The following is a 72,089-nucleotide window of genomic DNA, read 5'->3' as shown; positions in this document are numbered from 1 at the left end:
CCCATACATGTCAAGCAGAGCACCTCACTGGCCCTCTTCAAAAGGAACTTTGATGATTGTATGGGAGATAGGAAATTCACCCCGGGGATCATGTCAGTCACCCTGCTAGACAGGGGCCCAGAGAAGTAAATATTGTGGGAAGAAATATCCAGGGAATTGTTATGGCTAGGCTTACATAGGCCTTAGAGCCGATAGCCTAGTACCAACCTATGAACTTTGGTCACAGCTTGACAACATGGGAGTGTAGACTGGACATACTTGAAATGGATCTCGTACTATTGAACGAACGTTCAATAGTCCGAATCCACATCTGCTGAACACATTTTAGCAAAAGTGCTTTTAACAGAAAAAGCGCTTTCGCTAAAGTCCCTAACATAAACAAAAAAAAAATAAAAAACAAAAAAACACATAACTGATGTTTACGCAGGGGGGAAGCCCCCTGTAACCCCCGTGTGGGGGGCTGTGCCCCCCATATCCCCCTACTTTTATATTTTCACTCCAAGATCTCACTACAGTGGGGAAAAGGGAATATTCCCTTATCCCCACTGTACTCTGATCTCAGCAACAGCCATTCCCCGCTGATTTCCCCTATTTTTTTATCATACGTTCGCAAAAGTGCTTTATTGGTGAAAAGCACTTTCGCGAATGTATGATCGGCAGTTTCACTTTCGGTGAAATTGCTGTTTGTGCATAAGTATGGATCCCCTAGAAATATTCTCCTAACAGTTTCGGGGGTTGCTACAGTGACAAGTGTATTCTCATGATGGTTGACAATCACTTGTATTCCCTGTTCACTGGCTACACATCTGGGATCATCCCACAGACTTACCAGGGGGACAGGGGGACAGGCAGCAGATATGGGCACATATACTGGAGATTCTGGCCTCATGTGTACAGTTGTGGGGTATGAATCTGTATGCAGTCTAATTCCACTCCCAGGATTCAGATCATGGCTGTGTCTGCTACAACTTAGAAATTGTCCATCACAGTTGTGTCTGCTATATTGATATTGCTGTATATCTCCAATCTGCTTTCTGTCTTATTAATCCCCTGTGCTTATGCATTCTGACCTTGTATAACAACACCCTTATACAGATTTCCTAGACAGTTATATGTTGTAGGACAGTGTGGGTGACAGTGATGTGTAATACCTCATTATTCAGAGCAACTGCATATCATTCTTGTATTTCTGGGCACAGTGTTGGTATCTGACAGACCTTTGGGAGGAATGTTTATTAGCACTAGCTGAAAGTTCCCACACACAGTACCAGATTCCACATTACTATTATGCACATACATCTCACTCTGTTACTGTATACACTCTGACCACAGCTTAACAAGTTGGGGTGTAAATGGGACATACGTGTCTTCTTAGTCACATGAGGTATTGGGGAGTTGCTAGTGTGCCAGGGTTGTTGTCACAGATGTCTGTCAATCAGTTGTATTTCCTGTTTGCTGCCTATACATCTAGGATCATCCCACTGATTTCCCAGGGGGACAGGTTGATAGGCAATAGATACGGGTCACTTTAATAGACATTCTGGACATATCTGTACAGTTGTGGGGTATGATTCTGTATGCAGACTACTACCACTGGCAAGATTCGAACTGTGGCTATGTGTGCTAAATTAACAAGAGATCACATCTCAGTTGCATGGGGTGTTCGGTTTTTGTTGTCTGTATTTTCCCTATTTACTGTCTGTGTCTCTCAGTTGTACTAAATGGCATCTAGGGCTTATACCTGTCATATACAGGCATTCCTACACATTCAATTTAGGGTGCATGGTGTGGGTAACAGTGCTTAATACAACAGTACTATTACATGATTGCAAATCTACATTACCATATGATACCAGAATATACACACGCAGTCCAGCAGTTAGACCTGTTTTGTCAGGATATTACATTTTTATTGACATTCAAACAATATGAGACTCTTCCTGCCATATTCTCTAGTGCATGCAGTACTTGCCTTGAGCAATACAGGTTTTATACTAGCAATTAATTTACTACTACTTTTATTTTTATTTCCTATGACAGTAAAATCATGAGCATTACTGATCTGCCTCACGTCGCAACCTCGCCAGGCGGCTGATGTGGGCCTCCTGGTTCGCGGCCCACTCCATTGCACCAGTGGGGGACATAAGAGGAATATTTAGCCATACCTATCCATGATATACTTGAGCTGGCAATTATTACACACATACTGGGGTGATACTTACACATGTCTGGCATATTCCCTGATGCTCTAGCCTCTTGGAGCCACTCCTCCAAGAGGACCCTCTTCCACTGCTTCAGGTCAGCATAGTGGTACTTGATCTACTCACCAGTTCGGGGTATGCCAATGGCACTGGTGAGGTCACAGGTAAGACAGTCCCAGGCCACCTTCTTATATTGGGAGCCCTGGTACTGGCCCTGCAGCAGTCTCTGTGCATGGTCTTTAACTAGGAGTCCTGCCATGATCTTGGACTTCTGGATGCAACCGTACTGTGCCCGGAAGTAGACTCCTTCTCCCCTTACTGCCATAGTGCCTGCAAGGGGAAGCTACAACCAGTTATGAGATGTATTCCCACCTCTTGGATTTAAGTAGGGTAGATTTCCCCTCACCTTTCCGTGACTGGACGGTTTTGAAAAGGCTAAGCTATGGTCCAACCTGCTTACCTAAGGTCGGCATTGTTTAAAGGGGTATACCACTGGGCACAATGAGTTAGCTGGTCTACACATTGCTCACACCTCCTAAGCTGGCCTGTGCAATGCTTAGCATTCCTTACATTAGACTTTCATTATAATGCCTTTTTGGCATTGTGTTATTATTCATTACACCTTATATGTATGCCTGGTATCCCTGATTGATGTGCATGTACACTCTGTGGTGTCCTTGTGTTTTATTGGGGACTTCAACACTTTATTACAAGTACACCTCACTTATGGGCTTAGTTGTACTCCAGTTCACATATTTATATTATGTAGTGGGTTATGGCACATATGACTGTATACTGATGCCTTTCACAGGTTCAATTTGGTAATACTATGGTGAGGACTTGTTTGCTACTACCGCAATCTTCTGTACTTCTGTGATATCTTGGTGGATAACTACTGGGACCGTGGTGTATGGGGTCCTGGGTTCGAGACCTGCATGGCTGTTTATTTTGTTGATGGGCAGAACAAGGGCTGTTGGATACGGAGTGATTAAGGCACTTTTGGGCAGTTGTAAGCGGGTTTGCGTGATGGTAAGCACTGCTAACCTGCTGTTACATCTACTTACAGAGAGTTAGCTTGAGAATTGCTTAGCCAATGTAGGCATTGCTTACCGCTATGCAAACGGGGTTGCACTTGTTTACTACTGCTTAAATATGCTTACTACTGCTTATTGGTGCTTAGACCTGCTTATTAGTGCCTTATTCATTATGACACTGACACCTCACATGTGCATTTACTGCAGTACACAGGCTTTAATGAAGCTTTCGGGCTCTCAACCCTTCATCAGCATATAACATTATACATTTCAATCCATTTAAATAGAGGAAACAGTTAAAATCACATGATCAAACCAGCCAATAAAACATACTAAAAGAAAAAAGGAAACAAATACATCAAATTCTGTAAGGAAATATGTGTGAGTCCCTTTATTCTAAAAACCATCATGGTAATATACTTAAGGTTATTTGTTATACTACAAAATTAATTATGTATTATAAATTACTCATTTGGCGCTTCACTAATACTGGTTTAATAGTAGAAGTACCATTCAAACCAGGTAAAGTGTCAGCTTGTAATCTTATTATCCATTCTAGCTCTCTCATATCTAAAATGTTGTTAATATCACCCCCTCACACCCACTTGCACTACATCTATACATCTAAACTTAAAAGTGTGGTTGCTGAATTCATATATATGCTTAAATAAAGCATTTGTCTGTATTTGTCTATTTATCTCTGATCTATGTTCGATTATACGGTCTTTGAGCCTATTATAGTCTTTCCTACATAAAAGCCTGGCATTGCATGCAGGTGGCGAGGTAGACTAATTTCATAGTATTACAATTAGCACTACAGTAAAATTGAAATTTTTATGTGTGACAGGATGTTTAAAGGTACTATCTGTATCTAAAATGTCAATGCAACAGCTACAATTGTAACATTTATAAGTCCCTATCTTACTATGTATGGTATTATGTTGTTCCACAAAATCTTTATAGCACAACATATTCTTTAAGCTTTGACTATTCCTATAGGAAAAGCTGGGTTTGGGGCCCACTATTGAGCTGAATTCAGGCATTGCCATTAAAATTGGCCAATTTTTCTTGATTATTTCACATATTTGGTTAGAGTAGCCAGAGTATGTGGTAATGTATCTCAGAGTATTTTCTTTCTTTTTATTAACTATCGGTAAACTATAATTAACATCTATCTCAGCATCTATGAAAATGGGTTTATAATCAGTTTTTCTGCCCTCTGTTGTTATTTTAATATATTATATTTTCAAATATACATTAATGAAATAACAAATATGAAAACAGAGTTTTTGAGAAGTGGATATGCTGAAAGTATTATTGATAAAACTATTAAAATAACAACAGAGGGCAGAAAAACTGATTATAAACCCATTTTCATAGATGCTGAGATAGATGTTAATTATAGTTTACCGATAGTTAATAAAAAGAAAGAAAATACTCTGAGATACATTACCACATACTCTGGCTACTCTAACCAAATATGTGAAATAATCAAGAAAAATTGGCCAATTTTAATGGCAATGCCTGAATTCAGCTCAATAGTGGGCTTAAAACCCAGCTTTTCCTATAGGAATAGTCAAAGCTTAAAGAATATGTTGTGCTATAAAGATTTTGTGGAACAACATAATACCATACATAGTAAGATAGGGACTTATAAATGTTACAATTGTAGCTGTTGCATTGACATTTTAGATACAGATAGTACCTTTAAACATCCTGTCACACATAAAAATTTCAATTTTACTGTAGTGCTAATTGTAATACTATGAAATTAGTCTACCGCCACCTGCATGCAATGCCAGGCTTTTATGTAGGAAAGACTATGAGGCTCAAAGACCGTATAATCGAACATAGATCAGAGATAAATAGACAAATACAGACAAATGCTTTATTTAAGCATATATATGAATTCAGCAACCACACTTTTAAGTTTAGATGTATAGATGTAGTGCAAGTGGGTGTGAGGGGGGGTGATATTAACAACTTTTTAGATATGAGAGAGCTAGAATGGATAATAAGATTACAAGCTGACACTTTACCTGGTTTGAATGGTACTTCTACTATTAAACCAGTATTAGTGAAGCGCCAAATGAGTAATTTATAATACATAATTAATTTTGTAGTATAACAAATAACCTTAAGTATATTACCATGATGGTTTTTAGAATAAAGGGACTCACACATATTTCCTTACAGAATTTGATGTATTTGTTTCCTTTTTTCTTTTAGTATGTTTTATTGGCTGGTTTGATCATGTGATTTTAACTGTTTCCTCTATTTAAATGGATTGAAATGTATAATGTTATATGCTGATGAAGGGTTGAGAGCCCGAAAGCTTCATTAAAGCCTGTGTTTCTGTAACTACTGTGTTCCTGCTGAGATTTTGTTCTATCTACGTGTTCAGTTCATTTACTGCAGTACTCCAGTTCATAAATATATGTTATTTAGTGGGTTATGCAACAAAAATATTGGCCATAACGTGCATTGCCATGTAAAATTGGATGTGCTGCAGTGGGACGCAAACTGGGAATGCCTGCTCGTAAGACAAATGCTCTGCCCACTATACTATTGCTCTGCTGCTACACTTGCATATATCTTCCTTGTTATCCTCTTCAGCCTTTTAAGCTGCTTTAACCGTAGCTAAGCGATGGGCACACCCAAGCACCTACAGTTCGCTGTAATCGGATGTTTAAAAAAAAAAGGTCTCTTCATTTTATTTCTATATTCTGTTGCTGTTATACAGAAGGGGGACTGTTGGTGGGGATATGCGGTCACCTGTGAGCGGTCTTGCTCATTGCATTCCCCTTTCTGCTGTTCTGCATTGTGGGGGCATATTTATTCTGAGGGCTCTGCTCTCAGACACGCTCCCTACACTCTTACATGCTCCATGTAAGCCTAGGAGCTCAGGCAGTGTGCATTATTAATATGCTTGGTGCACTGCCATCCTGCTCCTAAACGGTCACTTCCGTGCAGGACTAAGCTAGTCCTGCACGGAAGATTAGTAAATCAGGGGGAATGTTATTTGTGTGACTGTACAACATAATTTTTAAGTTACATAAGTAATTGACCATTTATTGATAATGAATTCATCCAAAGCATTGTTATGCTTTTCATAAGTAATGAGCAAATTCTTTTGGAAGACAGTCTCAAAACCAATGCTATTCAAATGAATTTTTTTAAACAGCTATTAAGTCTATTTATATATAAAAATAGTTTTGTAAAATGTGTCGATTATGTCAATATACATTTAATCAGACTCTGAAAACACATTTAAACTCATGAATTGTTTCACTTTTACAAGCAGAAAATTATAATTCAAAGTGGAAAGGGATGATGCTGAAACAGGGGGGAAGCTCAATAAATAAGGAGAGACTGGGATTTTGGATACAGGCCTTTAAGAAGAATAACAGTAATCATACAGCATATTGTATTCATAAAGTAGTAGAAAGTATTCTAAGAACTAACCAAACATGGGAATGGAGAAAGGAGGTTCTGCCAGCAGGTATGACTGCAATTAGGGGACACAGACAATAGGCAAGTGGGGGCTGGAATTTATTGGAGAAAACTGGCAAAGGAACCAAAGTATTAGGAGCAAATAACTAGAGAAAGAAAGGCAATAGAATGGGAAGATGCCAAGAATTTATTTGGACTTAGGTTAGAAATCGTCTTCCCTATCAAGGATTGATATCAGAGTATAGGCAAGTAGAAAGAAATAGAAGGGTCCTAAAAGAAAGACCAGCACTAGTAGAGTTTTTAGTAGAATCTAGACCAGAAGCTGCCATTAAAAAAGGAATAATTAGTAGAACATATAAAATATTGCATGATAACTATAAGAATCAATCAGAGGAGGTTGGAAAGGATTGGGAAGAGAGATTGGATAAGCAATTGACAAAGAAACAATGGGAGGATATATGTATGTCTCCCAAATATGCAACAAAATTTAGAAGATTTAGGATTTTTGCCTGGAAATGTTTATATAGATATTTTTATACCCCAAGTTGACTCTGGAGAATTTTTCCTCAGGCAGAAAGTAACTGTTGGAGGTGTGATGGGGAAGAAAGAGGTAGGGAACATATTTTCTGGGAGTGTGTTGGGTTTGCAGACTTTAAAGATCCCCTGCGGGATGCACTGTCAGAGATGCTGGGTGGGCAGAGTGGTATGATGAGGTAGAAGATTTTTCTGAACTATGATACAGAATTGGAATTGCCTAGACATGGTAAGGCCTTGCTGTGTCTAATTATGATGGCTGCATAAAAGCAATTACTAGAAAATGGAAATCAAAATCTAAAACCAGCTATATTAGAAGTAGTGAATATAGTAACTGAGACAAAACAACTGGAAATGAGATCTTTAGAAGATGGTATGAGGAAACTACATAGGAAAAATGGGAATTGTGGGAATAATACATATGGGTAGGAATGAGGTTTAAAATAAGGCAGGACTTAAATGAGCTATGTAATGTTTGACTGAAAATGATTGGGTAGATTATAAATGATGTATAATGTTTGCAAGTGAGAGTGTGTGAACATGGTTTGTGATGTAAAATGCTTGCAACTAGGATTGTGTTGGTGTAGTGTGTTTTCATTTATATAAATGTGTGATTGCTTATGTCATAAATGATGGTTTAATAAAGCTGTTTCTTATTTAAAAAAGGTCAGGAATTTAATAATTTATGTAATGATGTTTAGGTTATATGACATATAGCAATATATGTGAGGTATAATGTCTATAAATGCTAATTTGTTAATGCAGTTTGATTACTTTTGTATAAATGTAAAATTGCCTGTGCCACAAGTGATAATTCAATAAAGGTGTTTCATTTTTGAAACAAGAACTCATATATGTTTTTAGTCTGTTAAGCTACAACTTAGCTATACACCTCAAATGTGCTCTTTAAAATTAAGGGATATCATTTTACTTGTAGGTCTATTTCAAATTTAAGGTATGTAACTAATCACTGTATATTTTATCAAACAACCAAACAATTGTGTTTGGAAATATTTTTAAAATTTAAACAATAATTATTTTCACAGCCCATAATTTCTTTGCAGTATTAGAGCTCAGCAACATTGTAAGTTTCTTGTTACTTAGATACATGAAACTTTTTAGTCAAAAGGGTTTGCTTTTCTCTTGGTAGGTTCATACAGATCTATTCCACTCTCATTATAACCTGTTACATCACAGTATTCTTTTAAATCATCAAGTTACATGTAGGGACAAGAGTACTGCCATTGTTTTCAGTGTTTATGTTAGTATTATGTTATCTGAGTTTTGCTTTAGTCATTTGGTTCTTGTAAATAGACATATACCCTAACAGCTCCACATATAAAACACATATGTGAAATAAAAGTGTTTTGGACTACAGTGAAAGTGCTGGATGCTTATACTTCAAAATAGCTGGCAAAGTATCAAGCTAGACATTTTAAGAACGTAATGTTTGCTACAGCAATATTAGATAGTTTGCCACTATTTATTGTTTATATATATATATATATATATATATATATATATATATATATATACACCTTATTACTTTGATGTTTATCATTTATTTGCACCTGCTTGGTGGTATTTACTGATGTTGACTGCTTTTATTAATGTTACTGCCTTTTTCATATTTGTATGCCTTTTTAATGGTTCTATGCTGGCACATCAAGTGTTACTCTGACTCATAATTTAAACAGATTTTTATGATCTGTTTTCTCAGTGTAGGAAAGAAAAATGAAAAGACAGAAGTAAAATAACAAAGTAATAAAACAAAATGAGGCTCTTTACTGTACACAGATGACAACAGATTTCAGTTTCATCAAGTTGTCAACAGTACAGTTTCCTTATGCACTACAATGAAAACTGATTTATAATATGTAGTGTACCCTACAAAAATGGTATATTATGCTAACAATAATTCATCTTCTTTACAGCCATAAAGCATATAAGTTACTGACTCTAAACTCTGTAACTTATTTTATTAAGTTCTGCTTTGTAATAAACCTATGATGTAATGCATGACAATAAAAGGACATGGATCATATCTTTCCACCTCTTAGAGCAAGAAGTCTGGATAAAGCCTAAAATAATGGGGCTTTAAACGCCTAAAAATAGTGACAGATTTTAAATACTCATATTAAATGCGCTTATAAACTTAAAAAGTTAGTAGAATAACATGATTTGAAATTAGCATGCATTTTCTGAAAAATATGAAGTCTGAAACTCAACTGCATGTCATCATTCACTGTATTCTGCCCTCACTGATTTGCCAGAAAACCACAAATGTTATCAGGAATAGATCAAAAATATGAGGCAAAAATCTGAACACTCTGTGAAAATCTGTACATTTAAGATGCATGGTATGGATTTTGGTACCAAGCATAAGTATTGTCTCTTATTTGTGGAATGTCAATATAATTGCTGAGCAAAGCATTTTCTAGTGGACACTGCAGGAGAAGCACAACATCTGAATTAACAGTGAGTTTCCTTTTGAAGTGAGATAAGTTAGGAACACATTAAATCATAGTTCCAATAATTAGCATAAACAGGTCAAATAGCTTTAATGAAGTAAAACATTAAGAACTCTTGTAGATCATTTTTCATAATACTCAATGAAAAGTGTACTGTGTAGGTTATTTATGGACATACCTTTTAACCTCTTAGCTCAGGAAATCTGGGCAGTACCTAAAATAAGGGAGGGACAAAGGCCCAAAAATACAGACAGATTTTAAATATTGGGCTGGATTCATTAACAGCTACATGAAGTATAGCTGTCATGCTAGTGTGCTAGTTGTTATTCACTGAGTGGTTCTACGCAATGTGTAGAGTCTCAAAATAAAGGAAAATGTCAGAATATGCTAATGAAAGCATAAAGAGCCAAAGTACATGCTAATTAAAAAATCCAATATGGCGGAGCTCTTCAGGAAGCTATAAGGCAATCGTGTATGCTCAGCATAGCCCTTTCCATGCACACCAATATCTTTTGGAATATAGCATAATTACACTTAGAAAAAAAATGTTAGGGGTTGCTGTTGCTATTATTATGCACTGTGTGCAACAGCATTTAAATCAGGGCACTGCTGCTGCTGCTGCCAGACCTCAGGCAAGAAGATGAAGGGTGTTTAGACCCTGTTTAACTTATCATGGAATGCATGACACAGAAATTGCTGAGAGTTACAAGGACAGGAAGCACTGGAGGAAGCATACAACCTCTGTCACCCCTACCTCACGTCCCAAGGAAATCGTGGAGAACCCATCCCAGTGGAAACAAATGTATGTTTAGCATTACAAATATTAGCTACTGGTACTTTTCAAAGCCCCACAGGTGATATATTAGAGGTGTCAAATGCATCAGCCTCAAGAATACTACAACAGTTTTTAAATGCAATGCTATTATATGCAAGGGATCACATTTTTTCATATGTACCCTGCAGGAACCATGCAGGAATTCTGTGCAGTAGTACACTTCCTCGAAGTGTTGGGGGCTATAGATTGCACAGACATAGAAATAAAAGCCACAGTTGTAGAGCAGGTAAGGAGGTACATCAACAGAAAATATTTCCATTCCATAAACTGTCAGGTTGTTTGCAATGCCCAAGGGATCATCTACAATGTCTGCACAGATAACCCAGGCAGTTTCCTTGACTCACACATATGGCACACCTGCAAGTTATACACCAGGTTTGCTTGGAGTGACATTCCTCAAAGGCATCTAGTAGGGGACGTAGGTTATACACTTGAGCCATGATACCCATGAGAAACCCACACAAGCCCAATGACCAAAGATACAATAAGGTCCATACACAAACTAGGAATATCATAGAATATGTGTCTGGTTTGCTTAAATCAAGGCTCTGGTATCTAGACACATCAGGAGGTGCACTGCAGTATGGCCCAGGCACCTCTGCCAAAATACTTACAGTCTGTGTCACGTTGTATCATTTAATTCTTAGGAAACAGCTTCAACAGGGACAACAAGAGAAAGCAAGGCAGTTTCAAGGACCACAGGCAAGGCCAGCACCAGTAGGTATAGATGAGGAGACTGAGGCTCAACCATCAGCTGCAGATGGTGTTGGCAGGTGGAAGGTATGCACACTATGCCCTGGCACTGGCTAAGAGGCAAAGGGCAGCACACACAATCATTACCTAGGTCATTATCTAAGATAACCTGCACATACAAATAGCAAAACTGATGCCTGTCAGATCCATGACCTTTACTTAACCATGTAATGGCTGTGTTCTGATAGCATAAGACAGGGACAACCCCAAGGACACAATTTGTAACTGCAGAAATGACAAGGTAAGTGTGGAACCTGTAAAGAAAAAAAAAAGTTATACAGCTTATTACTCCCATCTGGAAATATGTATATGCTCCTACGCAAAGCATTTGGCTGAGGTGTACAGTTATGTCAATAATATTTCCAATGTCAGAGTTTTGCAATATATACTTATGTATTAGAAACAATAGTGTGCAACACTGTGCATCAACCATTTTAACTTGACCACCATCTATAAAACATGGAACAGGTCAATTATATTTTCATTTGCACAACTATACCCAGAAGCAAGACTATAGTACCTAATGTGTCCACTGCTGTGATGGCAGTACTAACTGAAATACAATGTGGTTCAATAATTATTGAAGCAATCATTCAGAAATGAGTAAGAACAATAAATTAACAACTTATCTTTTGCAATACATATTGTTAAGGGCAAGCATGTGAATAAGCAAGCATTAGCTATCATCTGTGAGCAACTGAGATACATGGAACCCTAAGTTACAAAGACATGTATAAAGGGCAATCCACAGTCATTAACATTTTCACAGGGTGAGGTGGGGTGGGTTTGATAGGAAGGCAAGGTTGACACCAAAGAAGTGAATATGTGCAAGTAAGAAACACGTGTATCTAGCAGAGTATACAGTGTTCAGAGCCAGTAACAGCAGATGTACAGCACTCAACAGTACTGCTAGATAGTTTGCATGTGTGTGAGGTATGGGCAAGGGATTTTTTTAAATATGTGTGTATGTCTGCATGAACACAATCAAGCACTGTACTAGCACTACATCCTGGCATCTTGGACAGATGTGAGCTGTGCATAGTAGATTAGCCAGTTTAGCGTCATCACACCCAACCATGAGAACCACCTCTGCCAAGAGTTGCACAGCTACTTCCACAGCCTGGCTAGAAGTCAGGGTGCTTCCTGAACATGAGTGATGTCTGCTGAAAGAGCTTTCCTCATGACATCTCAAGGGCAATGACCCCATTGCCTACCACATCTGCATGTGGACACCACAATAATTGACTGAACAGTGGATGCAGTGGCACTGCAGGAACAGGATCATGCATGGCCACATTTGTGAAGACTAGAAGATACAGTGGCTCTCTGGCCACATGGATGCCCATTGAACACAATAGATGTTCCATTACAGACATTGCCTGATCCACTGTGCCATTCATCCTGTCCAGTGGGTTACCCTCACAGTTCAGTGAGTTACTCACATATTAATACATGATATTTGTAGTCAGACCATCTCTTCTGAGGCCCTGATTGAATGTGCCTGTGCTTCCACTAGGCTTTACACATACAGTATATCTGATTGCACCTAATATCATACCAGCATCAGGGGGAGGGTGGACTGCAGGCTTCCTTCAAGCACCCCTGACAACTCTCCTAGTGTGGCAACATACCCTCACAATGGCTGTGGGGAGAAAGAACCTGTTCTGCAACTGGAGTACATGGGACCTGGAACCATAGAGTTAGGGGGAGGGGAACAACCCCCCCCCCCACACACACACACACGCACACATTTATAGCTGCAAGACCTGTCAGGACAAATTAATAAAGTGGAGTTTTCATGGTAATATGGATTTGTGTTGCGAAGTTAAACTAACAACAGGTAGTATACTTGTTTTTGATGCAGAAGGCTGTGGGTACTACTCCCACAGTATGCAAACGGATTGTTGATACTGTACTGTGTTGTACTTTAATGGGAGAGGATGCTGCAGTCCTATGAATGTCCTCCTTTGGAGGAGTTAACTAGTAACTATGACCCCATTATCAGTTTGCCATCCATTCCCAATTGCAAAATTACTGGCTTATCATTTTTTAACATAGGGAATTTATTCTTCAAGGGCAACAGGCACTTTATTTGTAGATGAAACAATGTAATATAAAGTTGTTTGCCAGCAGCAACATCTTCATTAGTTACAGATCTCTTTAATGTGGAATTATTTAGATGACTTACTTCTGCAGAGAGTTTGCATATTTACTGAGATTGGCGGATTGTAATGACAGAAGTTTGAGTGGCCTTTTATGGTTGAAATTTTCTGAAATGGGTAGTTTTTTCATTACTGGTTCATACATTTTGTTTCATTGCTTACTAGAAGACTGTTCCAAACTACAAATTTAAAACACATTCTAACAAGTGGTGTTGCATTATACAAGGAATATAATTGAATACAACCAGGTTAATACAATCAGGAAGGTGAATCAAAGAATGCATACATGTATGCTTGTTCACAGGATGCAGGAGATCAAAACAGGAGAAGAAACCAGTCACCAATGGAGTCCCCCAGGGTTATGTGCTGAGTATTTTTCTGTTTGGCATATACATCTCAAATGTAAAAGGAAATACCAAAGGGATTTGGCCAACTAAGTCTGAGATGATTGCAAGCTAGGAGCAGTTATTGAATCCCTAAATGACCTAACCATCATGCAGGAAGGTTTGTCCTAAACAATAACTGGTGCCAGAATCATGAATTAAAGCTAAACTCCAAGAAATACATTAACGTATCCTTTGGGAAGTCATCTACTCCAGGGAACTGACAAATTGATAATGCCCCCTGAGAACTGACCCAGTTTGGCATGTGGGAACTTGTGTGTAGAGTGGCCTAACCTTTGACAAACATGTGCCCAGAGTCATAAGAAAGCCTTTCTATATTGCGCAGCTTGTAAACAAATTGATTGTGTCTAGATCTAGAGAGGTTATTGTCCCCCTTTACAAAGCCCTCATTAGATCAATCATTTTGTATAATGGCCACTTTGGCATGTATCTGTCTAGACCCATGCAACAACTGGAATACCAACAGAGATGCCTTACTAAAAGAATGCAAGTCCTAAACAATAGGTCTTGCATGGACCACCTCAAAGATTTATCACTGTACTCAGTATCTTACAGAGTGCGTAGAGGTGACGTGTCTGGCATACAAAGCATCTTCTGACCTAATACAGATGGACCTACTGAACATCAGCAAGTCAAATGGCATCAGAAATACTCAGTTCAGGTATCTAAACTGAATGTTGTGGAGAGATGGATATATATCCAGAACAGACTAGCCATTCAAGTAAAACAAAGCTCATCCCTGACTATATTCAAATGCAACTTGGATCTAAGGATGGGTAATAGAAAATGTATTCCAGGATTGCCCCATATGCCACTAATGGATAGAGGCATTTCCTAAATGGTGCATCCCTTACATGGGTCCCCTCAAATTATCTATAGTGTGATCACATTTATTCTCACTAGGGCTAATATACAATTATCAGCCATGGGATAGGTAAGACCAATCAGGAAATGGTAATTCAAGCACCAGAATGGAAATTGGCTAAGCTTAAAAAGTCCTCCAAGTGAACCTATATTGTGGTAATAAATAGTTTTAAAAAATTGCCTTTTTTAGATCACTAAGTGCCCCTATCACCCTCCACCTCCACAGTCTTCATCAGCTTCCTGCCCCTCTGCGTGGGTATTTGCAGGCATACTGACTGTGACCCGAAATATGGGCATTGGATGTGAGAGCCATGACCTCAGTGACAGACAGGGGTCTATATTATAACATCGAAATCTACAAAGATCGAATGTTATAATATCGAACCCTAAACACCGAAATCCGCAAACATCGAACAGTCAGAATAGCGATTTTTTTCCCTGGGAAAAAATTGGTATTCCGAGAAACATGCACACAACACAAACACACACAAAAAACAGCAATCCACACACATGCACTTAAAATCCTACAACTAAACCTAAACTAAACTTTACATACACTACTAGCTATCCACTTACCTTAACCCAACCCTAACCCTAAGGTCCGTCACTATCGCACACTCACCTCACCCACACCCTAACCCTAACTCACCTAACCCGCCCCCTAACCCTAACCTACACACAACCGCACACTTACCTGACCCGCTCCCTAACTCACCTAACCTGTCCCCTAACCCCAACCTACACACAATCGCACACTTACCTGAACCCGACCCGTAATGTTCCAACATATCGAATGCTGAAAACAGCAAAGCCACAGCAACAGCCCACCAAATTCTTTCCTTGGGAAAGAATTCGGTGTCCTGCACCTTCGCTGTTTTCAGCATTCAACAAAACTGATTCGATATTATAACATTCGAACTTTATAAAATTCGATGTTATAATATAGACCCATCAGACAGACCCTCTGCAACCCAGACAGTGCCTCTTTGTCACCACCATCATCATCAGAGGTTACTGATACTCTGAGATCAGGTGGTAATGAGCTCCACAATGCCACTCTCAGGATCACCTATGATAACAAGCATTAAGCTCAAGACACAGAAAAATGGAGAATAAAATTGATCACATCATTTCCTTATACAAAAGGTATGTTAAAACAGATGCTAAAACAACACAAATATTAATCTCATATAGTGCTAAATCTACCGTATAGACAGTAATATCCATAACAAATATGTGCTTACCACATGCAGATAGGCTGGCAGCCTGCAATCCAGATGTGCCTGTATGTGAGGAAAGTTAAAGAAAGAAGGCTAATTATCACAATGTGAATGAAACAAGAGAAAGAGAGCAATACTACTTTAAAAGTACAGATTAAAAATGTTCTCATACAAAAATGTAGTGAACAGTTGTATTCTCTCTTCCCCAAAACAGTCTCCTGAAGTTCTCCATGATTGTGTCATCTGACTCACAGTTATTGCTAGCTCTCCATATAACACACATCTAAGGTATAAGAATATAAAGATATAAGAATGACACTTGCATTTTGCATATATGGAAGGTCTGCTTGTGGCACTCTGGATCTGTCATCACCATCTGCACCAATGTCAAGGATTCTGTGGGAACCATCTAATGAGCTATCTGGATCTCTGACAGTGGACAGAAACTCATCTGTTTCAGTTAGTGGTAGTTTGGTGGCAGGACCATCCCCAAAAAACATGGTTCCCAGGCAATTGCAGCTGCTCTGTAGTGGGCAGAGGTTATCACATCACTTGGTCAGTGTCTTATTTGGGAGTAAGTTCTCCTATGCCTCTGACAGCACTGATGTCATTGACTACCTGCTGCATATCCTACCCTGTGTAGATTGGTTACCTGTAACTCTTCCTAACAGAAAAGCCCCATGGTAATGGAAGTCCTGGATAATTATCTCATTTTTAGCATCAGTTTATGGTAGTGTGTGTGGTTCAGATTTCTTCATATGTACCATATCCTGGCATGAGAAAAAACAGAAAACAGATGCATAATTACATATGTAATGTACAGAAAGGATGGTTATGAATTTATTTATGTGTGAATTCATTCATCCCTTGTGCACGCAACAGTTTATAATGTAATGTCCCTATGACTACAAACAAGTTAGGACAGCCCCCCCCCCAAAAAAAAACAAAAAGAAAAAAAAAACCCAGATAATTCCTAAATCAAATATCAACAAAAATCTATAATAATTCTGTAATGCAGATAATATAGGTTCAACTGTGCAATACATTATAGCATTAACAATAACAATTAAAAATGTAGTATTAGAAATGTAACACAAAACTATTATAAGAGCCAACGTTACTGCTGTGGGGGCAGTCAGATAGAAATCCACAAACAAATTTTCTTTCTTCTAACAAAGGTAAAAATGCCAAACCTTCATACAAAGCTGTAATACGCATATCTGTAATAAATGTACAAATATCAATTAAATACAGGCTAAAAATATAAGCCATGCAGCATTCTGTAGCATACATTTTGAAAGGGATAAAGAAAAAATAGATAAATGCTTTTCAGAGGTCAGTATAATTCACCTTTTAATGTAAAACTAAAAACATTAAGTAAGAAATACCAACATACCTGGACAATACAGTAGTGTACAAAACAGATGATTCCCCAAAAGTTGTGTCTATTTAGCAATATCAAGCTCTCTGGATCCAAACAGTCTTCTCAGTATAATAAAAGGGCATTAGCTACACAGTTATTTTTATTTTATGCATGGTCATCCCTGTGATCATTGTGAGTATGTAAATGAGGTGTTAAATCATTAGCATTCCTGAATACCATAATCTGCACTAAGTGTAGGGAATTTAAACATGGTGTCAAGAGCTACATAATTACATGCACATGTCCTAGCAATGCAAGGACGAACATTGAAAATTCTTCCCTGCTAATGGCTTGCATGTGTCTATGATTACCATGACTGCAGAAACAATTAGGGTTTCACATTCTCCTCTCAATTACTGAGGGTGTGTCAGGGAGAAAAGACGTACCAGAATGTCTGAAAGTGCATTGACTGATTTAGGAGATCAACATTCCTAACAATCAAATGCTGGCTTTAATGACCACAGTTACTGCACCTTAATAAGAAATGTTGTTCATATTCAAGGTAGTACTGTACGCATCAATATATATAACATATACAATAAAACAGAGATAGAATTGCTCTTAAGAAAGCAGAGATAAGGGAATGAGGCAACATAAGGAAATAAAGGAATTCACCTGCAGTGTTTTGCAGTATGTGTTTAATATTCTGTGAGTACACAGTTATCCTAAATGTTGTCAATATCATAATCATTGAGACATTTACTGTCGAATGAAAAAGGACAAATTTCATAACTTGCTTCTTTTGAACTTTCAATGTGACTTGATACACTGTCACAATATCAGTACATCTAAACACTTTTTATCCTTGTTAATATATGTCCTTGTCTATAGTAACTTGGGAAATACTCTTAAATGATTGCTCTTACTACCCTTGTTTGAGTGTTCAGATGCATACATACTCCTCTTTCAAGATAACAAAGTTGCTTAAACATTTGAAATGTAAAAGTACTTGATCACCCTTTTATTTTCCTTTTATTGTTTGCGAGCCACTGGCCTTGTACTCTGTTGACTGGCAGTGGTCAACAGCAGTGAACGGCATTGCACTACTCAAGGTAAAAGCTGACAAATTTTGTTTGGATTGCCATCAATAATGCAATGAAGACTGGCATTGTTGTGCTTTTCTGAGCAGTCTGGACAGTACTGAGTGAAGAAATTTAAGTTGTCACACTCCTTTTTTTGAGGCATAATATGTAAAGGTCTTTAGCTTAGAGAAACAGTACAGGTGATGCAGGGATTGAAACCTGTTCATAGATCATTTTACTGGGAGAGAGAGGTCATAATAAATCTTGGCACTCATTTTGGTGTATGAAACTCAAATAAGGTCAGTACTGACTAAAACTGCCAGACAGATGAGGCCTTTGAAATGATGTCATTATTAACTGGGTGTGTTGTGTGAACAATGCAAGCATTTCTGCTCTTCCCTGTGTCCTTCTCTGTTCCTATGTCATTAGCTAAAGTCCTGATATTTTGACTTATACTAAAATACTACTGGTATGGTAAGGAGATGTGAGAAGGCTGAATGTATCTGTGTAATGCAGAACTAGCTGTGCTTCTTGCTAGATATTTACTGTGATTTATTTTGTGTATCTTTAAGTTGTTATTCCCAAAAGAGTTGTTTGAATGTTTCAGATAAATATTGCCTTCTGCATTTGCACACCACTTGCAGCATGACATGAACATTTACGGCTTAAGGAAAAAAGTGAAAAATCTAGTTAATGCTGCCTTATGCAGTTCAAACCAGCCCGGCAGCATTACATGGATGTCAGTACTCTGGACTGTAGTCAGTTAAGAAAATACACCTGTCAGGCAACTTTCTCTGTGACACAAGGTGTAAGTGCAATGATCTTAGAGAAAAAGAGCAGCTAATACATGGTTTGACTCCACTTATTTTATTTATTTATTTATTTATTTGATGACTGGAAAAGTCCGACTGGGTCAGAAACCCATTTTCTGTGGAGGCCTGAGGAGAAAAGCTCCAGAATAGAAAAACAGTATAACATTGTAATAAAGCATGAGGTAAGCATTTAGTATAAAATTTACAAACAAAAGGCAAAACAGACAGATAATATGCATATACATTAGTTAAAAATAAAAACACAGGGGAGAAAAGTATCTTATTTACAGGGAAGGAAGGAATCAGGAATAAAATAAACGTGTATGTAAAAAATATGAAGAGGTTCAAATGGTTAGTCTTATACAATAATATATACAGTTCATCCACTGAGCAAGCAGGAGAAAGAAAAGGGAAAATATGGGAGATTTACAAAAGGAGGCATTAAGAGAAAAAAAAACTATGCAAAAATAGACAGTGGCAGAGCATAGGTATTAGCAATACAGCTAGATAAGGTAGGTAGTATTATATTGCAAGAGGGGAGGTGGAGACCCAGAGGTGTAGATATGCAATGAGGAAAAGGTGAAAGTGTGGGGTGGGAAAAAGGTAGTAGAGGTAGTAAGGTAGAGCTAAGGTGCAGAGAGACAGGTTAGAGGGGAGATAGAGGATATAAGGAAAGGTTAAGGTACTGAATGTGAAGGTTAGGGGTAGAGTAGGTGGGGAAAAGAAAATGGAGATGGGCAAGTATGAAGGGGGAGAGGTAAGGGCAGAACTAGCCAGGTCTGGAACAGGGGATGATACCAGTTTTGAGAAGAAAGTACTTTAGTGTGTGTTTGAAACCTTTAAGGTTTCATATAGTTCTGATATTTACAGGTAGGGCATTCCAGAGTTTTGAGACAGTGTATGAACATAGACACTGTCCAGCTTTTTTTTGTGGTCTGTATAGGATTACTTGTTACTTATCTTCAGATCAGAGAGCCCTAGTGGGTATATAGGTTTGGAGAATGGAGTTTAATGCAGGACAGCCTTCAGGCTGATATATAACTTTGTGGGCTATAGTAAGTTGAAGATAGTTTAGGTGATGTGGGAATTCAAGCCAGTTCAGGGCATTGAGGACTGAGCAGTGGTGTGTATGGTAAGGTACACCTATAACAAATTTAGAGATTTTATTATAAGAGGATTCAAGCTTAATTTTAGTGTAACCTGTAGATTAGTCAAAACTGAGGCTCCTTATAATAGAGAGGGGAACAGGTAGGTGTGGCCAGTGTTGTTTTGCTGGCTGTGTCTAAAAAGCTTTTGCGCCCATATAGCATTCCTAGTTTATAATGCATTTTCTTGATTAAAGAGTTTATATGTAGGTCAAAGATTAATTTATTGTCTATGGTCACTCCTAATAGTTTGGCATATGAAACCACTTCAATTTCAGTATTATTTAGTGAGTAAATCTTAAAGTCAGTTGGAAGTGTCTTAGGTGTGAATGGGAGGAGTTTGGTTTTATTGGGGTTCAGCAGAAGTTGAGCACTGTTTAGCCAAGATTCTACAGAGGAGAAAGCAGTTTGGCTTATTTGTTGAAGTTGTGTTATATTTCTGGAGTAGTGATGGTGCAATCATTGGCGTATTGGATTAAGGAGCTTTCTTGGGAGGCAGAGTGAAGGCTATTTATGAAGATGTTGAAGAGGAGGGGTCCAAGAATGGACCACTGTGGAACTCCTGAATTGTTTGTTAGACAGTAGGAGAGACAGCCGTGCCATTTAATGCATTGTTGTTTGCCAGTTAAGTAGCTGGTGAACCATTGTTGAGTATTTGGTGAAAGACTGAGAGATGAGAGGTTTTGTAATAGTTTTGTGTGTGAAACAGTATCAAAGATCTAGAAGTATTAGCAAGGTGGTTAAACCAGAGTCACTTGCTTTGTTAACTATTTCAGTAAAGGAGATTAGTGCATCTATTTTGCTGTGTGATGGTCTGAAGCCATGTTGGGTGGATGTAAGTAATTTGCTCTGGAGAATGTGGTCAAGTAGTTATTTATGTATATATTTTTTGAATAATTTGGAAAGGCGAGATAGGATAATGATTGGGCAGTAATTGATTATATCGGTACAGTTTCCTCCTTTGTGTGAAGGAGTTATAATAGATTTTTTTCCATAGGGTGGGGATGTATGATTCTATGATGAATCTGTTGATTAGAATGCTAACTGGATAAGCAATAACATCTGCAGCCAGTTTCAAATATTTGGAGAAGAGGTTGTCAGCGGAAGGAGAAGAAGGTTTTAATCTGCAAAGTAGTTTGAGTATGAGTCTAGTGGACACTAGTTGTAGAGAGAGGAGAGGAAGATGGAGGTGTGATATTGAAGTGTCTTGCGGTGGAAAGGATGAAGATGAGTATTGTTTGGATGTTTGAGATGGAGAAGAGCTTAAATTGTTTGTGGAGTTTGGATTTATGGGATTAGTAGTATTATTGACTAAATTAGATATGCTTTCTATGAAATGGGTATTAAATGTATCTGCTGTTTGGGATGGGGATTTGTTGGAGGCTGGAGATAGGTTTTCTTGGAAACCTGGGGTGAGGAGTGAGGTGATGGTGTGCCAACATTTCTTTTGGGTTATTTTTGTGGGATTTTAATTGTTGAGAGAAGTACTGCTTCTTATCCTGATTTACCATTTTTTTGCTTAATTGCATAATTGTCTTAAGTTTTGAAGGTTTATATCATTTTTGTTCCTTTGATAGTCTCTCCAGGCTTTATCCATCATTACTAGAAAAGTTTTAGTTGCTTTGGAGCCAGGGTGTGTGACTGATTTTAGTTCTTTTGGTATGGGATGGAGCTAGGTTATTGAGGGTATCAAGAAATAACTTGTTGAAATGGTTGACAGCATCATCTAAGAGCAGAGTTTTTAAAGGGGACCAGTTTAATGATTTAAGGATTGCAATGAAGAGTAGTGGGTTAAAGTTGGATAAATTGTGGGAGGTTTTATAGGTATGGTGTTTTGTTGGGTGGGAAATATTTCTATGAGTATAAGTGGGAAGATGGTCACTTAAAATATCTGGAAGGGTCCCGGAGTTGAAGTATTTGTTGGGGTCTGAAACCAGGATCCAGTCCAGAATAGATCTTGGGTTGCACTTATTCTGAGTCCTAGTTGGTGAAGTAACAAGTTTCATGAATCTGAAAAGATTTAAGCTATTTGCTGGGAAGTCTAAATTTAAGTTTTCCCAATTAATATTAATGTCACCCATGATGATTCTTTTGTTAGAGATATTCTGTGAAATCCAGGATAGGATGTCTTCTAAAACTGGAATATTGTTGCCAGGTGGGATATACAGGACTACTATGCATAGTTGCACAGTTGTTTTGTAATATTCATTTTTGAGGTGGCTATGAGAATTTCAGCAGTAGAGAAAGAGGGGATTGGTTTGGAGTATGGAAGTATTGTGAGAGAGTTAGGATAGATTAAGACAACTCCTCCCCCTTTTTATGGATTTGGTCTGCTCTTATTATATAATAACCTGGTGGGAGTGGTTCATTATCTTGTATGTGTGTCTTTAGCCATGTTTCTGTGAGTGCACGTATATCTGGGGAATATTGAGTCAGCCATGTGTGGAACTCTGCTAATACTATGTTGATTTTGACTAACTAGAAATAAGATTTTAGGGGAAGAAGTTTTATCAGAGGTGGGAATAGTAGTGGGTCTGGGGTTTGGGGGATGTCCCTACATTAGGATAATTGAGAGTAGAGGATAAAGAGGTGATTGTGGAAAGTAGGCGTTGTTATGAGCTTTATTTTTAAGAAGAGTTGTGATTTAGGTTTGAGAGATGTTTGCTGGATTTTGTACTTAGCAAATAGTACTATGTTTGTGTCATATAGGCCCGATGATATGCTAGAGTAACTGTTTATTTGCTTTTCGTGGACAATGTTGGATATGGGTGATTTTATTACTATAAGGAATTTTTGGGTTTGATTGATGTAGTATATGTGAGAAGAAAGAGAGAGATAGAGGGAGGCAAGTAAGAAGGAGTATGGTAGGTTTGAGGTAAAACATGATGGGAGGATATATTAAGCAGTAAAAACAAACAACAGCAACAAAAAATAAATGGGATGTTTAATGTGAGAGAGTTTGACAAGGAGCTATATGGTGCAGAGCTGTTAAGCAGTTACTAGAAAATAATCATTTAGAGTGGAGAACTAAAGCAGGTGTGTATAATTTGAAAAGATATGATGATGTGTTTGATTGGATGCAATGTTGAAAGGGGTGGAGTTAATGTAAGTATAAATGTTGCTGTAATAAATATAAACACTCAGGAGCAACCCAGCACAGGACCAAAAGTTCAGCATATATCTACGCACTCGAGGTATAGTCTCTAACAGTGATAGTATTTGAAATTCCAACAGCAGGTAGATAAAATCCAGAGGCAAAGTAAAAATAATATCCTTTTATTCCAGACACATGTGAAGGTAAGCGCTTTCACCAAGAGGCTTTGTCAAACCTTGAACAAACAGAGTGTAAAATCACCTCCTACTATATATCTAACTGGTAATTAGCTAATTGATTCCAATCAAGTCACCACTCCTCTTAAAGTCACAGGCTGAACACTGTCAAGTGCATTTAAAAATGTATCATAGCAAATAAGCATATTAAAACATGACATCCATATGGATAAAATTCAAAGATAAATGAGTATGTAACACAGTTACCATGATTAAAAATATATACATATTAACATGTAAAATAAATATATATCACAGAACATAATTTTAAACACTGGTATACTAACCCCATGATTTACCTAACTACCAACTTCCTATTTTTCAAGACAGGTTTCAGGGGTTAAATGATAAAATTCCCCTGAAACCTGTCTTGAAAATAGGAAGTTGAATTTCAAATAATATCACTGTTAGAGACTATACCTCGAGTGCATAGATATATGCTGAACTTTTGGTCCTGTGATGGGTTGCTCCTGAGCATTTATATTTATTACAGTTACTTTGCACTTTCTTGGCTATGGAGCATTTATCCCTTGGTGGGTGACGTGTCTATTATCAGTTTAAGTATAAATGTTATTGAAGAGGGGGTGGGTAGGAATAGGGGTAGGGTAGAGGAGTGGAATGATGCCCAAGCTAAGTGAAGGTTGAATGGAGTGGGTAGAGTGAGCCACAAGAGTGGATGAAGCTATGAAAAACTATCAGTTAGACTGAAAGATAAGTATGTTTAATAGGAAAAGCTCTAAATGACCTGTTCTAATAAGTCACTTTGGTGTGTTTCTTTTAGAGATATCTAAACATATTGTATAAAGAAGTGAACAGTTTCAGAGGGGAATAGTTAATGGCAAGTTCAGATTGGGTCATAGAAAAGATGGGCCATGTTGTTAAATAATGTTAGGTTTAAGAAAGGAGGCTAAGAACAGTACACTATACCAGAGCCCATGAAGACACTAGGATTGGGAGTGGAAGTGGGAATGGCCCTCCGCATCCTCAAACTGTGTGCTTGCCAAAATACAATCCAGTGCTATACACCTTAGAAGGAGGTTAACACAGAAGCAGATGCTGTCCTAAAGTCTAAGCCAAGCAAGATATATATATTTTGGAGTCCTAGTTACATCAGAGTAATGGTTTTGAGCTTATGCAACATACTTTTAGCTGAAGTCCACAAGCACTCTTCTTGGTCATTGTTGCATTCACAGAACTGCAACCATTATGGGAGCCAAAGTAAAGAGAAGATGTGTTATGGTAGTAGTGTCCTTGGCAGTGGATTGAATATGAATAACAAACTGCGGAGAGAGAAAGAGAAAATGAGGGTCAACAAATGTAAGGCAGGCCTGAGAAGGTTGTAATTCTGTACAAGGAGAGTGTGAATAGAAGAAAAGAGGAGCTAGCAGAAGTGGAGTTTCAGACTCAGGAATATTAGTAGGAGCAGAAAAGAAGTGGAAGGTAAACAGAGCCAGATAGATATAAATTAGGAGTGTAGCAATTCACTGATTCCATTTATAAAATACGGTCACTTAACACTATTAATTACAAAAACAGCTTTAACAAAGACTGCTACAAGATTTCACTTCATGTAGAAACTTACCTCATAATTTTACAGAGGGTTGTCTGAATATCTGTTTAATCACATTTTGTGATACCATTGTGTTGTTTAAAAAGCAACTCTTGTCACTACTGCTAACAAGATGTGGGCTTTTGTCTGTCCATTTTCACATTATTTGTCATTAAGTATAGGTCTGATAATGTCTTCCACAAAGTAAATTTCTAATGTTTTAATGGCAAGTGAGAAGGATGAATGTGTCACTTAAATGCAATTCTTGCTTTGGTCATTGCTACATATAACCATTGCTTGCAGTTCATTTCTGTCAGCTTTTTTCTTATGATATATATTTTCTTAATGTCTTTTTCTGTTTCCTGTCTGCTCAGCATTGCACAAAAATGGCTCACTGTTTAAGGAAAATGTTGAAAAATTTAGTTTAGCCTGCTTTATGTAAAGCAAATATGTCTGACGTTGTGTGGCCCTCTGAAACATGGATAGTGGTAACTGCAGACAATGCACCAGAATGATGTACATTTTTGTGGCACAAGGTGTAACTGCAGTGAATTGAGAGAAATAAAGCACATAAAGCATTGTTCAAATCCTGTTTACAGATCACATTGCAATTAGTCACAATATGTTTTTTTTTTTTCATTTTAATCTGCATTTACTCTCTGCTTGGCAGCACATAAACATCGTTCCCTACCTAAGGAAAAAGTTAAAAGTTTAGTTTAGGTTGCTTTATGTAGTGCAAACATGCCTGGCAATGGTTCCCTTTTCTTAGCACTCTGGACAGTACTGAGTGAAGAAAATCCACCTGCCATACACCTATCTGTGGCATAAGGTGTACATGATGTGAAATGAGAGAAATAAGGCACTTGAAACATTGTTCAAATCCTGTTTACAAATCAAATTGCAATTATTCCCAATATGTCATTTTTTTTAAATGATAAACAAACCACGAAACAACAAATACAAATCAAGGAAGATGAAGGCAACCATTGTCCCAAAAAGTAGTTTATTAAGTGCTTTCATCCATAATATTCCAGGACTTCTTCTTGCATCTTCCTTGATTTGTATTCATGCTTTTTGTTTTAATTTGCTTTTACAGTCTGCTTGGCAGGACATAAACACAGTTCTCTACCTAAGGAAAAGATTGAAAATTTTAGTTTAGGCTGCATTGCATAATGCAAACACACCTGACTACTGTCAGTTTTCCTTAAGACTCTGTAGAGTACTGAGTAGAGAAAATCAACATGTTATGTAACTATCTCTGTGGTACAAGGTATACGTACATTGAGTTTAGATAAAAAAATTATCTGATTATGAGTTCAAATCCAGCTAAAAGGGACTTTTACAAAGAGTGCATGAATCACATTGTCACCGCATTTTGATTAGGGCTGTAAAACTAAAAAAAAATTATGTTAAACATGGGCCAGATTCATAAATGGCTACACAATAATGCACTATTTTGTATTCATTAAATGCCTCTATACCATGTGCAAAGCTGCACAACAAAGGTAAATGGAGAATATGATAATGAAAGTATAAATAGATGAACTACATGCTCATTTACCAATCCAAGATGGCAGAGCCATTCAGGAAGCTAGAAAGTAATTGAGTACACTTTGTAGCTGTTTTCCATGAACTCCAAAAGTTATTGGAATACAGGCACCATTACACTTTGAAAAAAGCAATGTTAGGAGCCGCTGCTGCTCTTTTGCATGTGTATGTGTAACAGGCTTACATCTATGCTGCTGTTGCTGCTGATAGATCTCAGCCAAGGAGAAGAAGGGTATTCACATTCTGTTTTACATATCATGGACTGCATGATATTGAAATATTAAAGTGATACAGGGTAGATAGGGAAACACTTCAGGAACTCTGCAACTTCTGCTGCTCCCATCTCAGATCTCAGGGAAATCAAGGAGAATCTGTACCAGTGGAAACTAAGGTATGTGTAGCATTAAAGATATTAGCAACTGGAATATTTCAGAAAAGCACAGTGGATATACTACAGGTGTCACAGGCCTCAGCCTCCAGAATATTGCACCAATGCCATAATGCTATGCTAGAACATGCAAGGGAGTACATCTATTTTCCCCACACCCCAGAGGAGAGAGGAAGAACAATGCAGGAATTTTAATCTGTAGCATACTTCCCTGAAGTTTTGCGATCATAGGCTGCACTCACATTGAAATAAAAACCCCACCTGGTGAACAAGGAAGGACATACATCAACAGGAAGGGGTTCTACTAAATGAATTGCCAGGATGTGTTTAATGTCTGAGATATCAACCTCGATGTGTGTGTGCTGGCAAACCAGGCAGCTGTCATGACTCACACATGTAGGTTCATAGGTTCATAGGAGGTTACTAGGCTAATGGCTGTAGGGCCTTTACAAGCCTAGCCATGTAAAAGCCAATGTACTCTAATTGACCATAGTTAGATGGTCATTGCTAGCAGAGTGATTCTATGATAAGTACCGACTACCCCTGTCAATGAGAAACATAGATGCCACCCACGGGGTAAATTTATGGTCACCCATCCAATTGTCATGGTTGCCCTTAAATAGGGTCATTGAGGAGCTCTGCTTCAAGTGAAGTGGGAGCTTGTTCCACAGGAGTAGAAATCTCTGGGAGGCATATCTGTCTCTCCAACATGTTTTGTTAATGTTGAGATCCCTGGAGTGAGTGACTATTGTGCTATTTGATTTGTGGATGTGCAGCATTTCTATTAGGGCAGAGTCAGAGACTGCTCTGAATGCCAGGCACAGGTCGCCTCTCAGCAGCATGTATGATACAGAGTACAGTGACAGGGCTTTCAGTCTTTTCATGTAAGTCACATTTTGGAGGTCATGGATTCTCTTGATGAGAAGCATCTGTGGTCTCTCCAGTTGCTGCAGGTGTCTGGTGAGATGCATACAGAAGGGAGCATTGTACTCAATTACTGGTCTGATAAGGGTTGAGTACAACAGAGTTATAACCTCCTTAGTCTTGGATGCAATGCCCTTATTTATGAGATGTACAATGTAGAAGGCTTTCCTTACCATTATGGATACATGGTGATTGAAGTTCAGATTGCTATGAACCTGTGTTCCTAAGCCTCACACTACTGGGCTTGAGCTTAGAGGAATGCTGTCTATATCATAATTACCAGGGGCTAATTCTGTGCCAGAGGGGATAATGAGGCATTTTTTTTGCCTTTAGTTTTAGTCTGTGACTTTGGCACCAATCATTTGTCTGCATCAGCGCCTTCTGTAGTATGTTTAAATCATTGGGGGACTCAATGATTGTGCCCAGTTTGCAGTCATCTGCAAACTTGGTAAGCCACAGACCATCTACTTTCACTTGGACCTCAGAGAAATAGATTCCAAACAGTAGAGGGCCAAGCACAGATCCTTGTGGTTCCCCTCTCAGCAGACCTCTCAGCTTTACACAAGGTTTGCTAGGGTAATGCTCCAAAAGGCCATCTACTGGGTGGTGCATGTTATGCACTAGAACCATGGTCCTTGACATTTATCAGAAATGCATAGACACCCACTCATGAGAGATGCAGTAATCTCCATGCTCAAACAAGAAACATCACTGAGCATGTGTTTAGCATGCTGAAGTCAAGGTATCACTGGTTAGACACATCAGGGTGTGTCCTGCAGTGTGAATCATTCATGTGCCAAAAAATTCTCACAGTCTGTGAGATGTTGCACAATATCATCTTGAGGAAACAGCTGCAGCAGAGGCAGCACATAGTTCGACCACAGGCAGGGCCAGGACCTCTAGCACATACAGACAAGGATTCTGAGGGAGAAGCTCCAGCTGTAGAGGGGGCCAGCAGACCTAGGCATGCATAATAAGCCCTCACACTTACTCACCAAGAGGCAAAGGATAGCACACACACTTACCAGCTAAGAAATACACATAACAGAGGCACATACAAATAGTAAAACTGATGACATCTAATATCCACAAACTTTCCATCCCCATGAAATGACCGTGTACTAATAGCAACAGAGAGAGAGAGAGAGGGGGGGAGAGAGAGAGACAGCTCCAAAGGACATGAATTGCACCTAAAGTAATGTGAAGGTTTGTGTGGAACATGTAGTATATGAGCAAATATGTAAGAAGATAAAAGTAATTAATCTTCCTACATACTTTTAGTTGTATCTGTGCTCAAGCAGAACCCGTCTGAGGTGTCCACCAATGGCATTATTGGCTTATAGGCCTGATATCTAAAATATACAGCTATGCACTGTACACAATAATCTGCATCAAGTTAGTCACTTACCCACTGTACACAGACAGGTATATTACAGTTTCACAAGTAGTGCAATAAGCAGGAATGCAATTTCAGAGACTTGAATGCATGACTTAAAATACTAACTGAAAAAAATCATTCTGAAATGAGCATCTACAGAAACATCCCACATTTTCTTATGTAATGCATATGCATAAAATCAACATTGTGAGAAACAGTCACTTAGATAGCCACTCTGTGCATCAGACATATATGCAATCCTAAGTCAAAACAAAATGAACAAAGGGCATGGTGCAGTCATCATCATTTATATAGGGTGGGGGTGGGGGTTGACACCAAAGTAGTGAGTGTGTGAAAGTAAGAAGCACAGAACATTCAGTTAAATAGAAAATATCTCAGGGTAGGAACAGGAGATGTATTGCAATCGATATTAAGGCTTGCTTAATGTGCATGTGTGTGAGATGCTATGGGCAATTTTTGTGAAGTGTGTGTGTGTGTGTGTGTGTGTGTGTGTGTGTGTGTGTGTGTGTGTGTGTGTGTCTTCATGAACACAATCAAGCTCTGTGCTAGGACTATGACCTAGCACATCAGACAGGTGTGAGATGTGCATGGTAGAGTTGTCAGTTCTGTTTCATTGTTCTGGGCCACTCAAACTGCCTGTGTCAGGAGTTGCTCTGCCTCTTCTGCATCCCCAGCTCAAACTGAGGGTGCTACCTGAACATGGGCAATGTCTGCCGGGCAAGCTCTCTTCACGCCTACATAAAGGACCACAACCTTGTGGTCTTCCATGACTGGGTGTAGACACCTCAATCACTGATGGAGCAGTAGGACTAGTGCCACTAAGGGAGTGGGATCTGGCACAGCCACATCAGTTAACACCAGAGGATGATGTAGCTCTGTGGACACGTAGATGCCAATCTAACTCCAGCAGAATTCCAGCTTATGCAACATACTTTTAGCTGAAGTCCACGAGCACTCTTCTTGGTCATTGTTGCATTCACAGAACTGCAACCATTATTGGAGCCAAAGTAAAGAGAAGATGTGTTATGGTAGTAGTGTCTTTGGCAGTGGATTGAATATGAATAACAAACTGCGGAGAGAGAAAGAGAAAATGAGGGTCAACAAATGTAAGGCAGGCCTGAGAAGGTTGTAATTCTGTACAAGGAGAGTGTGAATAGAAGAAAAGAGGAGCTAGCAGAAGTGGAGTTTCAGACTCAGGAATATTAGTAGGAGCAGAAAAGAAGTGGAAGGTAAACAGAGCCAGATAGATATAAATTAGGAGTGTAGCAATTCACTGATTCCATTTATAAAATACGGTCACTTAACACTATTAATTACAAAAACAGCTTTAACAAAGACTGCTACAAGATTTCACTTCATGTAGAAACTTACCTCATAATTTTACAGAGGGTTGTCTGAATATCTGTTTAATCACATTTTGTGATACCATTGTGTTGTTTAAAAAGCAACTCTTGTCACTACTGCTAACAAGATGTGGGCTTTTGTCTGTCCATTTTCACATTATTTGTCACTAAGTATAGGTCTGATAATGTCTTCCACAAAGTAAATTTCTAATGTTTTAATGGCAAGTGAGAAGGATGAATGTGTCACTTAAATGCAATTCTTGCTTTGGTCATTGCTACATATAACCATTGCTTGCAGTTCATTTCTGTCAGCTTTTTTCTTATGATATATATTTTCTTAATGTCTTTTTCTGTTTCCTGTCTGCTCAGCATTGCACAAAAATGGCTCACTGTTTAAGGAAAATTTTGAAAAATTTAGTTTAGCCTGCTTTATGTAAAGCAAATATGTCTGACGTTGTGTGGCCCTCTGAAACATGGATAGTGGTAACTGCAGACAATGCACCAGAATGATGTACATTTTTGTGGCGCAAGGTGTAACTGCAGTGAATTGAGAGAAATAAAGCACATAAAGCATTGTTCAAATCCTGTTTACAGATCACATTGCAATTAGTCACAATATGTTTTTTTTTTCATTTTAATCTGCATTTACTCTCTGCTTGGCAGCACATAAACATCGTTCCCTACCTAAGGAAAAAGTTAAAAGTTTAGTTTAGGTTGCTTTATGTAGTGCAAACATGCCTGGCAATGGTTCCCTTTTCTTAGCACTCTGGACAGTACTGAGTGAAGAAAATCCACCTGCCATACACCTATCTGTGGCATAAGGTGTACATGATGTGACCGTGTACTAATAGCATCAGAGAGAGAGAGAGAGGGGGAGAGAGAGAGACAGCTCCAAAGGACATGAATTGCACCTAAAGTAATGTGAAGGTTTGTGTGGAACATGTAGTATATGAGCAAATATGTAAGAAGATAAAAGTAATTAATCTTCCTACATACTTTTAGTTGTATCTGTGCTCAAGCAGAACCCGTCTGAGGTGTCCACCAATGGCATTATTGGCTTATAGGCCTGATATCTAAAATATACAGCTATGCACTGTACACAATAATCTGCATCAAGTTAGTCACTTACCCACTGTACACAGACAGGTATATTACAGTTTCACAAGTAGTGCAATAAGCAGGAATGCAATTTCAGAGACTTGAATGCATGACTTAAAATACTAACTGAAAAATCATTCTGAAATGAGCATCTACAGAAACATCCCACATTTTCTTATGTAATGCATATGCATAAAATCAACATTGTGAGAAACAGTCACTTAGATAGCCACTCTGTGCATCAGACATATATGCAATCCTAAGTCAAAACAAAATGAACAAAGGGCATGGTGCAGTCATCATCATTTATATAGGGTGGGGGTGGGGGGTTGACACCAAAGTAGTGAGTGTGTGAAAGTAAGAAGCACAGAACATTCAGTTAAATAGAAAATATCTCAGGGTAGGAACAGGAGATGTATTGCAATCGATATTAAGGCTTGCTTAATGTGCATGTGTGTGAGATGCTATGGGCAATTTTTGTGAAGTGTGTGTGTGTGTGTGTCTTCATGAACACAATCAAGCTCTGTGCTAGGACTATGACCTAGCACATCAGACAGGTGTGAGATGTGCATGGTAGAGTTGTCAGTTCTGTTTCATTGTTCTGGGCCACTCAAACTGCCTGTGTCAGGAGTTGCTCTGCCTCTTCTGCATCCCCAGCTCAAACTGAGGGTGCTACCTGAACATGGGCAATGTCTGCCGGGCAAGCTCTCTTCACGCCTACATAAAGGACCACAATCTTGTGGTCTTCCATGACTGGGTGTAGACACCTCAATCACTGATGGAGCAGTAGGACTAGTGCCACTAAGGGAGTGGGATCTGGCACAGCCACATCAGTTAACACCAGAGGATGATGTAGCTCTGTGGACATGTAGATGCCAATCTAACTCCAGCAGAATTCCATCACAGACACTGGCTGATACAGTGTGTCATTTTTCCTGTCCAAGGAGTCACCCACATAGGTGAGATAGTCATACATGTCAGAATGTGCTATGTTTAGGACTAGCACTATCTCTTCTGAGGCCTTTGCCTCCATGACAGCCCTATACATAAGTCTGGTGGCACGTAATGGTAAGCCAGCATCAGTAGGAGGTTGGACAGTAGGCCTCCTCTGAGCACCTCTAGCAACTCACCTATGTAGTACCATGCCCTCATGATACCTATGTGCAGACCAACTCTGCAACTGGAGCAACCACACTACCTCAATCAACTGTGTCACCATTAATCTGTCGTGAGGGCTCAGTGGAATAAGTATGACTAGGCATACTGACTGTGTTCAAAATAAGGCCAGGGGATGTGTAAGCCACAGTGACAAGATCAATGTCAGACTGAACTTCTGCACCTTTCAACTCTGCCTCTATATTGCCATCATTGTCACCAGAGCCTACCAATACTCTGACATTAGGTGTTGCGAGTTCTACACTACCACTGTCAGGATCACGTGTGATAATAAGCAACAAACACAAACATGAGAGAAATAGGCAAATAGTTTCTGATACTAAAGGAATATAATAATTAGTCTGTCCTCAGACCTACATCTAACTAATGGGCATTACGAAGCAAAGAAAGTTTGTGCTTATCATCTGCAGGTGGTCTTCCAAATGGTCCTTGGTCTCTCCACCATTGTGGAGGTTACCAAGGGACATCTAAAATGCCTAACACCTCTGTTAGCTACACATATACAACCCCATTTAAGTTGCTAATAAACACAATACACTTGCCTGCAATAACTGGGGAAATTCCAAGAGAAAAATGAAACACAATACTGTGATGTAACCATACCATTCATTAACAAACTTTGAAAGCAGGACAAGAACTGACATACCTGCATTATGCCAACAGTGACTGAAAAATGCATACAAATAAACAAATTCTGTTGCATATTGAAATACATTTCAAATATGAAAATGTAAACAGTTTATGAAGAGAACAAGCATACTTTATTAAACAAATGCAGTCATTTGTAGAAAAATCTCCTCCAGGTAAATACAAGTAACATTCTGCCTGTATCAAACCAGTCTCTCCTTCTTCCACTTCCACAGCTACACCATTATATTTTCATAGTATAGATCCATCCCTCTGAGCACTGTGAAGATGCAAATGAGGTGTTACATCCTTAGCATTCTTGAATATCAAAATTCTTACTTGGTGTAGGGGAAGTAAACATCATATAAGTAGCTAAATGACTGAATGCACATGCCCTAGGACTGCTGGTAGAAACAATAACAACTGTTACCTGCTAACGGCTTGGAAGTGTTAATGATTACTCTGAACACAGCAACAAGCAATACTCAAAAGACTCTTCTCTCTGAAGTGGGTGTGTTATGCCTACTAGACTTCAAAAAAGTGTGGAAGCAACTTGAGATCTATGAGAACCACCTCAACACCATTGATATTCTTTTAATAATAGCACACTCTCCATCGTCTGCTTAAAATTGTTCTGCAATGCTAATCAGCTATAGCACACACTGAAACAAAGATTCAAAGAAATGTCCATAATAGTTAAGCTGAGAGAAGGAGATGGTGTTCTGAAAATAAAGAAAAGAAATAGCTGCAGTGTTGGCAGCCTTACATTAATACAGTGTGGGCTATTAGCCTAAATATGTTTTCAATATCATATTCATCTGGACATGTTCAAGCATAGGATAAAAGAACATTTTCTGATATTTCTTTTGGTGGACCTGTAACCTGATGGTCTGCTAACTCAGCTCTGTATGGCATGTACATTTTCTGATTTTTACTATAAAAGAAACTCAACTGATTGCATGTTGTTGCACTGATATGAGGGTTCACATCAAGACAATTGTGTTTTTTAAGAGAGTTACTGTATACTTCCTGAACATATGATCATGTTGTAAGACTCACAAAGTAAAAATTCCTCCAGTCCTGCCTTTTCGTTATTTCATGATGTTTACTATGACTGGCAAGTTTTTCCTTTTATTGGGTTCATCACTTGCATGCATTTTGGCAAAGCATGGTTTGGACTGGCAGCATTTTGTGGCAGTGAATCAGAGTCAGCTGCAGAAAGTACAAACTGAGAAATTTAATTTGGAATGCCATCATTAGTATAATTTAGAGCAGTGGAGTTGCACTTTGATAAAGCACTCTGAGCAACAGTAAGTGAAGAATTGTATATTTCACTTAGTTATCACTGTAGCACACTGTATAAATGAAATAAGTGTAAAGAAACAGGACAGGTGGTGGAAGGTTTGAATCCAGCTTGTAGATATTTTTATTCTTAACTGGATATAGAATAATAATATGTTGTATATGAAATACATATGCTGAAGTATGTGCTGAATGTTCTATATCTTACCTGTAGTTCATGTGAGTTGAGTTTGCAAAGGTGTTGCTGTTGTTACCTGTTGTCCTTATTAATAATAATAGTAGCAAGGGATGTTGAATCATATGACAGATTGTACAACATTATAACACAAAACGATTAATATGAGTACTGTGGACGGATATAACATATATGCTGTATAAACTATGTCACGTGCTGTATAAACTCTCAGAATCATATCTCATCAAATAAGAAGTATTTCTTAATAGCATACTTTGTGTCCTAATTGTATGTATTCTGCCAAGCATGACCTTCTGTAATTGTCTGTAAGTCCCCTTTCTGAGTCATTGACACTATATGACATGTTAATAATGTGTAGCCCACATGCTGCTTCTAATGTCTGCAGCAGATGTTTCTTGGTAATTGTGTAACTGCTGATGAATGGAAATGCAAATCATGTTTGCACTTGTTTTTTGTGGTTTTGAATATAACTTTTTTCCTTTGCAATTTGCATGGTGTTTGGAAGAGTGTAAAGAGCATTCACAGCTGAAGGAAAAAGGGAAAATGTCATTTCCATAGGCTTCATTAGCATAAAGACTGGCAACATTGCGTGGTGGTTATACTGAGTAAATGAATTGCACCTGATATGGACCTATTTCTGTGGCACAGCTGTAAATGCAGTGACTCTAAACCATGGTTCAAATCCATACCATGTGAAAGGAATGTGGAAGTTATTCCTCCAGATTTAAGTTTTACTTTCCTCACAAGTTTTATAATTTTTACTGCTTCTTGTCTTCTGTACTTGGTTGTTACCGAGTGGCATGCAACCAAGCTTACCTGCTTAAGGAAAACAAATTGAAAAATTTTATTTGGGCAACCATCTGAAGTGCAAACAGGCTTAGTGGTGATGTATGGATGTCAGCACTCCGGACAGTACTGAGTAGAGAACATCCACTTGTGGTGTAGCTGTCTCTGGCATAAGTGTAAGTGCAGCAATTTTAGAGACAGAACACAGAGGATCCAGGGTTCAGGTCCATCCATCTTCAACCACCTGTTATTTTTACAAAGGGTGTCGGAATGCCATTTTTCACAACACCTAGATTAGGAAGACAACACTACATACAAATAACTGTCATAAATAGGTTGATTGCAAGAAATGTATTAGTAATGCTTTGATGCATACACTTTTCTATGTAGTATGTCCCATTAACGAGTTACTTATGAAACCCAGTTGATTGTGTGTGTAATTGTTTAAGCATGGCAGTTATTATAATTCATAAAAAATTCACTTGCATATCTATGATGGACACAATGCTTTAATGAAAATCATCTTGACTCCTGACATAGCCCAACTACGTGTTTAGAACAGTGTGGGTTGCGAAATATATATGTATTATACGAGACCAGGTAAACACTGTCAGCTGCAAGTTGGATGATCCTGGAATTTCTGAATGTAAAAACACAACAAAAGTAGCTCTCAAGTGCAGATTAAACAACAAATAACTACTAGACAACTAAGACCTTGGCTAATTTGCCCTTCTGCAAGGTAAACTGGAGGCAAGCAAAACTCAAAAGAGCCAAACAGAGAAATGACAATTTTTGCCATAAAATTAAATAAATGCTTCAAAAATGCTCAAAAACAGTAGCTACCACTTTATAAAGCAGGCATGAGTGCATTAAATCAAGAAACTGTTCTTATCTTAGCTTGGTTGGCTCTGATACAATTAAAATGCTTGAAAAGCATTGCAGAGCTCTGCCTTCAGAAATGTCTAATAAATCTGTATTTGTGAAACTTATAGAATATTCTGAGCCTAAAATGACTAACACTGATTACAAGGATGTCATGCATCAGCACTGAAGTAAAAAATGTATATATAACAGGTAACTTCTATAAAAACTACTTTCTGCATATTTTATTGCTGTAAATACAACTTGCTGTACATATCAAAATATTCTAACTTTGTCTCTAATTGTATGTAAATATAACACTTCTGGTGCTTTTCTTTCCAAGCGTTTACTGAAAATGGACACTGCCAGGTCAGACTTTCCTGGTCAACAAAGACAAGTAAATAAATAAAATAAATAAGTCAGTCCAGGTGTGTAGGAATTATTCTGTGGTGACATATCCTAACAGCTCATCTGGGAGCTAAAGTGATTATAGTACTGCAGAGTGAATATGAAGACTTGAAGTTGAATTTAGTCTACTTCCATCTATTTGTTGTATGTCTTGAAGCAAGACTGGGACAAGTAGACTACTTATGCTCCATGCTCTCCCCTTCAAAAAGAACAGCTCTAACATGTCCACCGGAACTATTCAGTCACCAATTTACTTAAAAAGTACATCTGAATGGGTGGGACACAGGGATGCATTACAATACAGCTATATATGTTTATTTCTAAGATTGTTGTTGTAGTTGTTGGAATGTAGCATTGAAAGAGCAAAAGGTTTGCCACGACATTGCAATAATCACTTAACCCTTTGTGTTGAGCCACAAAGAACATTTAATGGAGTTTAACTAATACCAATGCATGCACAATTATGATGGTGTATATGTTTTCCACCTCAAAATCTAATATGAAATATATGTATCCAGTATAATTAAACTTTTGCAGGTGGCATAAGCTTTCTTCGTTAAAGTTACAAATGTGCACCATTTCTGAAATTATTAACTTTCTTTGATAAAGTAACATTCGTGTGACAAGTTTGATCTGTTTTACTGCATACAATATGAAAAATGCCTAAAGTTTTGATAATAATTATGAAACTTGTTACACATCTTGTAAATTCTTTTATTTTTAGCAGTAGTAAGATGTGGTGCTCATAGAACCTTGGATTATCCAAGTGGGAATGTATCCAATGATTGTTAAAAAAAATGTTCAATTAAGAGAATAATACAATATTCCAGTTGTATGTGCGCTTTGGATATTATGTCATTCAAATCAGACTAACATATTTATTGCATTATTGCCATGGATATACAGTTATTCAGTACAACTACACTATCCATTTTAATGGATATACAGTTATTCAGTACAACTACACTATCCATTTTAATGGATATACAGTTATTCTCAACTACATTGTCCATTTTATACTCTTCATGGAATTGTCCCTTTAATGTAGATGGGTTAATGGGCCCTAGGAAGAAACCATCTGCAAATCCAGAATGTCTTATAGTACAAATTATAAAATAAATCCACAAATAAAGAACATTTCCTTTTAAACTTCATAGCATATACTTACACAATATGCACAACACACATTTGAATTGACTCTGAGAAGTTAAGTCATGACAAAGTTTGCATGCATGATGCTGAGATATTTCTCAGGGCACTGAAAAGTGTGAGGATGTAGTTTAAGTGCATTCAGCAATTGCAAGTACAGTCAAATTTGTTCTGTGCACTTTCCTGGAGTATCTTATTTTATTTATAGCATGGACAATACATATGTGTGTGTGTGTGTATATATATATATATATATATATATATATATATATATATATATATATATATATATATATGTATATACTGTACATACACTTATGTTGTCCTTTAAACAGCTGCTTGTGAAAGTGAGGGGCCAGGCAGTACTGACTCCCATTGCATGTCCCACCATGAGCTGACCCTGACATGTGCAAAGGGTAGGAAATTCAGCAGAAACACTCCACAGCAGTATGATACTACAGCAGATGCCTTGATCTCCTCACTAGCCCTAAACATTGCTTGGTGAATGTCCAGAGGCACAAAGAAGGATGATGAGACACTCTGATGGCCAGCAAAGGGGCAGGAAAATTTCAGAAAAAAAAAAAAATATATATATATATATATATATATATATATATATATATAGAACTATAAGAACATCGCACATTTGTTTTTGCTAAAATATGTCATCATTGTCTTGCCAATCTTAAAAAGACCAGTTTTATATTTCTTGAGAGTGCAAAGTGAATAGTATGAAAACAGAGGACAAATTCTTATGACTTGTTCTCAATGTTAAGTGACTTAAGTTCAGTGTAAGGCCTGTGTATAAACAGGTTTACATCGGGGTCCAGATTCCAAAAGACTCGCTCTTGGTGTAAGTGGTTACTTACACTGGGAGCAAGTCATTTGGAATTGGGACCCAGGTTTGCAGAAGAATTATTTATTTATTTATTTATTTATTTAATTAATTTTGTGGTATGTGGCGCAATGTTTGCATGCTATCCAGGAATCATAACAGTGACCTTCATAAAACCATATGATTCCTGTCACCATTCATCTGTTGTGTCATTGTAGATGCTTTGTGATGACTAATGATCATATAACTGAGGGATAATGCCTGGCTTTTGTGATTATCAGTACCATTAGTGACATGGAACAAAAGCTACATATCTGCGTGCTTTTGAAAAAGTATTTCTGCAAGAAATATCCATGTGTTCTTTACGCATTCTGTAATATAACCTTTTCCATAGTACTCTGATTATTTATTAATTTCCTTCACCTTTTTTATTGATTTTGTATGAGTGCTCAATTTCCAAGCCCAGTTTTATATTTTTCATTGTTTGCTGAATGTTATACTTTTCATATTCTCAGACAATGGCCACCTCTTTTATACTAAACGTTTCAGTTACTGAATAATCATAACACTGCTGAGCACAACAGAATCACCTGATAAATAGAACAATGTAAAGGAGGATTAATGTTGGCTTTCAGCAAACAACTCTTAACAATATGACCAGAGTTTCTTTAATTAATGACTGGTGGGGACAGAGTGACAATAGGAGGAGGAAATATTAAATAGATTCTGTTTCTTCATTTTGTCACTTTATTTTTGGGGAAACAAAAAATACATTCATTATGTTTATTCATTTTGTCATTTTAATTTTAGGTGCCACATGATTGTTTAATACCTAGTAAATGTAACAGCCATATCTGGGAAGGCCTGTAGGGGAAAGATATTAACATGTCTTTCTGGCTACAATGGGATTGATTTAGTCATCAAGTGAGTACCATGTGCTGAACGCATTTATCTAGATCACACATAATATTTTTAGTGCCAATGACACTTAATGTTGGATGTCTGTTTAATAATCATGTATGCTGTGACAGGCATGCCTAGTCATTTACTGACATATGAACAGGACTTACTCCCTGCATAATGTTGCATTTGTATAACCATAAAGAATGTTATACCACAGTCACACTGAAGGGTTAAAGTCTATCTCCCTGGCAGTTCCTTGGTGGGTACCGTGAAGAAAATTATATAGCATACACATGCTGGCAGTATGAGGAAATGCTAGAAATTCACTTCAGCTCATCTGGAACACAGATGTGTCTCAAACATTACACATGCAGAAGAAGAAAAACTTGCATATAAATGAAAGAAGAGCAACCACAATATAATAAAACGTTATTAATAAACAAATGTAGAAAGTACTGCATTCTACAGAACAATTTGAATACAGACATGAAACAAAACAGTAACATGCTAAAAATACACACATATAGGGCATGATTCACGAAGGCTTGCACGGAGTGTAAGAGACGTGCAACACTCCATGCAAGCCTCGCGATCCAGGAACAGCCCTAAACTCCGTGTAAGAGACCAGCTAAAACGTCTCTTACACGGACTGGGTGTGGACATGCTAAATACCTCACTTGCAGCCAAAAGGTATGCAAATGAGGTATATTAGCGATCCATGAAGCAGAAACCAGTCCATGTAAGAGACGTTTTAGCTGCAGAAATGTACTCAGTTGACAACTGAGTACGTTTCTGCAAATTCCACAACGGAGCCATGTCAGCTCCAAAAAAAGGGTGCATATGACTCAGGCAGCATGCCAATGGCCAAATATGTGGCCATTGGCAATATAACCCGATGCCAAAATATTAAAAATATGTTGTTGTTTAAACCCAGTGCGGCCCCGTGCAAACGGGCTGTGCTGTAAAAAACATGAAAATGAAGGTTATAAACCCACAAATGTGGGTTTCATGCAATACATGGAATGACAATGCAGGGACCAGCAGACCAAAAACAACATGGCCACCATGTAGTGGTTGCTAAGGGGGGAAGCTGAGTCTAAGACATGTAACTAAGCATTAGTAGGCAATCTCATGTAAATGAGGGTTAGGATACTGAATCTCACAGTCACATAGCAAATGAGCACAGTCTGAGTAGTGTAAGAGATACATAAGGGGGAAGAATAGAGTAGGAGATAGGTGACATCACAGGCCACAATGGTAGAAAGAAATGCAGTTCATTGGAGGTCAGTGTAACATGACAGATGACAGACACAGATCATGGAAAGAGGTGTGCCACTAGATAAGTCAGGGAAAGTCAAGAAATGGAAGGTGTACACTGTTACTTACACCAAAGTTTCTTGCTGGGCGTGCATGCGCGATGTGCGCCATGAAGCGCAGTAGGTCAGTGTCTTGGCGTGTAAGGCAGACTGAGCATGTGGGAGCATGTTGGGAGATGTTTAACACTGTTTGCAGGTGTGCATGTAGGGCAGGCTGAGTATGTTGGAGGCTGTTGGCAGACATGTAACAGTGTTTGCGCGGGTGTACGCGCATTTTAACCCGAATAAGTAGATTCTGAACTGTGTAAGCATGTGTGCACGTGTGTAAGCCACTGTGAGCGTGTTTCTGATAGTATGCACGTTGTCTCCCATGAGGAAACAGAGAGGAAAAAGGAAGCAACAGAATTAATAGGAAGCTAGCAGGGATAACTGCTGAAGCTAGCAGGTGAAAACAATTAGAAGCAGGCAATTACACAGGCAGAATAGTAGCCCAGCCCAGCACTTAAAACTCTGCAAACAGTAGTGCAGGATGTTTCCCTTAAGAGACACTGCAAGACAGGAGTAAGCTAATAGAAGTGAAAACTGAAAAAGCTGAACTCAGAGCAGAAATGTTAGGGGCTGCCATAGCTGTCATAATGAGACATAGGCGACTTGCTGAGGTTGGTGACAATGCAGATGGTGCCAGACAACCCACAGTGAGGAGACGGAGAAGAGTGTACAGGCCAGGGTCACCTACCACGGGTTACATGAGCTGGAGATAGTAGAGCGCTATAGAGTGGACAGAGAGCTCCTGCAGCAAATTGTTGAGCTGTGCAGGCCACGCCTCACACACAGAACCAACAGAGGGGAACCCATCCCAGTGGAAACCAAGGTATGTGTTGGCCTAAGAATACTAGCAACAGGTACCTTTCAGAGACCAACTGGCAATATGATGGGGATATCACAGGCATCAGCCTACAGGGTACTGCACCAGTTTCTGGATGCCATGTCAGCACATGTCAGTGATCATGTATATTTCCCCAATGCCCGTGAGGTATTGGCCAGCAATATGCGTCTCTTCCAGCAAATAGCGGAATACCCTGAGGTAGTGGGTGCAATAGACTGCACGCACATATGCATCAAAGCACCAGCCGGTGAGCAGGGTAGGGCCTACATTAACCGCAAGGGCTTCCCCTCCATCAACTGCCAGGTCGTGTGTGATGCCCAGGGCATAATAATGAATGTGTGTGCTGGCTGCCCTGGGAGTTACCACAATTCCCACATCTGGCATTTGACGTAGCTGTACCAGACATTTGCCAATGGGGACATACCACACGGACACCTAGTGGGGGATGCAGGTTATGCACTGGAGCCGTGGCTGATGACACCCATCAGAAACGCACACACACCTGAACAGGAGCGCCATAATGAGGCACACGCACAAACACGTAATGTAATAGAGCGTGTGTTTGGGCTGCTCAAGTCATGGTTCCGGTGTCTGGACACATCTGGTGGAGCCTTGCAGTACACACCAACTACATGTACCCAAATTGTCATGGTATGTGCTATGCTACATAATATGATCTTACGTAAACAGCTGCAGCAGGACCAGCATAGGGCCGGGTCAAACAGCCCCCCACCATTGTCAAGGCCATCACAGGCAGAGCGTGACTCGGAGGAGGAACAACCTGAGCCTGCCCCAGTAGGCAGAAGGAGGCGTGCCCAGTATGCCCTGGCCTTGGCAAAGAGGCAACGCATAGCACATACACTGACTCAGTAGGAACCCTGGGAATGATACCCCCTCTGACTCACTCAAATAATAACATGGATGCCTAAAATGACATGACCTGCTCACAAACATGTACAGGGAAGTGTAATATGTGCATCCGACAGAGGCAGCCCTGCAGCACCACCTGAGGCATGAATGCCATGTGTTAAGTAATGTAACACCATGTACTATATGCACACATGAGCACCCTGACTAACATCCACCTTCACCAAGCATGAAGCCACAAAATGACGATGGGATGATCAAGTGCAATAACTGGCTGAAGTAATGCAGTTAGTCAAAGGGGAGCCAATGTGTTTCAGGCTGGGAAGACATGCGGAGCATGACATGATGCAGCACCTGCTAGGGGTGGCGTGCACCTATCATGCCATGCCCCATGGATACTGGCAAAGGCTGTCAGTACCCACAGCATGCCCTGAATAGGTAAGTCTCAAAACACAAGCCCACCTTCATAGGTTCTACAAGGGATAGGAACCTAGATATAATGCTACCCAATGACAGATGTCTAAACAGCAAGATGTGTGCAGTGTAAACGCACACGGTATGGAGAATGTAGATACCAGTCCTGTAATAGAGAACTGGGTCAAGGCTCACATCAGCACCCTAACACTACCAGGTCACACCTCATACTGTGCTGTACAGCCGCAAAACATGGAACAAGCTATAATATGAGGGTGACTAGCAAGAAATGGCAAGGATAACCACACCCCCATGTTGGTACCACAACAAGAAGCAGCATGGATTAGCCATGGTCAAATACCAATGGCTAAAACCGCCTCCCAGTATATAGCCTGCTGCAGACTACTGTCCTAATACCAGGAACTGCACCTGGCCTATATCGGAATACATGAATATATCAAGCCCCCCAAACCACATTATATTGCTTGACTGAAAATACCCAGACATACACCGGGAGCATTATACTAGCACCAACACAGTAGGAGAAAATTACCCAGAATCCATAAACCAAAATGCCCAGGAACAATGTACCACTCCCACAAGAGGGGTAAGCATACTGGATGTGATAATCAGCAACATGTGTACTGGATGGCAAGATGAGAAGTGTACCCCTCACTGGTAAGACCAGACCATAGAGTAATCACACTGGATATACACATCCTGACCCTAGTCCCTGGCCAGAATACCACAGTGAAAAACATGTGTAAAGCATAGGTTGCAGCCCTCAAAACCGATGTTGAATCCACAAAAGGCCCTGTGCAAGTGCAGAATATGGGACACACCACAGAACATGTTATACAGGCATTCCATGAACACAGCCAGGAATGCTTGGAGTATGCAATCACAAATAACAACAACACACAATGCCATACACGCAGGCATCTGGCATGCTGGACTCCAGCCATTACCAAACCATGTAAGAGAATGAGGAAGCTGCCACATGATAGAGCAAACATAAAAAGGGAAGTAATCACTGACCAGTAGTATGGCAATAACATATGTCCACACATACAATCCACTAAGTCCAGCCACAACAAGTAGAATCTGTGAATCCAGAGGCAATGTGACACCAGTCCCAAGTACACAGACAACCACAACACCCCCCAATAAATACAAATATATGTGATAGATGCATCCATGTATCCAAACCAGAGGTTGAGCTCCACCAACTCAGTACTGTCAAAACTAGTCAGGAGGAGAAGGTAACCACATATACCACAAACCCAGTCCCACATAGACCTACCACAACTGTAAACCAAACACATAAACACAGACAAATATTCCCGGAGGCCTTAATTACAAACACACCACACCAACAGAAGCCTCCAAAGCAGATCACAACCAACCACAACCTTCAAACATAGCACATGCAATGAATAGTACGCAAAGCTGGTGTGCAAAACAGTCACAGGCCAGAAGGAGAAACAACATGCCTGATACAGTCGTAATAGGTGTCTGTATAGGCAGACACACTGCTGTCCCACTCACCAGACTGAACAAGAGAAAGGGTAGAGTAAGCTGCCTGTAGGCTGCCACAAAATGCCACATAACACAAGTACGCAGGTCACCCCAAAGCAAGCAGAAATATGATGCACTCAATGTCCATGCTGGTGTGAATTACCTGAGATGTACCTCCCTGGTCAACATGAAAAGAGACATGGATGGTCCCTCTGAGTATGTACCCCAGGCCGGTATGACACTGGCTGTGTGCAGCATCCAACCCTCACCAAGAATGATGCCACAGTACAAACACAGAATGCTCATGTTTAACAGCTGGCACAGTTACAGCTGTCAGTCCAAGAGGGTCTAATGTCTGTCTGCTTGAGATGTCAAGCATGACAAGCCATGCTGCTGTTCCAGGGATGGCTTGCACCTGTTACCCCTGGGCGTCTGGATACTGGATAAGGCCTTTGCCGCCTCCATAGAGCCGTATGTAGGCAAGGCCAAAAAGACTACCCACCACCCTAGAAAACATAAGTGGTAGGAAACATAAGGGTAATGCTGACCAATGCCAGATGTGTAAACTGCAATATGCATGCCCCTGAGGCACTTCCCATTATGGAGAACATCGACGTCTGTGCAGTGACAGAAGCCTGCTGCAAGCCTAGTGATAGCACACCAGCACTACTAGGTTATACCACATATCATGTGTTATGGCCCCAACACCTGCACCAAAACATCAAAGGAGGGGGAGTATCCATATGCAGCACAGACACCCATATTGCCAGGTACCTGACAATGCACAAAGCAGTGGAGACCACCCATGTGCACATAACTGTAGTCAAAACTGCTGTACAGTCTGTAGCATGCGACAGACCACACTCTCACACACAAGAACTCCATCCAGACATCCTGAAGACACTGGACAGTATGAATGTCCCACCAAATACCAGACAAGGTACACACAAATTACCACATAGGTGTCAAACCATTATTTATGCAAGGAGTAATCAGGGACCTAGGGACACAGGTCGACATCAATCTGTCATGTGACACCCACAATGCCAATGTGGCTATGAAGATTGTTGATATTGGACACCGTATCATGAAAGGATTCACATCAACATCAACAGAGGTCACTGTGCCGCTGTACTGTTCCCTTATCAGACCCATAATCTAGTACAATGACTCATATGGGATGTACTGTACGTGACACCTGCAGCGGTTCGGAAGACCTCATAGTTACCCCACCAACAGGATAAAGGGTGTGAAATATATGTCATATGCTGCCTGGCTGTAGACACCCCAGCTGACTGCAGTCACAGACTGCCTACACAGAGGCATTGTATGTTTGTTGTACAAGGCCATGTCCAACACAGGAGTAATGGACATGCTCCACCACAGGAAATCAAAGCCAATGGAGCTGTGAGAGTCGCAGATGTCAGCCTCAACACATAATGAAATAAGATGTGCTGGAGGGACAGATACATAACCCAGAGGCTCCCCACACCCAGAAACAGGATCCCAATCCATGTTAGGCAGAGCCTCTCACTGACACCCCTCAACAGGAATATTGCCAAGTGGATGGATGACCGTACATGTATACTGGGGGTCCTCACTGTGTCACGACCAGACAGAGGCACAGTGAAGAACTTCATAAATGGCCATAAATGAACATAGCAAGGGGTGGCGAAAGACACACACACTCTGGCTAGGCTTACTAATGGCCTAGGGTGTATAGCCTAGTATGAACCCATGAACCTATGAAGATACAAAACGTACAGGACACTAAGGATAATCACAAGGGTTACCCAACTGATGGTAGGAACCATGTTGGGCATCCACAGATATGCTCCGAATCACACAGATATTACAAACAACATACCAAACACACACACATATTGCTAACATACAACCTGTCAGGTGCAGTGTAAACCCCCCCCCCCCAGAGTGCAAAATACCTATCCCAGCAGACTGATGGTCCCCTGACATTGCAGATGCTGAGGTAACAGCCATCATCTGCAAAGCAGAACACACAGCAGCAAAGGTATGTGATGGTGTCCTGTGCTGAGGCCAACATGGACTCCAAGAATAATGGAATACCAAATCACACTACTGCCCAATGTCAGCCTTACCACAGGATATGTACCCAAAGAGCAGTGTACAACAACAGTGGTCCATCACAACAAAGGTGTTGCCTGAATGGATACTCCAAACTACCACCCCAGGATCCTGACAAGCTTGTTCTGCACAGCTATGGAAAGGATCAGTATGTACCGCAGAAAGAAGGCTATTGTGGACCTACTGATACTGGACCCTACACATTGCGGCTGTCGTAACTGCAGAACCTGCCCCTAAACATGTCTGACCCATTTGAAGCAGTCATTAAGGTCATTCATGAGGGCAATGTGGTCCACACAGTGTAGCTGGACAGTGCACATGCTTCTAGACAATACCGTACGAGTTCAGTATGGATATGTTCACCAGCTTAAATATATACCCCTATGTCAGTAGAGGGGTTGCAAACCAGACCAAGGACAGAACTGACATGGTCAGACATGCCGCATCCATGTCAGACTACAAAGCGGATATGAGTGGCATCCCACAAGGCCTGGTCTTGCCCCCACCCCCCATTCTGTATATATGTCCCATAGGTATAGGCCAACATGGAAGGACTGTGACTGAACATATATGCAGAGGAGTACAAACAGCCCACCATATCCGACCCCCAGCTGACACAAGCAACCCACAAAAGGGCCACCTACAAACAGACAACTGTAGCCATAGCCATGTCAGCAAGCTAATTGCAGAACTGTGTATAGACAACCACTGTGGATATACAGTAAGTGCCCACAAATTACCACACAGGTGTTAACCCATGAGGTACCTAACATGTAATGTGAGACCTGGGTGCAAAAGGTGATAGATATCCTGCACTGGACAAACATGTGGCTGTAGTGTTCGCAGAAACATATACTATATACCCACCCAAACATGAAGGTTGGCAGATGTAGATAAGGGGAACTCACTGTGGCTCTGCAGTCATCCTCCATCAGCGTCACAAGTGACTACAATAGCCCCTGTGGGATATACCACAGCAGACACCTCCATCAACTGTAAAGTCCACAACAGTACCCCACCAGGAGTAGCAAAGAGCATGAACAGATGCCATGTGTTGCCTGAGTAAACAAACTGCAGCCCCACACACCGCCATACTTCCCAGCTACAGGAAAGCTGTGCCTGATGTATGAAGCCATGTCCAACCTGGAATGAATGAACATGTTGCACCTTGTACAATCTGAATGGCAGTGAGCTATGCACATGAGAGACCTGAACCCCAGCACTGACATACATAGGACAAGCTGTACAGAATGATCCATAACACAGAAGGCACCCCCACTCTTCAGTAAACTCCTGGTACAGGTCAGCCAGAGAGTCACATATTGACACCCCTCAAGAGGAATCCTGATGAGTGGATGGGAGATGGTAGGCTAACCCTGGGTATCACTGTTATGTCAGAGGTAGACGGAGGCACAGTATACTAACCATGACATATGTCATGGCAAACTCCAGTTACAATGTGTGTCGAAGGACAAACACACCCTGTGACTAGCATCAGAAATGGCCTAGGGAACATCGCTAGTGTTTGCCAATGTCCACCCATGTTGTGGAATACACTAGCAATGTTGGACGAGCCTGGTGTAGGTAGTCCATATCTGAACATATTGCAACATGGTCATATGTGCACAACTGGCCCCTACACAGTCTGTTGTGCTCACTATGAAGATATCAAGCAGTCATAGGACTAAAGCCCAGGATACTGTCCACCACAGTGAAAGTACTGAACCAGTACACTATACGATACTACAGTGTTAGGTCATTATGAAAGTATGTTGAGAACTGTCTGCAAAGTATCCCATGCAATCCCTGCAGGCACAGTATAATCCCTGTTGTGGCAGACACAAAGCAGTTGGCCAGTTAGTACACAACATGACACCCAACACACAACCATAAACGTGAGATATTGTTGAAGTTCACACACACCCAAATATGTGATGGACTTTAGAGTGCAACATATGGAAAGCTCACACTGGGCATGCTCGCACACTTTGATAAATGAGGCATATGTCAGACAACATGCCATGGAAAGGCTGAACTGGGCATGCTCACACATTTAGGCCATATCTCCGTTTAGCAGTTGGCCACACATATCTGGTATTTGTACGTGTCAGTCCAGGAACCAACCACAACACAGCAATCAGACCAGTGCACACAGTAAATGACTACAGAGACATAAGTGATATAGTGGATCACTGTCATATGCAAACATCTTCCACAGATACACAAGGTGGTCATTGGAACAGGGAATGCTATGGCAATAAATACCTGCAAACAGTAGAACAGCACAACAAATATTGTGCATCCGACAATTGAACATATGGGTGTAGAGGTCAATACTAGGCTTGTTGCCCTAGGGAATGACAGCTCAGCCAGAGTGTGCTTGGCATCTGCATCCCCAGGACAGTAGGCTACTGTGCCACTGTAAAGTAGGTCACAGAAGGCAGCATGTGAGGCTAGTGAGCTGTGCCTCTGTCAAGCAGGGGCACCGTGGAGGTCCCAGGGATTGAATGTGCTAAGCCACAGCCATGTTGTCGGTGTGTGCTGTGAGAGGGTTGCTGAGGATCTCTGACAGTAGGTGTCCGTCAATAACAGACTGAGGGGAGCCCTATCTGCATTCTCTGGACGATTCCACTGTCAACACTATGTTGTAATGAGTATGTGTGAATGAAGTACCGTGCCGGAACTGTTCACAGATGTCCTCCCTCTGTGGGCTACAGCTCTGCAATGTATTAGGTCACTCTGTCTGTTGTACGGCGCATATATGACTGGTGTACAGCTGACAGGTGTCTTGTTGTGGAGCAGTCATGGGTATATGTGGGATAGCATGACCAATGCAAACCATACACATGCTCATAGAATGCAATTGTCAAGGATTATGCTGAGTGGCCAGTATAGTCCTCCAGCATGGGTCCTCTGAAGTCGTCCGCCCCAGTCTACACAAGTGTAGAGTCTGCTTGTGCTAAATACAGTTTGTGTGCAGTGACAACCTTGCCTGGGGGTGGAGATGGGATATGGATATCCAGGGAAAGGTGGGTATGGTCAGATATCAACAATGGTGGTCTACCTCTGGTGTTGAACAGTGAGTACCCACATTGCAGATGGACAGGTGCAATATGTATTCCCCCATGTGGCTGTGGTGTGTGGTTCTGCCATAGCACATGGACCCACAAATTGTAGTGGCTGTAGGGTAAAGTGGTAGAGGCCTGAGTAGTTCTCACACACAATATGCCTGTACCTGATATTAACAACTGGAATGGTGTATGTGAACACCTGCATATCCTGGCACTGTTCCCAGGGAAGCTAAGTGTGTGTCCTGGATGTGGGTGTGGTGTTCTGGACTGGTTGTGTTGTGTGTTACAGGTCCTGTGGTCCCAAAGCATGGTATAGAACATAACCTGCCAGTGCGATGTGCATATCTGACCCTGACGTAGGTGGCTGCAAATGCATATATATGCTATCCCCCACCTGACAGGTAGTACTACATGTACATACCTCTGTAGAAATAAAGATGTCAGCACCCTATAAATACTACAAGTGCAGAATAGATGCCCAGTAATTCGGATAGTGCGCTCTGCTAATGTGTCTCCCTCAAGTGTCATAATATAGTTAGGTAGGGGTTCGAATCCTGCAAATGCTCAGTGTATGTGGGTGAGTGGGGTTTGTGTGTGTGAAAGGCTGTGAGAGGGAAATGTCCCTTTTGGCAACTGGGAAAACACACTACAGGATGCACATTCCCCTTTCTAAACACTGATGATGTCAGCATCCTATAAGTACAGCAGGAGAAGGGAAACCTCCCAGTAATGCGAATAGCACGCTCCGCTAATGCATCCATCTCGAATATCATAACATAGTTAGGTAGGGGTTTGAATCCTGTACATGCTCAGTGTGTGCAGAGGGGGTTAGTGTGTGTTCAAGACTGTTTGAAAGAAGTATCCCTTTTGCCAACTAGGAGAATACACTACAGGATGCACATTCCCCTTTCTAAACACTGATGATGTCAGCACCCTATAAGTACAGCAGGAGAAGGAAAACCTCCCAGTAATGTGAATAGCACGCTCTGCTAATGCATCCGTTTCGAGTGTCATAACATAGTTAGATAGGGGTTTGAATCCTGTACATGCTCAGTGTGTGTGGAGGGGATTAGTGTGTGTTCAAGAGTGTTTGAAAGAAGTGTCCCTTTTGCCAACTAGGAGAATACACTACAGCCTGAACTGTTTTTTTACTGATTACTGCATTTATTTTAAAATCTGCACTTAAAGTTACATTTAGTCGAATTTAGTCGAAAGTTTGCTTTTTTGTTTGTTTAATTGAACTGTGGAGGCTGCCCACTAAAGTGTGCTAGCCTGTGTAACTAATTTATCACTGTCTCTGCATTTTCTGTGTATTTCTGCAAAAAAAAACAAAAAAATAATCCTTGTTTTCCCACCTTTCTTGACTAGTTTAGACCAGTATACAGGCATTGCTGTATTCTGGGCTGTGGTGTAGTTCCTGTGTTGTCCATTAACTTACTTGGATAGAAGGAAGTTTCTTTGCTCACCAGTGGGAGTGGGGAGCCTTGACCAGCCTACCTGTCCTTGGGGGAAGTGACCTCAGCACAAGAAGCTGTTAGTAATTGGACCATTCCTAGCTCTTTTGTAGTTCACTGCTTAAAATCCGCATTTGCATGGCTTTCTGCATGATAGCGCATAGCGCCAGTTAAACAAGGTTAAACTTGGTTAAACAAGGTTAAACTTTTTCTGGCTCCGCCAAGTCTGCTGTTCAATTTTTCCCTTAGAACTGTTCTACTTGCAATCTAAACAGCCTATACTCTATCTGAAAAGCTCAGCACTTGCTCCTAAAGCATTTTGTATACAGGTAAAGCACTCTTAAACAAACAAAAGTACTTCATTCACCTAAATTCTGTTGAGTACCCATTTCCCTATAGGTCCTTTCTGACTCAGTTACACAGCAATCTTTTCACTATTTCTAGCATGTCGAAGGGTCAGTTGCTGGCGTCCTCTCCTGTTCAGCTGGTGAATCTGGGAATCTTGAGGCAATGTTACAATTGCCTCATGTACACAGACAACCCTCTCCTCCTCCCAACAAATACAAATATATGTGAGAGATGCAACTATATAGCCAAACTGGAGGCTGAGCTCTCTCAATTCAGTACTGGCAAGACCAGTCAGGAGGAGAAGGTAACCACGCACACCACAAACCCAGTCTCACATAGAACTATCACAACTGCAAACTAAACACATAAACACACAAAAACATATTCAGAGGCGCTGATTAAAAATCTACCAAAACAACAGAGGCCTCCAAAGCAGACACCCAAGCAACCACCACTACAAGACATAGCACATGCAACACATATTTCACAAAGTCAGTGTGCTAAACAGTCACAGCCCTTAAGGCCAAACAACATGCCAGACACACTTGTAATAGGTGACTCCATAGTCAGGCACACTGACGTCCCGCTCACCAGACTGAACAAGGAGAGGGTCACAGTAAGCTGCCTGTCCGGAGCTAGAATCCGCCACATAACACAAGCACTCAGGTCACTCCACAGCAAGTACAAATATGACTCAGTCATTGTACATGCCGGTGTGAACGACCTGAGATGTACCTCCCTGGACTACATGAAAAGAGACATAGAGGAGCTCTCTGATTATGTAGCCCAGGCCAGTATGACCCTGACCCTGAGCAGCATCTTACCCTCACCAAGAATGATGCCACAGTACAAAGACAAAATGATCAGTTTTAACAATTGGCTTAATTACTGGTGTCATTCCAAGGGGATCCAGTGTCTGTCTTCTTGGGATGACATGCTTGACAAGCCACGCTGCTTCACAAGGGATGGCTTGCACCTGTCACCCCTGGGCTTCCGGATATTGGCCAAGGCTCTTGCCACCCCCAAAGTGCCTTTTTTAGGCAAGGCTCAAATGACAAACCTACCTCCCTAGAAAACACAAGTGGAAAAAAACTAAGGGTAATGCTGCTCAATGCCAGAAGTCTAAACCTCAAGATGCACGCCCTCGAAGCCCTCCTCAGTATGGAGAACATCGATGTCTGTGCAGTGACTGAAACCTGGTTCAAGGCTCCTGAGAGCACCCCAGCACTATCAGGTTTTACCTCATATCATGCTTTCCGGCCCCAAAACTTGGACCAAACCACAAAAGGAGGGGGAGTATCCATTTTCATCAAAGATACCCACACCTCCAGGTTAGTGGCAACACACGAAGCATCGGAGACTATCAAGGTGCAACTAACCATAGGCAAAACTGCCTTACAGTTTGTAGCATGCTACAGACCACCCTCTCAAACTCAGGAACCCCACACAGCCTTCCTGAAGACACTGGAGAGTATGAATGTCTCTCCAAATACCATCATTTTGGGAGACTTCAACTACCCAAACATAGACTGGGAACATTACTCAAGCCCCAACACCCTAGCCCAAAGGTTCCTAGAATTCATAAACTCAAATGCAATGGAACAACTAGTCACCATTCCCACAAGAGGAGACAATATACTAGACCTGATCATCACAAACATGGGGACAAAATGCTCCACACTGGAAGTACATCCCTCTTTGGTAAGATCAGACCATAAATTAATCTCACTGGAAATCCACATCCCGCCCCCACCCCCTGCACAAAAGACCACAGTGAAGAACTTCTCAAAAGCAAACTTCACACTTCTTAAGACTGACGTGGTATCTTTCAAGGCCCCTGGGCCAGTGGAAACCACAACCCACACTGCTGAATCCTTTGCAAATGCCTTCTATGGGCAGCTTCAAGAATGCATGGATCATGCAATCCCAAATAAAACCAAGACCCATTACCCCAAAGGCAGGCGCCCAGTCTGGTGGACCCCAGCCATAAACAAACTTTACAACAGGAGGAGGAAGCTACTACATGACAGAGCAAAATCCCTAAAAGGGAAGGCATCTCTGATCAGTACTAGCAAAAAACTACGATCACTCATAAAATCATCCAAGGCCAACTTTGAGAGAAAAATTGCAAAAAGACACAAAAGACAATCACAAGGCCTTCTTTAGCTATGTTAGAAACCTGGGTGGAAACTCCCAGATATGCTCAGAGTTAGTCCAAAATGACACAAAATACACTGAACCCACTGACATTGCCAACATTCTGGCAGACAGGTTCAGTGCAAATTTCTCCTCCCACTCCCCAAAAGGAGAAATAACTATCCCAGCAGAGTGTAGCCTCCCTAACATCTCAGATGCCCAGGTGAGAGCCGCCCTCTCTAAAGCTAAAAACACAGCACCAATGGGACCGGATGGTGTCCCGGGCTGTGTGCTACATGAACTCCAAGAGGAACTAAACTCACACATAAGGCTGCTGTTTAATCTTAGCCTTACTACAGGATACGTACCCAAAGAGTGGCGTATGGCAACAGTGGTCCCACTTCACAAAGGCGGTGCTTCTACGGACCCTGGAAATTACCACCCCATAAGCTTGACGAGCCTGGTCTGCAAAGCTATGGAGAGGATCATTATGGAACTCATAAACAAAGACATTGGGGACCTACAGACATTGGATCCTACCCAATTTGGCTTTGTCAAGGGCAGATCCTGCCTTTTGAACTTGGTCGACTTTTTTGAAACAGTCACTAAGGCCATTGATGAGGGCAAGGCAGTTCACACAGCCTACCTTGACCTTGCAAAAGCCTTTGACACAATACCCCACTCGGGCATCATAGACAAACTCACCAGCTTAAATGTAAACCCATATGTTACAAGATGGGTTGCAAATTGGCTCAAGGACAGAACCCACAGGGTCAGAGTTGCTGGAGCTATGTCAGGCTCTAAGCCAGTCACAAGCGGTGTCCCACAGGGCTCAGTCCTGGGACCCCTCTTGTTCGGCATTTATTTTTCCGAGGTACAGGCAAACATAGGAGGATTGTGGCTGACAAAGTTCGCAGATGACTGCAAACTGGGTGCCATAATTGATACTCCAGCGGACACAAACATCCTTCAGAGAGGCCTCATAGAAATGGATAATTGGTGCCAGAGCCATGGCCTTAAGCTGAATGCCAAAAAATGTATAGTCATACCCTTTGGGAAAAACAAGGTACCGACAAATTACCACATAGGCGGTAATCCATTAAGTACAGAAGAGGTAATCAGGGACCTAGGGACCCAGGTTGACAGTAACCTCTCATTTGACACTCACATTGCCAAAGTGGTTAGGAAGACCTTCTATATTGCCCACCTTATCATGAAGGGTTTCACATCTAGATCAAGAGAGGTCATTGTGCCCCTGTACTCTTCTCTTATCAGGCCAATGATTGAGTACAATGCCCCATTTGGGATGTATCTCACCCGACACCTGCAGCAGTTGGAAAGACCCCAAAAGTTCCTCACCAAGAGGATAAAGGGTCTTAAACATATGTCATATGCTGCCCAACTGAAAAAACTCCAGCTCTATTCAGTCGCATACCGCCTACTCAGAGGTGATCTGTGCCTGACGTACAAGGCCGTGTCCAATCCTGAATTAATGGACATGCTCCACCTCAGAAAATCCAAATCCATCAGAGCCACGAGAACAAGTGACTTAAACCTCAACACAGAAATAAATAGAACGTGCTGGAGGGACAGATTCATAACCCAGAGGCTCCCTACACTCTGGAACAGAATCCCAGTCCATGTTAGGCAGAGCCCCTCACTGACTCTATTCAAGAGAAATCTCGACGAGTGGATGGGAGATCATAGGTTTACCCCGGAGGTCATCTCTGTGTCACTACTAGACAGAGGCATAGTAAACTAAACCCTAAAAGGGCGTAGTATTCTCATCCTAAGGGGTGGTGTAAGCCACATACACTCTGGCTAGGCTTATAAATGCCCTAGGGCAGACAGCCTAGTACGAACCTATGAACCTATGAACCTATAAGGATGCACATTCCCCTTTTTAAACACAGATGATGTCAGCACCCTATAAGTACAGCAGGAGAAGGGAAGCCTTCCAGTAATGTGAATAGCGCGCTCTGCTAATGCGTCCATCTCAAGTGTCATAACATAGTTAGGTAGTGGTTTGAATCCTGCAAATAGCAAGTGTGTGTGTTTGGATGAGGGGAGTTAGTCTGTCTGCAATTTTGTGTGAGGGAAATGTCCCTTTTGGCAACTTGGAGAACACACTACAGGATGCACATTCCCCTTTCTAAACACAGATGATGTCAGCAGCCTATAAGTACAGCAGGAGAAGAGAAGCCTCCCAGTAATGCGAATAGCGCGCTCTGCTAATGTGTCCGTCTCGAGTGTCATAACATAGTTAGGTAGTGGTTTGAATCCTGCAAATGGCAAGTGAGTGTGTTTGGATGAGGGGGGTTAGTGTGTGTGCAATTTTGTGTGAGGGAAATGTCCCTTTTGGCAACTGGGAGAACACACTACAGGATGCACATTCCTCTTTCTAAACACAGATGATGTCAGCACCCTATAAGTACAGCAGGAGAAGGAAAGCCTCCCAGTAATGCGAATAGAGCACTCTGCTAATGCGTTTTTCCCGAGTGTCATAATATAGTTAGGTAGGAGTTTGAAACCTGTAAAAGGCATGTGTGTGTGTGTTTGGATATGGGGACTCTGTGTGTGTGCAATTCTGTATGAAAAACATGTGCTTTTCTGAAATCAGGCGATCACACTACATGATGCACATTACCCTTTCCAAACAGTGATGATGACAGCACCCTATACATACAGCTTGAGAAAAGACATCTGCCAGTACTCAGAATAGCGCAACCTGCTACAGTGTCACTCTCAAGTGCCATAACATATTTAGGTAGGGGTTTGAAACCTAGATGTGGGGAGTTTGTGTGTTTGCATTTCCGTATGAAAAACATGTTAGTTTTGGCAATCAGGAGATCACACTACCTGATGCACATTACCCTTTCAAAATACTGATGTTGTCAGCACCCTATAAGTACAACCAGAGAAGAGGAGCTATCTAGTAATCCGAATAGTGCACTTTGCTAATGCGTCTCTCTCACGTGTCGTGACTTAGTTAGGTAGGGGAATGAATCCTGCAAATGGCAAGTGTGTGTGGGGGTAGTAGGATGTGTGTAAATGTAAGTGTGAGAGAACAGATCCTTTTGGCAAATACTACAATACACCAGATGCTGCATATTCCCCCAGTAAACACAGGTGATGTCACCACACTATCAGCACAGCCAAACAGGGCTAGTTGGCTAGTAATGCCAATAGTGCTCTCTGCTTCTGTGTCTATTACCATTGTCAGAGTACAGATAGGTATGTTTTGGTAACCCACAACTGCCACTTGTGGTTGTGTCACACAGTATGACCTTGTGTGGGTCTTTGTACATAACAATGCATGCCATTGCCTAAACCAGCAATGGCATTGCACACATGATGTATGTGTGTGACACATACACATAAATACCTGTGACCTGCAGTAGTTACCATGTCTGACACATGCCTCGAGTGGATAAATGATATTTGCAATGTATACCAATATGACTGTGTCTTACTGTGCAGGGTCCGCACGCGGTATGTGTCTATACAGTGTGGGTGTATATGGTAAAATACCTACAGCAGGGGATACACATCTGGTCTGGGCCATATAGTGTACATGTAGTCGATGTACAGGTGCTGCATGTTCCCACCTGTTGTGGTAGTGGTAACATGTCATTCCACTGCAATTCAGTGACCACATGCTGTGAACCCTTCAACTAGTGTGTTGTAGCTACAGTAATGCTCACACACAATGTTTGGCTGGATGCAGTCCAGCCATATAAACACAGTTCTTGAGACTGTCATATTGCCAGTGTTGTTATGGAGGATAGGTGGTCTTACTGTGTATGGGAGGGTTGTGTGTGCCAGGCTATGAACCAGATGGCAGTCCGACACACTGTTAGCTGCACATGATTAGGCCCTGATGCTTTGTGCTGTGCCAACAACCTGGAGGTGTGTGTATCTGTGGTACCTTGGGATACCACCCCCCTGTCCATGTGTGTTACATGTGTAGGGGACGACAGGCATGGTATGGGGCATAACCTGTCAGTGATGGGTAACACCTGTGAGCCATGAATCAGGAATCTGGTACTGCACAGACATTGCAGTTCACTGTGCTGAGGACAGTGTCCGGTGCATGCATCTTCTGGTGTACACTGCTGTTGTTGTGTAGCAGCACTGTTAGTGTCCTAACCTGTGTGATACCCACGGAGGTGGCTATGTAAACCATGTCCTGCAGCATAAGGCAGTATGTGTGTACTAAGGAGCTTTGCCATTATACATCGGGCCATGGGTGTCACGTGCAAGATGACCCTTGCACATCATTGTGGCTTCCCTAGCATGTAAGCACACGTTGACAGCCAGTGGATAACCTATGAATGACATTGGAGACTGAGCATAATGTAGACATACAACACCCTTCGCACATATAGTGGTAGCACACCGGGTGAGGGTATGTTGGCAACCAAGATCAGGCTCATACTGGCCTGTGCCACATGCTGAGAGATCCATTCTATGTTCCCTATCATGTAGTCCAGGGAGGTATGTCTCAGGTCAGCCATACTGGCATGGTCAATGAGTGAGTCATATGTGTCCATGCCTCTGACTGACCTGTATGCATGTGTTCTGTGGTGGACCATAGTGCCCCTGAGGCATATCACTGTGACCTTCACCAGATACAGCCTGTTGAGCGGGACCCCAGTGCAGCACCCAAGACAGGTACCTGACACATCTATAGCAGGTGTGTTGTGTAGCCCTACAGGCTGTGAGTGTGTGGCACAGGGGATGTGTGTGCCATGTGTGGCATGTGCTCTGTTCCAACTGAACATATGCCTGTGTGCCAGCTAAGGAGGTGTGTGATGCTCAGGCAGGATGCTATTCTGAGTCCCCACGTATGCCCCAGTATGTTCAGCATGCTGTCAGTGCGTGTCAGTGTCTGACTTGTATTGTAGTCACTGTAATATATTTTATTTATTTATTTATTTATCCTACATTTGTTGACCGGGATAGTCCGACTGGATGCATGTCCATTTCAGGGAGGCCGGGAGAAAAGCTACAAGGGTAAGCAGATACAGCATTACATAATACCAGCATTACATATTACAAACAGATTATTTACAGAGATTACATAAGTAAGCAAGTTAAACATGTTCCACAGGTTAATGTTAGTCCTGAGCACAAGTCAGGATTAAATTAAATTACACAGTAAACTGGTTAACAGATTTTACACATTCGAGTTAGCCAGGCTTGATACATTGACATAGCCAGTTAAGTGACAAATGTTGTTTGAGTCTAGTGTTAAATTGACCTAAGGTGGAAAGTAAGGTAATATCAGCTGGAAGTGAGTTCCAGGATCTACTTACAGAGTTTGCAAAGAGAGAATCACCGGCTGTGTTATTAAATTTGCTAGTCTGAATTAGTAGTTTGTTAGAGGATTGAAGCGGTCTAGGATTGTTATAGGGGGTGATAATATTTGAAGTGCAGGAGTATTGTCCGGATTATAGAGGATTTTATAGGCCATAATCAGTTGGTTATACTGTATTAGGCTGGGTATTTCAAGCCAACCAAGCTGATTTAGATTGATGCAATGATGTGTCCTAAAAGGCAGCCCAGTGGCAAACCTGGCAATGTGGTTGTAGCAAATTGAGTGTTTGTTAAGGACAGTCTTGTTCATATTCGAGAGTAGAGGGGAATCATACAGAAGGGTTGAAATAAGGTGTGAGCGAGCTATGGTACCTTTAGCTGGAGGGGTTAGGAAGGCTTTTATTCTGAAAAGTGACCCTAGTTTTTTATTGATGGCTTTGATAATTTGGTTAACATGTAGGTCACATTTGAGATTATTGTCTATGATGACACCTAATAGTTTAGTAGATGGGTCAGGGGAGATTATTGTGCCATCAGTTGATGTTATGGTAAAGGTGAAAGCGGTAGACCTACGTGTTGGTGAAATAACAGCAGTTTAGTTTATTTGGGATTTAGGATCAGACGATGTTCAGAAAGCCAGTTTTCTATTGTATTAAAGGTGGGCTGGGTAGCTGACCATAACTCTACTGGAGATGTGGCTGAGCAGATCAGAGTAGAGTCTTCAGCATATTGGATACAGCTGACTTTTGGGATGACAGTATAAAGGTCGTTAATGAAGATGGAGAACAGCAAGGGCCCTAGTATAGAGCCTTGTGGTACTCTGAGGATGTTAGGTAGAAGGTTAGAGAGTTTGTTTTGCCAGAGGCCAGCCTGCTGTCGACCATGCAGGTAGGATTGAAACCATTGGAAGGCTCCAGTATCTAGACAGAATGTTTGCAGGGTGTGGATTACAAGTTGGTGATCAGCCATATCGTATGCCTTGGAAAGATCCAAAAAGAGGGCTGAGGATATATAATTAGTGTTGCAAGTATGGTTTATGGTGTTAGTAAAGGCTAGGAGGCCTGAAGTAGTGCTGTGATGAGGACGGAAGCCATGCTGAGTGTCTGCCATAAGGCAATTTTGGATTAGGTGGTGCATGAATTGTCTATGAATAAAGTTTCCATAATCTTTGCAAGTGGAGAGAGTATAGCTATTGGCCTATAATTGGAGAATTCAGTAGAGCTGCCTCCTTTGTGAAGTGGGATTACATAGGATATTTTCCAGATGGTGGGAAATTTAGATTATACCATGGTTTGTTTGATTAGTTTTCAGACGGGGTAAGCAATAGCATCATCTGATTTTGATAGTTACTCAGCAGGGAGTTGATCAGCAGAAAGTGTAGTGGGTTTCACTTTTTCAACCAAGGTACGGAGAAGTGAAGTGGTGACTGGTTGGCAGCTGAACGCAAGTAGGTTTCTAGGGGTGCTACTTTTAGGAACAGGGGAGCTAGGAGGTAGATGGCTAGCTAGGGCTTGAAATGTCTCAGTAAAGAATTGGTCAAAACTATCAGAAACATCTTCAGGGGTTTTATCAATAGTAGCAGCAGGGATTGGGGTTGAAGTTTGTCCAGGATGTAGTATATATGACATGCCACCTGACAGGGTATGGCATTACTAGGTTCAGAGAGCTCAGTCCTCAGATTGGCTGTGTGGTGGCATCCCACACATGTGTTGTACGTTCCTGGCCAAGGGTGATGGCTGACTGCATACATGTGGCAGCTGTGACATTGCCACATGACTCACATAAACCACAACTGGACCATAGAGGTGATTCACAGGTTACCTTTGCACATGCTACCCTAGTAGTGTGATTGCCATGGTGAGTACCAACACATAGGGCCAATGGGGAACAACATACTAAAGGTGTGTATGTGTGGGTGTACCGCTACTGTTTCATAGCACTGGCATGTATGACTGCACACGTGGGTAAATGCCAGGTAAGACATGTGCAATGTGTCACAGGCAACGTACATGCGTACAGGACAGACATTGACATTCTGTCATGTGTAAAGTTGACATACATATTGTACGCTATGCAGATGTCACTAGGAGTCTACAGAAGCACTGTAACTCTGCATTGCAGGTGTAAGCAGTGTTCCAGGGAACCCCAAGCAAACATGCATGCAAACAAAGCTACAGTAAGCAGGGCTGGAAGTAGTGCATTGTACAACAAAGAAGGGGTAACAATAACGGTAAGTAACAATGCAAATATGTAGGCACTATCAACATGTACCCAGGAATACACAGCGCAGATGCCCATGGTAGAACTGATATTATGTCATAGTTATTTGTGATTTGGATTACATTGGTACTGCACACATATCTACATGCGAACATCCACATTGCATAGTCATTGTGGGCAACTTGACACCATTACTGTACATGTCCACCATTGCATATCACTACTTGCATTAGCTTCCCCCTGTGCTACCCATGTATGCGGCTATCTGTTGACAACCTTACCACCGGCATGCAATTATGTGCAGCTGTTACACTTTGGTATGTACTATGGGTGCAGATAACAATTCAGGACATTCATACAGTTACTGCAGCAGGCATGCTGGGATATACACACAGTCATAGCAGCACACTGTACTGTTACCAACATGATACTACTAATACACTTCTATGTAGTCACCCTGTGCATCAGCAACGTGTTTACCTGTTCCCGCAATGATGTTGGAGATTGCAGGAGGTGGCACAGTGTCATCATATGCACAGCGTGTGGATTCGGTATGCCTGAGTCAGCCACTGATACCACCAATTGACATGTGTGTGTATGTGTGTTGGTGAGGGGCAGCAGTACAGGGTGGGGCAGTGTTGGTGCTGTGTGTGCATGTATGTGGTCGCCCTAGGTGTTAACATTTTGCATGTGTGTATGCACGCACACAGTTCCACCTCATGGCTGCCATATACAGGGGTTTGTGGACAGCCACAGACTGCACCTGGCAGGTCATACAGATCAGTGTCTGTGGGCACGGACACGGTACCTGTGCCTGGCAGGGGTGCTACAGACCGTATCCAGTACTAAGCCAGACTGGGTACTGTCATCAGAAGCGGGAGTGTGTTGACTGGACACAGGTCCCTGTTGGGACTGTCCAGAGCCATGGGCACGTGGTCTCCTGGGGTGTTCCGATGACAGCACAGACCCAGCATTGCTGCTGGCACTATGGGGGCATGCGCGGGCCTGTTGTCGTCCACGCCGACTGCCAGCTGCTGCTGTTGCTGGCATACGGCCACGTCGACGCCGCAAACGCCCACCATTGCCCTGGCTCATGGACATTTGGTTGTGGAACTGCTGTAATATGTCCCCACAACGTCTGTTTATGACATCGGTGAAATTACGGATAGCATTCGCAATGTCACGCATACTGTCTGTCATGGCTGTGAGACATGCTCTCAGCTCCCTCAGACCCTGTCTGGTGTACCTTTCCATACGCGACTGTGCCTGCATGACAGTCCGAAACATAGCTGAGGTTGACAGACCTCTTTGGGCACGTCAGCCAGAGGCAGTACGCCCACGGATGCTCCCACGAGAACCCGTAGGCAACTGTCTGTGTGGTACCATCGGAGGACCCTGCCCATGGCTGCTGTGTGGGGACGCATGTGCCACAGGTACCACATTACCCTGGTCTATGCCCACTGTATCCTGTCCATCACCTAGGGACAATGGTGACAAAGGATGCTGACCAATGGCGGACCCTGACACACCTTCCTGTACCATTACACAAATATCATCATTACCAGTACCCGTGGCACAAGATTCAGGTTCCCTGCTGCAGGTCACCAGAGCAGCACCAGAACCTGTGGGAGGAAGACAGGAAACACAGTTTACAGTCTCCAGACATTGTTACCAGTGATGCACTTCTGCACACATACTAAAACACACTAGTTGATTTAATATATAACAGCACAGCACACTACATATTTTATTTTATTTCAGGTTGCTACCTAGTAGTTGTATGCAATTATATATATGTATACAAGTTGTACTTATTGTTTATGTGGCTTTTACAGAACATTGTTTTAATACAACATGCTACAATTTATTTTATTATTATCTTGTAGCTTTAATTTTGTAGTATAGGGTTTTTTATTATTCAATTATGCAATTGTTTGATTATTCTACATCTTAATTGATCATTATGAAGTGTATTTAAAGAGGCATTTTTTACATGGTTTTATCTGAAGAAGTCGTTTTACCGACGAAAACGTGTATTTGCCAACTTGTTGTGACGTTAATAAATCTTGGCTTGGATTCTGTGGTACCTTATTGTGAGCTTTACCGTGTGGTGGAGTTTCTGGACTGGTCAAGCTGTTTTTGGTGGTTTATTGTGTTTACAGCGCTTTCTTCAAGTGGATTTAGTTATGGAAGCCAGTTCGGGTTCTTCCACCTCTGGTGAAGGCCAGGGCATATGCCATGGCAATTCTAACAAGTCCGAAAAGGATGGTATTCTACAGCTCACGGGTCAGTTGACTGTTCTCATTAATATACTTACTCCGCTGGGTCAAGGTATCAATAACTTGATTTTAGACCAACGGGAAGTTTTAAAGGCTGTTACTAACAATTCGGCAGCTCCACCTGCATTCTCTAGACCTAATGGTTTGGTCCATGCACATCCACCGGAAACTACTAGGCTACCAGGCGGGACTGATTTCCAATGTACGCCAGCAGTTCTTCGTGAACCAGTTCATAATTTTTTGTCAGACCCTCCATTGGAATTACAGGAGAGGGTTGGAACACCGTTATCTACGTTTCAGGAATGGGTTAATACCAAACCTAATTTTCGTTTTGGAGAGCAAGGAGCCCGTACTATTGAGGACAGTCCTAATTTTAAGGAGTCGCTGCGTTTATTAGAGAACGCTCTATACAGGTACAAAACTTTAGAGCTGGACAACATTTATTTGACTGAATGTCTTAAAAAAGGCATAGTACCCAAGGGTTTATGGGTATATAAATACCCCAACCAGGTTATTCCTGGCAGTGATTTTCACATGGATTTGGTTCAAACTTTTAATCATTGCGTTCTTGAAATTGTCAAGGCCATTATAAAGAAAAATGCTAAAGAAATAAACTGTTTGCAAACTGATATTTTTAAGTACAACGAGAATGTCACTACTGATTTATTATTTGAAGTTGAAAAACAAAGATATTATGACATTAGGAGAGGGGTAGACCAGCATTGTGACACTGTTTTAAACCGAAAATATAAGAAACTTAGTAGGGACATTAAAGAGTATCAGGAGGGTAGACAGTATCCAAATCCACCTTATTATAGACGTTATACATCAGTTAACCCTTTAGAGCGTAACACCAACAGGGTCGACCCTGAGCCCCTTATTCAGGAGGAGCATGAAGTTGAGGTCTTTGTTGAAAATCAGCAACAGATTGTGGGGAATGAGGATGATTTTTTACCCCGAAGGTCAGAGCGGATTCATCAACAGGGATACCCACCAGTTGGGACTCGCCCTTCATTGATGCCATCTCCCCAGCATCAGGGGGTAGGGGGGCAACCTCGGGGATGGAGGAAGAACAGGAAACAGGAATGGTAGCCACTGGTAACTTTATAGAAACCAGAATAGGTGAATACTTTTTGTATACCCAAGATAACTACCGCATATACAACTACAGTGATTTTCCTGTTACTGATGTTTGTTTTAAACTTTTTATGAAAGGTTTCAAATTTGTTCCTAACAGATGTAGCAGCATAGTTCATACTATTCTTGATTTGAAGTTACTCATACGCAAATTAAATTTAGAGAATTTGTTTGGGAGGACTTCCGGGACTCCCAGTTTATATTTGAGGAAGTCCAGCATATTTAACCCTCCGTTACACCCTCAACTTAAGAACTTGGAATTTAGGATTGAGCAGCAACTTAGAAAGGAACTTGGCAAGGCCAAGTATGCAGCTAACTTAAGTGAAGAAGAAAGCTCATTACTGTATGATCTAAGTCATGAATTTTCCCTGAGGGTTATGGAACCAGACAAGGGTGGGGGGACGGTTTTGATGGACCAGAATTTGTATGAGGCCAAAATGTACAACCTTTTACATGACTACACTAAATACACATCGGCCTCTATTCACGAAATAAATTTATCATATAAAAAGATTGATTTGGCCATTAAAGATCTGGTTGACCAGGAAGTTATTGAAATGGACATTTTTGCTTATCTTAACAACCCTGATCCAAGAGTACCCACAATGTTTGGAGTGCCCAAGATTCACAAAAATTTATCAGACCCGCCCTTGAGACCTATTGTAGCGGCACAAGGGTCTAAAACCCATAATATTTCCAAATTTCTGGATTGGAAATTGAAAGAACTATGGGGGAGACAGGATTATATTCTCAAGGATTCATGGGCCTTTCTCCATAATGTGAACACCAATCTTTTTAGATCTGAAGTAACATTTCTTTCTATAGATGTGGTAGATCTTTTTACAGTTATTCCATCAGATATTGGGTTAGAATGGACGGAGGAGGCCCTATGGGCATGTCCAGATGTTACCAACAATGATGTTCACATGGTAATTGAACTCCTGGGACTAATATTACATAACAATTTTATCTTTTTCTCTGGAGAATATTTCCAGCAGATCTCTTGTGTCTCCATGGGTGCCAATTGTGCCCCTACATATGCTGACATTGTATTGTCCATATGGGAGAAGAAATTCATTTTCAATAGTGAATTTTCCATCTATTGGAACTACTATTGTAGGTTTCTGGATGATATCTGTATTTTTTGGAATGGGCCTGTCGACCGTATTGATGATTTTATTAATTATATCAACAATTCCACTGCATTCTTAAAATTTACATATCAAACATCCTACAACAGTGTTAACTACTTGGATGTGACCCTTACAAAGGATAGTGACGGGGTCAAGTCCTGTATATACAGGAAACCCACATTCTCCAATAGTTACATTCACTATCAGAGCTCACACCATAGATTCCAGAAAAGAGGAATTTTGAAAGGACAGTATGTTAGGGTTTCACGAATGACCTCGGAAGATCAACAATTTAGAGATGAGTGTGATAAATTAACATCTTTATTTCTGGAAAGGGGGTATCCTATCTGCTTGATCCAATCAGTCCGGGAAGAGGTCGAAGCAGCACAACCTACCAGATTTAGTCCTATCCTAGGTAGGGGCACTGGAGAAGTTGATGGTCAAACCCAGGGGGATACTGCAGGTTCATTCTCTAGCAATTTTGCCTTTATTACAGATTACAGTGCCAATGCAGCACATATTAAGAAAATTGTAGGAAAGGAATGGCAGTCATTTCAGGACTTTACAGATTTGAGTCACCTTAAAGGTAAAAACTTGAAAACGGTTTTCAGGAGAGGGTTAAATATCAAAAGGGTGTTGGAACATAATGGTCAACCAGTACGGTCTCATCGAATGAGAAAAGGGACCTACAAATGTGGTCGTTGCTAATTATGTAAATACATAGTGCATGACGACCATGTGTATTTAGAAAGTAGGAACAGAGATATAAAAGCCTTAGAATACTCTAATTGTTTATCCACTGGTGTAGTTTATTTGGCCGTCTGCCAGTCCTGTCAGGCCTTCTATATCGGTAAAACCGAAAGACAGTTAAAGCGCCGCATATACGAACACCAGTATGACATGACTAAACTTAATAGTAGAAATGCACTGTACAGACACTCACTTGAGTGTGAGGGAGCCAGGTTTTTGTTTTTTGTGTTGGAATCTGTCCCTAGGGATATTAGGAGAGGACCCTGGGAAGCTAAACTTGCCCATAGAGAGACCTTTTGGCAGATTCTTTTAGAATCCAACAAATTTCCGGGTCTCAATGACTCTATCTCTATTGCACCCTGCCTTAAACTTAAGGCAGGGCGCATATAATTTAGGGTGTGTGTATAATGTATACCTAGAACACCTCCCTACTCACATGAAAACTAAAACACACTAGTTGATTTAATATATAACAGCACAGCACACTACATATTTTATTTTATTTCAGGTTGCTACCTAGTAGTTGTATGCAATTATATATATGTATACAAGTTGTACTTATTGTTTATGTGGCTTTTACAGAACATTGTTTTAATACAACATGCTACAATTTATTTTATTATTATCTTGTAGCTTTAATTTTGTAGTATAGGGTTTTTTATTATTCAATTATGCAATTGTTTGATTATTCTACATCTTAATTGATCATTATGAAGTGTATTTAAAGAGGCATTTTTTACATAGTTTTATCTGAAGAAGTCATTTTACCGACAAAAACGTGTATTTGCCAACTTGTTGTGACGTTAATAAATCTTGGCTTGGATTCTGTGGTACCTTATTGTGAGCTTTACCGTGTGGTGGAATTTCTGGACTGGTCAAGCTGTTTTTGGTGGTTTACTTCTGCACACATGCACACATGGACACATGCACACATGCACACATGGACACAGGCACACATGCACACATGGACACAGGCACACATGCAGACATGCACACGTGGACACATGCACACAGGCACACATGCACACATGCACACATGCACAAAGGCACACATGCAGACATGCACACGTGGACACATGCACACGTGGACACATGCACACATGCACACGTGGACACATGCACACATGGACACATGCACACATGCACACGTGGTCACATGCACACATGGACACATGCACACGTGGTCACGTGTACACATGCACACATGCACACATGCACACGTGGACACAGGCACACATGCACACATGCACACATGCACACGTGGACACAGGCACACATGCACACATGCACACATGCACACATGCACACGCAGGGACGTTGGGAGGCATATGCACTGTACTGATTTCAGTACAATTTATTTAGAAGGGGGGTAGCTTTTTTAAAGTTTCTTTTTCGCGCTATACTAGTGCACGATGATGTCAGCCAATCGGAATGGAGCTCACCGCACGCATGTCAGTTCAAATGCGATTTCAAGCGGGAGGATGCAAGCGTTATGTTGGCCGTCGCCGAAGCGGGAGGATTTGTTAGTTGGTCTCACTTCAAGGACATCGGGAGGATTTGTTTTGTTGGTCTCACTTCAAGAGGATTTGTTGGTCTCACTTCAAGGAAGTCGGGAGGATCAAGAACTTTATGTAGAACCGAGGGTCAAGGACATCGGGAGGATTTGTTGGTGTGACTTCGGGAGGATTTGTTGGTCCACTTCAAGGAAGTCGGGAGGATCAAGGACGTTATGTATAACCGAGGGTTGGTGGTGAGTAATATGAAGAGTGTGTGTGTGTGTGTGTGTGTGTGTGTGTGTGTGTGTGTGTATCCCCCTGATTTTGGGATGAGGCTGCTGTATCTGTTACCAGGTTGTGGAAGCTAATGTGGAAACTTTTTTTCTTGGTTTGTTCCACTCCTTTGAGCATCCATAACAACAGTGATCCCTGCCCTCATCCTTCCCTAGTTCATAACCTCTCAAATTTCTCTGCACAGGGCAAGGCCAGTGAGAGAGCAGCTAAGCTACAAAGTATGGCATCATGTGGACAGGGGCCTCCATCCTATGTCACATATCCACAGCTACAGAGCAATGCAAAATGTCATAGTGCCATTTGGGACACCATGCCCACCCTTAAGTCACACCTCTGCTCAGAATGGTACAGCTTAGTTAGAGCAGAATAACATTTATTGCCACAAAATAACTTTATGTTGTTAATGATCTCTCTTCCATCTGACAAAGTGCAAAACAGAATGCCATATCTCAAGCTAGACAAGTACTACAGTAGTAAATGCGGATTTCTAGAAATGATGTGCCTATGTGCACTGTTGCTGTAATGTCACAGTTCCAGCTAAGACACCACGAGCCCCCAGGCATCTTTGAATAGGGCATTTTTAGTTCCCATTAATGCAGTGCTGCTGATAATGCAAATCTCAATTTCCTTTTTTTTAGTATGTTAAATGTAGACCTCTGCATATATTTTAAAGTGGAGTAACTCAGTTTATGTCACAGCTCCACTACAATAACATTATGTTGTCATGCTAACAAAGTGTGTTGCACCGTTATAAATTGCGATACAAAATTTCACAGCTACAGTCATTTCAGAGGACCATTTACAATTAAAGCACTGCATTGACAAATGTTGCTTTCCCCAGTGCTGGGCAGGGAGGAACAGAGAGGGTTGGAGGAGATATGTTAAACTCCAGGCATCAAACATTCTTTTAACACCTCTGGCCTCAACAGCTCTCATAAGGATTCTGCACAGCACCGCAGCATAAGGACCATGGACTACGTCCCATCTTATTATCTATGCATGTATTTCTTTGGGTATCACTTAATTTGCGCAGTCCCCACTTCTTCTAACAGCTCTTCCAGTGAGGTAGCTTGCCTTTTCTTTCCCTGCTGATCATCAATAAGTGCCTTCTGTGTGGAGACTGCATCTTACCCTGTGTTTGTGACATAGTAAAACAACTTTTTATTCTAGCAATAAATATATACTAACACAACCTTTTTTATAGCAATTTTTTTAAGTTTATGACTATTTGGAATTTGTCCTTATTTTTGGGACTGTAATACCCTGTTATTGGCTTTGTCCAGGTTTTTTGTGCTAAGGTTGACAGCTATGGCAAGAACTGAATTCACTGAATATGTTTGAGGGCTGTATTCCCTCATTACTGGGTTTGTCCAGGTGTTTTGTGCTAAGAAGTTGACAGCTATGGTGAGAACTGAATTCATTAAATGATAGCCATTTAAGTTTCAGTCTTCCTCTCTTTCACAAAGCAGGTGATTTGGCATAGTGGTATGTTGTTCTGACTATTTTGCACAGTGACCTTGGCAGTAAAATGTATGATGGTAACACAGCATTTTATTCTAGCAGCTTTCCAAGATTATACAAGCAATGTTTAATGTGTTCCTGTTTTTTGCCCTTTAGACCCACCCCAATAAATTTGGCTTTTTCCAGACTTCTTGTGCTGCGAAGTTGAGATGTAGTTGAGTATTGCGTAGATTGTACAAGGAACTGAGAGCTGCAGGGGAAGAGAAGTTTAGTGCTGATTATGCTAAGTCAGCTCACATTGCTAGTAGCACAAAATGTTGTGTACTTGCTTTTAATGCAGAAGGTTGTTGGTTCTACTCCCATAAGGGGTGAATGCTGCTGTACTGAAAGTTAAGACACCAACTATGAGCCTGTTATCAGTTTGCCATCCATTTCCTACTGAAATATTACTAGCTTATTATTAATGTAATTTGGGCAATTTATTCCTCAGGGGCATCAGACACTATTTTTCGGTGAAGTCATGAAATATAAAGGTGATTGCTAGCAGCAACCTCTTCATTAGTTAGATTTATTTAACGTGGAATTATTTAGATGACTTTTTTTACTACTTCAGAGATTGTGCATATTATTTACTGATAATGGTGGACTGTAGAAGTTTGTCTAGACTTTTATGATGGAAATGTTCTGAATTGGGCAGTCTTGTTTCATTGTTTACTGGAAAAATGTTCAAAGCTATAGGAAGGTGTATCAAAGAGCACATGTATGTTTCATATACAAGGGGCCTATGATTTAAAAGCAGCCCAGAATTAATTTTTATCTGCCATGGGTAAAATGTATTTTTCTTTGAATGTGGGTTTTAATGTTGTTTCAATGAATGTGAGTTTCAAGGGCAGAGAAGTTTTAATGCCAGGTTTGTTTAGCAGGTGTCTTAGTGTTTATGTTGTAAAATGCAAAATAAAACTTTCAAATGAAGTTCAAATCATCATAGAAGTAAATCAGTATGCACATTAGTGTTTATGGTAAATGGAGTGAAATAGCAAAGTAATGGATCATTGGAATGGCTGCAGGGGGAGGCTCCATTCGACCATGGTTTTGTGAGGGGGGAAGGGCGGCAAACTTAGACAGCCCCAGCTGAACTATACCTCCCAACTGTCCAGATTTTCAAAGAATGAATAGATTTTTTGCTTCTTATTTTTGGTTTGTTCCTCAATTTGTGGTTTTCTGGCAAATGATTTAGGAATTGAGTCACTAAATAATGACACACTAGTTTCAGACTTTATAACCTTCAGAAAATGCATGCTAAAATAAGACCTGTTCTATCAACTGTCCCAGTTTATACAAGAGCAATTTATAGTACTGTTTATATGTTCCCTCAATATATTTGGCCTTGTCCAGATTTATTGCATTAACAGGTTGAGAGGTACATGCAAATTGCTTTATAGAATTAGGCATAGCCAAACCTCAACTGTCCCTGATTTTGGTTCAAACTGTTGCTCTTCCCCTAATGTTCCCTCCACAAAATAGCAATTTTGGAAGAAAACATAGAGGGTTTACTTTACTTTTATAAATAACTGTAATTATCAGAGTTGTACATTACTTTTATTTCAGAAATGCATGTAGATTCTCTAATTTTGTCAGCTGCTCTAAGTTAACTGTGCTCATATTAAAATGGTGTCCCTCCTTTGACAGGTTCCCAGCTGTATTGTCTGGCAATTTTATATTTTTGCATCAC

The sequence above is a fragment of the Protopterus annectens genome, chromosome 17.part0 (genome assembly GCF_019279795.1).
Source record: "Protopterus annectens isolate FY-2018-M chromosome 17.part0, PAN1.0, whole genome shotgun sequence".
In the NCBI taxonomy this organism is placed as follows: Eukaryota; Metazoa; Chordata; order Ceratodontiformes; family Protopteridae; genus Protopterus; species Protopterus annectens.
The sequence above is the reverse complement of the archived record's forward strand: the minus strand, read 5'-3'. Positions refer to the sequence as shown.